The 72,089-nt window shown below is 39.9% G+C and overlaps 1 protein-coding gene and 1 long non-coding RNA gene across 2 annotated transcripts; one reads left to right on the forward strand and one right to left on the reverse strand.

The window, feature by feature from the left end:
- Positions 1-23,575: 23,575 nt before the first annotated feature.
- LOC110949774 (uncharacterized) lies at positions 23,576-32,898 on the reverse strand. The gene is made up of 4 exons (XR_002595606.2): positions 32,581-32,898; positions 29,137-29,191; positions 24,117-24,177; positions 23,576-24,013 (listed from the first exon to the last, which is right to left on the reverse strand). It is a non-coding gene; the product is annotated as an uncharacterized LOC110949774 (long non-coding RNA).
- Positions 32,899-34,027: 1,129 nt separating this feature from the next.
- sox14 (SRY-box transcription factor 14) lies at positions 34,028-36,209 on the forward strand. Its single transcript, XM_022191997.2, has one exon. The coding sequence runs from the start codon at positions 34,635-34,637 to the stop codon at positions 35,349-35,351; it is 717 nt and encodes a 238-aa protein (XP_022047689.1). The 5' UTR covers positions 34,028-34,634; the 3' UTR covers positions 35,352-36,209.
- Positions 36,210-72,089: the final 35,880 nt, after the last annotated feature.

Here is a 72,089-nt window from a genome sequence, read left to right on the forward strand (position 1 = left end):
GTAGCTACTCGTGCTAACCACAGAGGTGAATGACGGAGCAGGAGGGATTACCAGGCGGTGTCACGTTGCAGATGATTGACCCGAAGATGAACACTGCTCCACTTCCTTCTGCCTATTTGCACATAACTATTAACAGAACTCATCTGAGGAATGAGCCGGATAGCATAACACAGTTTGATTTGTGAGCAAGTGAAGTGGAAAAACTAGTGCAAGCCATTGTGTGGCATGTCTTTTGGCTTGTATTGTCCACTTAATTTGAGGCTGCTCGGCTAAAATGCACTATTGTTTATCTGACATATTGCCCGAGGTGATCAATATTCAGCAGCTCTCTTGTGTAAATTCAGTTGATATTGTTTGTTAATGTTCAGTCCAAGCGTGAAAACACAGCAGAGCACATGAAAGTCACTCTAGCTGTGGCTCAGGACATCAGTACGCATTGATTAGACCTTGCAATGACATTCATACATTTTACACAACGTGACACAGGACCTGGAACTTCAAGGGGGAAAAAGCCCTTAAAGATTATTAAGATCAGATATGACAGTAATGCAAACAACTGCCTTAAAAATCAATGGCATACCTAAGCCCTGGTGAGTAATTATTTCTGTGATTAGTATTGATCAGCGGCGCGGCTATGTCAAGTTTCCATTTTATTGGTAGAACAGTGCCGAGACACCTGACACAGCTGGAGGTGTGTGTGTGTGTCTGCAAGTGAAATTCAATCATAAAGCGTCTGCACGTTGTGAGTCAAGATGAGAACATTTCATTCAAAGGTGAAGTTTGTCTTCACTTCTGCACAGTTTTACATACTGTATACAACAGACGTACAGCATCACATAAATGCCAGATGACTGACAATTGTATCGCCTTGCAGCAATTTAATTACGTCTGAGTTGAACAGCAGGGTATTTGCTCTGATTTAAAATTAAAAATTAACATTTTATATTTGCTCTACTAAAAATGCAGACCCCACAGTAGGAACTCAGAACTGAGGGTCAACTCTTAGTTTTTCAGTACTCCTGTCCAACTTTATTTTTGGTGACAAAGTCAGTTCTCCTCTGCATAGATGTTACCACATTTCTGGAAAGATGTTCTGTCATTCCTCAAAGTGTATATACATATATATATATATATATATATATATATATATTTGCTCATTGCTGGAGGTGTTGTGTTGCTCTGCTTTTCTCTTTAAAACACCCCAGAGTAGGGCTGGGCGATAAATCCAATTAATTCGATTAATTTGCATTTTTAAAACCTGATGATTTTAAAATTTGCCAAATTGTAAAATCGAGGCGAGCTTAAATATTTAACAATACAGATTCTTCTTCTGCCTTTCACGACTTGTGCACTGGCGTTTGCTTCCGCCTCTCATCTCCTTCTGCAAAAACACTCACACCCCCGTCACGGCGGACAGAAGAGCAGACGAAGAGTTGGTCGCGAGAAAAGGGCCTCATGTTACATCGATTATATAGAAGTGGTTCGGCTTTGACACAGAGCAAACTACAGTCATGTGCAAGGTTTGCAAAAGTACTGTGAAAACGAAGAGTAGCAGCACAACTAAGCTCTTTCAGTACCTCCGGCAGAGGCATCCTAAAGAATGGGAAGAGTGCTCACAGTGCGGCATGGCTAGCACTAGCTATAGCAAACAGACCGCAAAGAAACAACAAAAATCGATTAAAATCGTAATCGTCCAAGTTGACTAAAAAAATCGAGATTCTATTTTTTGGCCATATCGCCCAGCCCTACCCCAGAGGTGTTCTGTTGGATTTACAGTGTGCTTCAAATCATTATAATGTTGGAATATCTGTCTTCTGACAAACTTTTGCAAACTGAAAGTCATCTTGTGTCAGCCAGTGTTTTGGTATATCCACAGACATTCATGGTGTATTTATACATGTCGTCTCTCCAACACCTTTATCATTAAAGCAGCTCTATATTATCAGAACCCCACCTCTGTGCTTTACTGTCAGGACTATGCATTTACTGTTGTAGTCCTGACCACATTTATGCTAAACGTACTGGAACACATTAGTCTCATCTGGCCAAGTCTACTCCTAAAATTCATCAGGATTCTTTTCATTTTCTTGAGCACATTTACACCTTGCAAGTGTTTTTGTCTTGGATGTCGTCCATCGAGGAGGCTGTTATGAACCTTCCCACTCTCTGATCTGTCACAGAAACTCTAATTTTTTTGTTACATACCCCCTGCCTAGTCTGAAACACCTGGCCAGCTGTTGTTCAAAGCTAGATTCTGAAAGTAGTGAACTGCCTGAGATGTCATTTTAGAAGGACAGCCACTGCAGTTCTGTTTAGTGGCGCAATGATTCACTTTACAATGTGGCTCCACATGTAAACAAAGTCTAGGTCAAAAACTGAAAAAATTTTGCTTTTCACAGATAATTTTTGTAACATTTTCATTGGCGGTAACTTGATTAGAAACAATACGTGTTGTCAGTTTAGTTTCAGTGATCAGAGGTGTATTCACTTTTGTTGCACTGAGTTTCTACTTTAGGGTCTGTATTTTCAAAATATTCTTTCTGAAGTATTAGTTTTGATTGGTTAAAAACAAATGCTCTACTTTTTAACTTGAAAATAATGAAGTTATTTTCAGGTGTTTTCATTCTGAATCATCTTGCGTTGACTGATATTTCACAGGGGTGTACTCACTTCTGTTGCAGACTTTATCCTTGTTTGTGCTGCTATCCAAATTTTCTGAAGCGGTTCTCATTGCATCTTGTTATGTGTTGTAATCTTGTGTGCGCCTTTCTGTCAGTGCCACCACATTTATTCAGACAAGAAAGTGAAATGACACAGAAATGTTGCACGGTCTGACCCAGTAAAATTGGCATCTTGCCTTTTACAGAAACATAATCAGGATGCTTATTTAGATGAGAGACTGACACATTAAACTGCCATCAGAATAACAGAAAGGCATGTGGAGATTAATAAAGGGGCTTAATTTGGATCTGATCTTTATAAATTACAAAATCAGTGGGGCAAAGGTTGGTTTTCATCTCTGTACGATATAACCCTTGTCCTCGGTTGAGGGTTGAATCCATATGAACAATATATTTGTGTTGTTTACCAGCTTCAGTAAACAGAGAATTCTGTTCAGAGGCCACTTTAAGTACACCAGTACAGCTTAATGTGATCTGATACAGCTCAGCTATGAAATGTCTGGTAGGACAGGATGGTAGGTTCAGGTCAGACATGGTCAGAGAGCTTTTAATTTAACCATATGTTTGTCATTAAGAATGTACTTTGCAGTGTTGTATTTAAATCCATTATACTGTATACTATCAACATATTTCAATCCACTTCAACACTACAGAAAACTACACGAGCATTAATAAATAAATGCACAGTGAAACTCAAACTCATATGACTGCATCAGTCAAGACTGAATGTTATTTTTGCACAGATAAGCCTAACAACAGACCCTGTACATATCGTAAAATAAGTCCTGTTAAGGATGGTTAGGGAAGTCTATTTTAAGTGTGTTATACTCAAGAATCTCACATTCTATGCATGTAAAAGAATGAGGTCTGCAGTTTTAGCACATATAATCTTCAGATTTTTGCGAGAGTGTCGGGAAACAAAACACTGATGGTCAAAAATAATGGTTCACTTATAAATTAATGTCGAATTAAGGCCATTTCTTTTGGTAAACTCATAACCCAGAGCTTTAGAAGTTATGTCTTTATGACTTAGATGTGGTAGTATTATTGTTTTTCACTTCATATACTTCTAGGCTTGAAACACAAACACACATTTTCCTCCACCACTTTCCTGTGGGTACGCTAAAGGGCGAAAAGTCTGAGATTGCTAAGACAAGTGAGTGATCTATAGTTTTTTCTTGAGACAGATTGTCTGGAAGGTTGCAGAGATTAGTCACATCTGGGGCTTTTAAGAATGCTGCAAATTGTGGCCTTTCTTTAACGCAGCCGATAAGGCATTAAATGAAGGGAGCTGCCTTATCAGCCCGCTGCTACCCATAAATCACAATTGCCTGCTCCCCTCCTGTACCCCTGGTGGTTTCTATCTGCATCCTGGGGCTGGCAAGATCCCACCATCACCGCCACTACCACCACCACATCACACAATAACCACACTATTTGCCTCCTAATTCACCCTCTACAGACAGTGCATTAGAAGCATTCTTCCATTATGTTTCCCACTCATCTGTTCTCGCTCAGTCTCTCTTTCTGTCTCTTCTCCTATGCCTTCTCCTCGCTGTCTGTCTTGCCTTGTGTGCATTCACAAGTCTTCAAACGGGGGAATCATTCTTCCTGCGAGTGCTATCAGACTATAATCCACAGAAAAACACCGACACTTCACTACCAATCCAAATGAATAGGATGTGGAAACAGCCTTTAATGGGATATTGTTCTCCTTTTGTCTCATTCAAACCAAAAGGAAAATAGAGTGGATAGCATAAGCTTTAATGAGCTTGTGTAACTGACTCACATTTAATTATTTCTTTCTTCCTCAATAATTATATGGCACTGACAGTGATTTTGTTGTGCTCGCCTGACAGTTTAAATTGCCTGAGCTCAGGAGTGACTGAAACATGAAATATTAACAATCCAAACGCAGGAGGAATTCAAAACCAAGACATTCTGTTGTCTGGATTTGAGAAAGAAGCTAACTAGAGTGAGCCAACAAGAGGAACACTCCTGTTTGATTCAGCAGATTCAAAGAAATTCCACCAGAATAATAGCTAAGCATTTAAGAAACAGCTACTCTGGCTCCCCAGAGTTCATGAGAACACCTCTGAAACTCAGCAAAGCACTTATTAAAAATTTCTGTATGAACAGTTTTATTTTTTAAATGCAAGATATTAGCAGTTTATCCATTTGCATGTCATTTGCTGGTTGTTATGCAGCTCCTGCACATAACTCCCCATAAATCTGTGATTTTTTTGCTGTTGGTGTTTGGACTCAGCAAAAAAAAAAAAAAAAAAAAAAATTCAAAATCTAAATTAGGGAGTGTTGTGGAGTCGGGAGACCTACTGGCTGCATGGAGACGGTTCTCTTTATGTTATACTTTGGATCTACATTGGAGTGGTATCAGTCTGTCCCTGTATAGCATCACCAGTTTACATTCCTTCTTTTTTTGTCTTGGGCATCATAAATTTTTACTGATATGCTCATGAGTCCTCCACTATGGTACTTCTAAGCAGGGCTGCACGATTACAGCCAAAATGTTGCTCAGAATCATTTTGATCAATAATGACATCGTGATTATCACAATTTTTTTGTTGTTGATTTTAGAAGCAAAATAGTTTAAGTGCACTTTCACATTTGAACAAAGACAGTGGTGCTTTTATTCTTACCAATAACACTTAAAATAGTCTTGAATTCAGAGTCTGAATTCAGAGCATCTTCAAAAGCCTAAATATAAAACATTTTGTACCCAAAACATGTCACTTGCAGAAGAGCTGCTTGTCAACAGACACTACAATTTCCCGATGTGTTCTAAATGCCTCACATGCAGGGTAGGATAGCAGCTGTGCACAGAGAAGCCTCCAGTCTCCTCTCAGTTACTGCTGCAGCTTAGACAGCTGTGCGTCATTTTCATGTTTTTTTTTCTATCAACAGCGCATTTAAAACATTAATATCAGACTATTATGTTTATTCAATAATATGAGGCCAAAATCATGATTGATATTAGATTAGTTGTGCAGCTTGAGCAAAAAGTACAAAGTGCTGTGGGTGTGTGGGAAGCTGTTGAGGGATCAGGTTATTGTTGCTCCTAAAGCTACTCCTGCTGCTTCGGTCATCTATTCATTTGTTGTCAGCACATTAAACGGCTGTTATCAGTTGTTATCACAGCCATAGATATTGCCTGTAGGTGCCCTCATCCGCCTTCAAGCAAGCTCAGTAGTCTGTTATCACTCTATGTAATGGCGGCAGGGCGACACTGCTGCAACAATCATTGTTTTCACTCAGAAAGAGTAACAAAAATTTGCATAGGGGGTTGCACACGTGGTCTCAGGAATTCTAGTCCTTTCTCGGATTATGATTTTCATGTAAATTTTTTCTTTTACTTAAGTGACATTTGACTTTGGTTTTCTTTCACTGGTTACTTCTGTTTTTAACTCACTATTTCTTTAACTTTTTAGACATTAATCTTACCTGTTTTAACGGTCACCACATCTTACAAAGTTCCATTTTGGTGATTCCAAGATTGGCGACAAGTGATTTAATCCTCATGTTTTCTGTGAGCAGATTATTTTAGACGTCAACATCACAGTTGATTTAACTGTGAGAAGCCAAAACCCTGATCATGATTAATACTCCATTAATTGTGCAGCCCTACTTATGTTTTAACAAAGGCTGGTGGACAGCTGAGGTTTTTGCCTTAGTGGCTCTATGGTGAATTTAAACTGTTTTGGATCTCCTTGGAATGGATGTTTTAATGTACATAAGCATTTGACTGAACACTTACACTTTTACTTTAGTTTTCTGTTTCCCACATAACACTAACACGTATTGTTCTTTTCATAATTATTTTAACATTTTATGGTAACCTGAAAGAAAAGCAAGTGAAAAGAATGCTTATTACAATTTCTAAACTACAAAGTGGCAATCTTCAGATAGTTTAATTAAAAAAAAAAAAAAAAAAAAACGAGACAAAAAAGTATCACAACTGAGAAACTAAACGTAGATTTCTTATGTTATTCTGTTTTCAATCATCAACATAGTAGAACATACAGTTCAGTCAGTTAACTAATGGATCATTGTTTTATCTTGATTTTGAGTTTAATCATCTGAATGTTACTTAGAGCTGCAGCAATTAATTGATTAGTCGTCAACTATTGAATTAATCAATCAGTTTGACTAAGTTTTAAGAATGAGGAATTATTTCTCAGATTCCAGCTTCTTAAATTTAAATATTTTCTGATTTCTGCTGCTGTGTTGATAGTAAAGTCAGTATCTTTAAACAAAACATAACATTTTATGATTTCAGCTTGGGATTGGTCAACATTTGTCCCCATTTTCAGACATTTTATGGACCAAACAACTAATTGATTAATCAAGAAAATAACTGACAGTGAAAATTTGTGCTAGTTGCAGCCCTAATGTTCCTCACCCTGATATTCTCATGAAAGAACAGCATTGTGCACTGGAAGGTAGGCGGCGATAAAAGAATGGACTCGCACAAAAGCTGTAAAATTCTCCTTTAAATTCATCCTAATTACTGCAAGAGCTTCCCATGGCTGTGTGTGTGCTTATCAGCTGGTACCTGTGTGGCAGGTGATAGAGGTGAGGGTGGAGGAGCTGGAGACGTGGCAGCAGCAGGACTGATGGAGCAGCTAAGCCTGAGGAGGAGTTAAAGGCGTGGGCCTGGCCTGTGCTGTGTTGCTGGAGCCCTAACTGGAGACAGATTAAGGACTGTGCATTTATCTTTGCTTGTAAATGAGTGACTGGCCAGTGTTGTTACTGCCAGGCCAGGGTATTGGAACAAGAGGCTTAAGATGTTATCAGAGAATGCTGTGCCTGCAGGCACTCTGAAGATTATAAGGCATGGAAAAAGACAGTGGGAAAAGTGTTGACAAACAACCAGGGGTTATTAAACATTAATTATATGCTAAGCTAACTCTCTCTCTGACCCATCAACACAAAGCTTATGAGACCTTAGGGGTTCAGCGTCCCTTTATCAAGGTCATAAGTCATCAGTTCAGTTTGATTGGCTCTGGGCTTCGTGTGTAAAACAGACAATGAGTATCAAGGTCCTCCACTTGTCTTCCTCTGTTTACAACTGAGAAAAGTCAACAAATGATTTTGTGATTTTGTTGATATGATCAAAATCTTGCCATATTATGCCGTAACACTGAGTAGTATATAAGATATATAGGACAGTTTGGTACTGCAGATAGCTGACTGGTAAGGCAGCCCTATCACCAACACATTACCTTCTTATGAAGCTGAACTAAGCTGCATTCTCAATTACATTTTTAGGTAAATGTATCTTTGTCCAGACATGTCACAAATGTTTATAATAAATATATCTTTGTCATTCACTTAATAGCTTTACTGTCACAACTTTTCAGCTAAACAACTGAGAGCTGCCACGTTTAGCCAGCAACACCGAACAACAAAAATTTTCAACGTCAATATTTCTAGCCAATATTTTTACTTCAGCTGATCATAGCAATCGTTTTTCATTCAGTATCACTTACTGACCTTCGTCATTTTTGGCTCTAGTCATTGTTCAGTTGCAGTGAGTGTTACAGTTTTAAACAATGGCAGCTCCAACAAAATTGGACTCAGGGGCCGTTTACACGAGGACGCTTGCAGGTAAAAACGTCAAAATATTTCAACAAAACACCGTATCGTTTATACGAGGACGGCGTTTTGGGGGCTTAAAAACGCAAAAATTTGAAACCGGCTGCCAGAGTGGAAAAGTTGAAAACTCTCCGTCGTTACGTTTCCGTCTAAACAGCAAAACGCAAAACTTTGCCGAGATCTGACCACGTCGCGTACGCGATTACGTCACATATGTGCGCCGGTGCTTTGGTTTGCCGGCCGGTACAAGGAAGTAAACAAAGATGTGTGATTATTTCCATCCTTCGTACCTTCAAGCAACTCTGGCAGCTCTATGTACACTACAGGCGTCGTACCAACAATTGTGCAGAATCTGTACAGATTCCATTCATGAACATTTACCGCGGCGGAGATCTGAAAATGGAGATAGTAAGCATGCGCGCAGACATGGCGGAGTTTTATCACAGCGCCACCCAGCTGCCTGGCATGCATATCCAATCGAATTCCACACACTATAGAGTCACCGTATATACGCAGATTTCCTTCAAAACTGCTCGTCTAAACGTGAAATGACAAGACGCCACTTTTGCGTTTTCTGTTAAAATGGTCCTCGTATAAACGTAGCCTCAGTGTAAAAGTTTAAAAGACCCAAGACTTCAAAAGAACAGTACTTCAAATCACAGAACATGCGCAAGCAGCTGAAGAGAAAACACGCAAGAGGTACTTTCTCTGTTTGCTTCCCTCTTGATCTCTGTGCTCATGTAGTTATTGAAGCTGAATCTCCAATAAAGCTGTTTTAATTTGCATATTTATCCTATTTTTGTTGTCGGACAATAAAGCGAGTATGAAATAGTGTTGAAATAATGCCTTATTTAAAGTACATGTTAGCCAGCAGCCGCTTCAAACCCGCTGCTCTGCATTGTTAGAATCCTGATATAACGACGACGCCATCTTACAAACTCACCATACATGAGTTAAAGATGACTACTACGCTGTGAATTTGGCTGCGTTTACACAAGTTAATGCCAAAGTCAGAGAACAATTAGACAGTAAGTACAGAAAAAAGTTGCTTCTGCTGCTCTGCTCGGAAAATATCCACTGTGTCCATGTTGCACTTTCTATAACATACAGACTGAACCTTTTTTGTTTAAAATTTTGTTTAGGGTTTTAATCGAAACTTTAAAAAAATTTTTTTTTAGAGCAGCTGAGACCCTCAATGACAAAGACTTTTAATTTATTTTTTTCATTTAGGGCACTGCAGCAATCTTCTCTATTGAGGTTTGAAAGGTCAGATTTGTTTTACATAGATTTCTGAATTGTGCAGCTTGAAGTATGAAACACTTCCATCATTACTTAAAAATACATCCATATACCCACAAGCATCTGGTATTAAGTATAAATACAATATAAAGACTGCTGGAGGTTTCTGTGTAGTGATCTTAGCAGCATGGCATGATTATGCTATATGTCAGCAGGAACGCGATAATGATTTATTGATATGAAAATGCTACACGTAGCAGAGAGTCACAAATTAGAGGACTTCATACTCGACTCGTCAAATTTAATCAGACCTGCGACTCAACTTTAATTTCAATGCCCGTGACTCGTGACTCACTTTGGGCTCGACAGCAGCGGTGACACTTTGACACCTGTTATGACAATCTCTCTTTGCCTGGCAGGTAAATAAAATACTGTCTTTTTTTTTCCTCCTTCAGTTTCTCATCCACTCTGAACCAAAGCCACCAGCAGCCATTCAGAATACAGTGCGAACGGAGATTACCTCCTGAAATCTCCTGTATCCCTTCTAGACACCACCCAGCTGCACAGACAGTTACAAATTGGTATTTGGAAGACATGCTTCTGAAGATAATTAGCTTTACTTTCAAGGATTACACTGCCGACAACAAAACAAGAACTGCAATTTGCAAGACCTGAGGGCTGCAGATTGCAGGCAGGAATACTGCAACTTCAAACTTTGAACCGTTTGAGATTGTATAAAGAGTTACTGTTTTACTTGCATGACTCTGAACTGAATTCCGACTTAAATAATATGTGTACAGTGGTCCTGACACAACGGCACATTTATAGTGAAATCCATGTACAAAATAGACTTTAATAATCTAGGTGTGGTGCTTCCATAACAGTGACACCTGTATTCACCATTTGATAAATAACTGTTCCGAATTGAATCTACTTCATGCAGTTTTGACAGTTTTGACTCTCCATAGTTGGAACGTAAACTGGTGTGGACTTTACTGAATGGCATTGCCAAATTGTTTTCCTAATTACTACATCTTTTAAAATTTTGTTGTCGTAAATTGTTGGTTCTATTTCAACAGTTACATGCAAATACACTTAGATAAATTGAAAATTCTGAAGTCAGTCTCTAAGGCCCTATCCAAAGAGCTCTTCAGTGCTCTTTATTCTGGTAACAGCAGCAGAAAAATCATACTTTGCTATATCAGGTTATTTTGTTTTGTGTGAAGTTGCCATAAATTTGTGTATCAAATATTCTAACACACAGTAATGGATATTTATACAGTTAAAAGGAAATTCAAAATGCTTAAGAACATTTATAAAGTAGTGTTTTGCTATAATATATTTTTAGAAACACATTTTTGATAACATATACACTACATAAAATTCAAAAAGAAACCCAACTTTGCTTTAAAACAAACATCCCCAAAAGATAAAACAGTAAAACCCTGACTAAGAAGGAGAAACAAACAAAACGTTGCCACTCCATTCGAGTAGAAATTAAGTGAAGTCTTTAGTAGTGTATTAAAAGTCTGTAAGGGAAAATGATTTCTTTGTTGGAATTGCCTTATAGGGGAAAAGCTGCTCACACCACCCTAAACTCAACATTAAAGGTATAATCTGTGATCAAGGGTCATACATTCAAGTCTATTTTAAGGAGTCACAAGTCAGTGACAATGACTTTCCACTCAACAAACAAACCGGATACCAAAGGTACAGTGGAGCTCTACAGAGGCGCATTTTCAGAAGCATGTTGAAGGTGGAGGAGTATGGAGTGGCAACAGAGGGGGCCGTGTGCATCCGGTGCTTCTGTCATGACACCAGCTGACCTCATACTGTAAGTAAGGACTTGGAGAATACGGATACAAGAGATGAAAGAAGCAACAGATGTAAAACCCGGGCTTTTGGCCATTCTGAGCAAGATTATGTTTGCCCTTCTCCCTGTGCCCTCCTCACTGCACTGTACTTCAAATAATCCTGCAGAAGACTGTGGACTATGTCTTACTTGTTAACTTTGCTGCTACTACTCCTTTAAAAAGGTTACAAACTCGTGGAATGGAAGGCAGTGGTGCACCCTGGTTGTGAATAAACGGGGCTGACACAGTGAGGTTTTCAAATTTTCATTACAGGTCACAGGAAAGCAGGACAACACGGGTGTTAGATGTCATGTTTTGGTGTCAGGCCCACAGAGTGAAAGAACAAGGACTTTTTCCACACACTCTCTGTGTCACATGGAATAAGACATACCAGCTCCTGCACTTACTGCACCTTCAATAGACTATAATGCAGTGTAGCCACGAGACACAGTCTGATTCTAGTGAAGGCCTCAGCTGTGATTGGAGGTACACTCAGTGTATAAAAGATTGGAGACCATGTCTGTAAAATCTCCTAAAACACCGTAAGATTCCAGTGTTTTTGACCCTTAGAGGTCCCACATTGTGCTCCTTTTCAGAAAACTAATAAAAGTCTCACGTCCTCAGAATGTGTCTTTCAATTTTTCAGCTGAAACATACCACAAGTACAGATCATTTTACTCTGACTGTGTTACCCCTGGTTTTAGTCCGATTTTAAACTGACTTTTTGGATCTCTGAACCTTTAAATGCAGCTGACTTGCTGCTGTCCGCTCTCCCGTTCAGGAAGAAGACTCTCTCTGTATCTTTGATTGACAGCATGGGGCAAAACAGCTGACCACACAGACATAAATACAACTTTCTCTCTTAGACATTATCTTAAATGGAAATATCAATGAATTCACACCACAGCTGCTGTTGATAACTGATGTGTTTAGTGAGTTTGCCAGACAATGTCATGGTTCTAAAATCAGTGTTTTAACTTCAAAACAGCAGTTTGGAAATGGCTCTGTTAACTGCTGGTTAACATGTAGTGTTAATGGACTCCATTTAAGTCATTGTTTTCTACTCATTCCATTGTCTGACAACAAGTGCAGAAAAAGATATAAATGAGAACAGATTCATTGGGAATTCTGACGTATTGAAATATAGCATAGAGAGAAGCACAAAGATGTCAACAGTGTCTGAATGAGAGAACAAGTAATCCATCCAGTCCTTGTTCAGTGGTTACAGTGAAGAGCTTGTAACCCTTTGATGCGCAGTGTGGGTCAGGAGATACCCATTTTCCATTGGATTTGGGGCACTTTGACCCATGTTTCACGTCAAAGGGTTAACTTTCTGCCATCTCTGAATGTGCCTCAGCATTACAGCTTCCACAAAGCTCCGTCCTCAGGACACACAGTCAAAGCTAATGGTTGCATGAGCTGCATTAGCTGCACAAAGTGCTGGTATTGTTGGTGTCATGGGGTCATTGCTCTCAGTAAAAAGGTAGTCCACTGGGTCTTCAGTATCACACTAAAAGGTTAATAGCAAATTAGGAACAAGATCTTCTCAAAGCTCATAAAACAGCTTCACACTCTGAAGAGGTGGTTTTGTAGTTTTTCTTTAAAAAGAGTTAAGCTTTGTTGGAGACCGAAACACTTTTTCTGCGCAAATTGTGACGTTGAACTCACATGACTGATGAGCTTATTCTGCTTCTAGAGACTCCAGACATGTGAAACATTGCCGATAACGGCTGACAGGAGTCATTACATTTTTTCCTATTTAAAACAATTCCTAAAGAGCCACCTCCATTTCTTTTCCTCAATTTGTCCGTTCACATGTTTTTGCTTTGGTAATTGGCAAGCAACTGGTTTTATTTCCAGCTTCTTATACTATGACAGCCATTTTTAACGCAGCCTATGGTGTCACCTTCCGACAACCCTACACAGTCGAGTTTATTAGATCCAGGTCATTAAAACAAGCCCAATTCACATTTTACTTCTCTTTTTTTTTTGCCACATTTGAAAAGCTCCCTGCGTAGTTGCTTGACTGAAACTTAAATTTTAAAAGGACGACAGGCTGTTTTCTGTATATATGTGATGCATTTTCAGACTTTCCCCAAGTCTACCTGTACTTTTATAGCACAATAGAAATAAGAAGGTGGTACTTCATCAAGAAGCCTTTGACAGAACGTGATGAATAAGCCATATTTTCCCAACATTAGGTTAATTACTGTCATTTGTAACAAACAGACCGAGCAGGAATTTAACTGGCTCTTAAGCGAATACAGGATAGTGTAAGGTCCAGACTAAATGTGAGTAATCTGTCACTCTCAAAGATTTCACATCATGTATTTGGCAAACCTGGTCACGGCTGTAGCTAAAGCAAAGAAAACTGAAGGAATTTTTTGGTTAAATGAAGTCTCAAGCGTGCCTTTTATTTTCAGTTGGTACTCTTGAAGACTTCTTCACTTCATTTGCATCTTAATTTCAGCTACATTTTGATTTTTAGAAAAAGTGCCAAACAACACAACATTTTGCTTTCCTGTTTCACAAGATTCCCTGTAAACTTAAGGCTAAGCGCTATTCCTCTTCTCAGATGCAATCCGAAATTCACCCTAGTCATTTGCAACCCTTGGCGACACCCAGCTGCATTTCCCCTCACCCGCTTTTTTCTCAAAGCAACATGAAACAAACCAGAGAGCAAGCAATTTTATTGTTCAGTGGTATCTTTAATTGTGATGAAAAAGGATTATGTAGATTTCTGTAAGCCTCCCTGACAAGACATATTTCAAAGTGAATAGGCCATAGAACAGGAATATGTGTCAGTGTTGGAGGCTTAGTGGAACGTCTTCTCAATAATAGGGTAATCCTGGAGTCTAGGGATCCCTCATTTACCCTCTCAGCCGAGAGACGATGTGCACTGGTCTCCAATTATAGCCCATGGTGTCTTTAAAGACAAAGGCGAGGACTCAGACTGTGTGACTAAATGTCATGAAGATATTGCTTTTATCTTAATTACTCTGTCCAGTAGTACAGAACAGCATGACCAACAGAAACAAACAGAGAAATTATCTTTACCACAGGCAAGAAAACAGCACTGCGTCCACTGTACTTCAAAATACACTGCGCTGGCAGAGATGTTACCAACATGATTTATGTATCAATAATTATAAGTCTCCTTGCCTAATGTTTCTCTGATCATTCTCATTGAGGTCCTGTCAAAAGATGGCTGTCCTATTAAGAAGCAGTAGTGGATGTGCACACAGCAGGAGGGTACAAACCTTATTAATACAATGTTCTGACAGTAAATAAACTGTAGGGACAGTTTAAGAGCAAGTTGTTGGGAATCAGTTGAAAGAAAACTGAGTAAAGGTAAATTAAGATGAATATGTTGCATTATGAAATTTATTTACCTAACGCCATGATTGATAGACATCTGGCAGCTGTAGCTACGAGCATGACATAAAACACTACCAGTATAAAAGCAGCTAGCAGTAGTTACTAACCCCAAAATGGGAATTTAGCTCTGCCAGTAGTGAGAAATGAGGCTACAACTTCTGATTATTTTCACTGTCGATTCGTCTGTCAGTTAAGTCAGTTTCTCGATTATCTCCTCTGAATGAATCCTCAGAGGATTTTGGGATTCAGAGGCTTCTTATTTTTGGAAAAAATTGCCCAAATGACTCAAGTTCTAAGAGTAAAAAACTGGACAAACATCAAGAATCATTGGATTTTTCACTTTTAAACAGTCATTCACTAATTGTATGATTTCTGATTATCCAAATTTCAGCCTAAAATCATGATATTTGTAATTATTGTTACAGTTTTTGTAAAAAAAATAAATAAAAGAAATTAAACTTAGCTTTTTATATGATTTAATATTGTAATACTGTAATTGTATTGTCGAGAAAACTTTGAGTTCTCACTACTTTAAGTCATGGTAGTGGTTTTTCCACAGAGGTGCAGTAAAAATGTGACACCCAGAAACTGCTGGGCTTTTGAGGATTAACTGATTGGTTATTTTCTCGACAAAAAAAAAAGAAAAAAAGACAGAATCAGTGTTTCCCAAAGGTCAACATGCTGTCCATAAATATAAAAGACATTCAGACTAGTGTATCAGAGAGGCAAAGAAACCAGAAAATATTCCAATTTAGAATTTTTTTCTTTATAAATTAATCAAATTGATTCATTGATTATCAGAATAATTGGTTGATTATTTTAACAGTTGATGACTAATCGATTAATCCTTGCCAAATATGAGTCGTAAATGCATACAACCTGTTAATAGCACATAAGGTCCATTATCTGTGGAGGACGATGTAAAACCAAGATCACTGTTAATCTCAGCTTGGGAAAACTGAAGAATCACATGACAAGACATTTTATGTCTTCATTTATAGAATGATAAAGAATAAAACTGCAATTAGAACCAGTTTGCATAAATGACAAAACACACATATATTACAAAAGTCTTGGTACGTTGGTAGCAGTAGTAATGTATCTATTCAGGGGCTCGGGGTCAGCTGAACTCTGAATTCTGTCCGTTATTGGGGCCGTGCAACATTGAAGTAAATGACATTAAAATATAAAAATTTCCTGTGGTATATATTGTGACATGATAGAAACAGCTCAGTAAATATAGCATGACCTGCAGCCTGGTCCATTCTTTCAGTGCAGCAGCACTGAATGTTCCCCACGATCCCCTGCGATGTTCTCACTTGAATGAAAACCAGAAAAAATGTCGTTTGAATGTAGTTTCAGTTGTTAGTCCTCATTAATAATCTGGACAGTCGGATTTATTTACAGCTCTGTTGGACCACAAGTCCAGCATCATATTCCATTGTCGCAGCTCTGTTTCAGCTTTCGCCTTGTATTTTTCATACAGCTGTGGAATGACTGTTTGGGAAAAGTAGATGGTTGATGGTTTTGCATATCGCCTATCAAGAGACCGGATCGTGTTTTTAAATCCCTCTTTGCTAACTGTGTTAATTGGTATCATGTCTTTCGTGAGGTGAAAAGTTTTCGCTTCAGTGATTCTCTCTGCCGTTTGGAATCTTTCTCATTTGGTGTGACACTGAGCCAAACTACTCAGTTACACAAAACAGTTTTTTGCTTCGTGTGACTTTCAGATCTGGCTTTGCACTCGCAATGCAGACCTTCGCGGTGCGGATTTAAATGGTCAAGCTAATTAGTTGTCTTGCCTTGTATAGTGGTAGCAACTATAAGACTGTGCTGACAGAGTGCCTGTTTATAGTCACATCATCCTTTCTGTAGCTGAAATGTTTCCATACATGTCATATGTACATGTTAGTGTTACTCTCCTGTTTCTCTCTCATCTTGGTGGAGCATGTGGAGGCTGTATTTCAACTAACCATGTCTTTTAAATGAAGTAAAATAGACCACAGTGGGCCTAAGAATACATAAATCCAAGTAAATTATGTTCTGTCAGTCAGATTTGTCTTGTAGATTAGTCATGTAGAATTAAACATTTTCTTTTTGAATCAAGCAGCAAAAAAGTTATATATATATATATATATATATATATATATATATATAAGATGAATTACTTTAAATTCTCCTTTAAAATGAACCTCATTATAATCCAGAGATCAGACCAGAATGCTAGATGCTAAGTTTGCACTGCGAGCTGACGGGGAGGTTTCTCTCTGGTATTTTGAGCAGCTTTCACTTTTTTCCCTCCACTCCACATGTGTTTTGACTCAGGTAGATGTTATTGCAGCACTGTGGTGCATGTTCTCCAGATATTCATGAATTAGATATTGGAGCTCTTTGGAGTAAACTCACAGCTACTGATCTGTGCAGCCGTCATTGTTTGACGTGTGAACATGTTGATGTGGTATTTCATCACAGAGTGCAATGAACAGGTTTGTGTGGCGGGAGGAGCGACTTCCTGATGAATGTGGCCGCAGACTAACAAATAATATCAAATAAAGAACTAAAGGAGCCGTGTGATAATTGTGAAACGGATAAACAAAGACTAAGACTAATTGCTGCTGGAGGTCAGCATCCCAAATGCATATTCAAAGTGCTGGGTGTTGCCATAAATTTATAGCAGTCACAGTTATTTAATAACCTGAATAGGCAATTTCGCAGTGAATCAGCAGAGAAAGGGTACATGAAAAGTTGTGAAGAATTGATGATGGACTCTTTGAGAGTGAGCGAGATAAAATTGACCATGAAATCTGGAGCTTGGAATTAAATTGGCTGGAAGAAGAGGAGGGGAAAAGGTGTGAGGCATGATCACAAAGACACTTGTGTCTTTGTGAAAATGCCAAGGTTAATTTGCACATCAGTTAAATGCATAATTAAGTAACAGATGATTTGTTTGGCCAAAGGAAAACCTAATAAGGAGAAATGTAGTAAATAGCTTAGATGGTTGGAGTGATTTGTGTTCAGTCTGGCATTTCTCTCTTCGCGCCCTTCCTCAGATCGGGTGTTTGCCATGTTGTGTTTGGTCTTCTGCAGTCCTTGGTGTATATAATCTTCACATCATTGCAATCTACTGTATTTTGTTGTTTGAAAATTCTATATTAAACCAAAATGTTTTGATTTTGGTGTTATAAAAGTCAGAATAAGGACCATGAGGGGATGTGAGAGGTTTGCTGGGTCACAATAAAAGCCTGTCATTGCACATTCAAGCCAGAATTAGTTTTAAAAAATCTATAACAATGCTCATATTTATTTGGCGTATAGTGATAGATGGTGTAATTATGGGCTGCACAATATATCATTTCATCCTTTACGTTGCAATGTGTGCGGGCACAATAGTCACGTTGCAGGAAGTGTGATGTGAAGTAACATGTTACAAATTTTTGTTTGTTTTTCTGCTTAATACAAAAAGAGAATTCTCATGGTTCTCATTTTCCATGTCAAATCTACAAGATACGTTTTTCTGATAGAGCTTAATGCGCTGATTAATATACTGGTTTTTATTTTCACTTCTTCACAGTTTGTTGATATACTGCTTATATATTTTGTGGAAAACGAGAGAAACTGTGAAAAGGAAGATTTGGTTGCCAAAAATGAATGCAATGACAGCTGTAGGGATGCGCGATTGTTCTAATAATTAGAAATTTAATGGAAACTAGAATCTTCTCTGTGCACAGCCGCCTAGTTTCTAGTCTACATAGTTAGGAAACAGTGGTAAATTGAAGAATTAATTGATAATGTTCAGCAGGTGAAACATGTTTTATTTACATTTTGCCTCTTGCAAAGTATCACAAAAATGTTTTGTCTCAAAAATCAGTGACTAATGGTGATAATTAATCATGATTACAACAGTGTTTAATATTATTGGCTGTCATTTTGATTGTAGTCGTGCGGATGTCGTCGGTGTATGGAAATATTTCTCTGTCAGCAGTGCAACACAACAAATTTATTTGACAACTTAAATCAGCACGACAAAGCATTGAGTTTTACACTAAATGAGAAAAGTTCAAAAATAAAGTCCTCACAGTGTAAAGTACATTTTCATATTTTTTTTATGCAGATGCATTCCCCAAATTTCACCTAAATCATTCTGGAATGATTAATTCTTTTCAAATAGAGTCATTCAAGTTATCTGGCAGAAATTTGTGATCGTAGAACCATGTGTAACAGCAGCGACACCCCCTGTGAGGAAGACTTCCTACAGACGTCACAACAAACACTGTTTGTGAAGGTAAGAAAATCACAGTTCTAACAACAAATAGTGTTGGCATGTTTTTTTTTTAAATACTGTAATGTGTAATCCAAACATTTTGTGAAATGGTGATTTTTAATCATAACATTTTAACCACCAGTAGACAAAGCTGTTCCTGAATGACTGATGCAACATTTTTATTGTATTCTTGTCTTTATTAAACAGTTACGAGATACAGAGAGAACACAAGGGGAGAGACAGAGATTCTACAGTTGAACAAACCGGTAAGTGGACTGAGACATTCTCATGCAGAGTGCATCTCACCTCTGAGGCCACAAGGACACTACAGTGACTCGAGTTTTAATCATTACAAATTTCAACCAGGTGCTCAAGTGATAAAACAGTTGAAATACCAGTTTAGTTACTCAAGCTTTAAAATGATGATTGAAACAGTCTTGAGATTCTGCACATGCCTGAACCATGCTTCTCAAACTTCAGAACTTTTTTTTTTGTTTGATTCCTGTTGTCTGATTGAAAAGCTTCATGCCGAAGTTCTCTTTGTTCGTGTCTTTCAGGCACTGACTGGTCTTCATTGATGTTAATAGAGTTTTATAAGCCACGTATAGAAACTTGTTTGAGATATTTGATCAATTGCAGCAAATAGCCCAGCCTTTATTTTAGTCAAGGTTACATCAAAGTTTGTGAAAACTCTAATGTGAAGATTTAAAAAAAGGCATTCATTAGTTCAGAAATCTGTGGCATCCTTTGGGGAAAAAACTCTGCATTAATCTGTCTGTGTCATTTGCAATCACACGTATGCTATCAGCAGCTTCACACTGAACTGTGATACTTCTTACTGACACATTGTTTCCATCTTTCACTTCACACAACTTCTTTAGCTGCCAAAGCTTTTGTTACCTGACAATATGCTTTGAGGACATTTTTAAAATGGAATTCATTGCATAACTTGAGCCAGTAAAATGGATCCATTCATCAGCTGAAGGATAATTTTGAATGATCAAGGATATCCTGTATTATGATGAAAGCATTCTGACAATAAGCGAGTTTCAGAGGTTTCTGGACCAGATCAGGGACAAACTCTGCAGAACATTTCCATCTATGGGTAAATGTTAGTTTAACCCCTGAACATTCACCCCATTTTTCTAAAAAGACTAAAGCTTTGCAAGCATTTTGTTAGTTGGGAAAATAGTGGTGCACGTTCAATGTGTATATGGCCTTACAGATGACAGAAGAGGTCATTTCCACTTTGCTCTGAGTGCTCTCCCATTACTCCTGTTGCTGTGGAATCGGTTTGTCTGATTAGATTCAGAATCCTCCTAACATCCTTCACAAAACAGTAGCTTAACGTTTACTTGTGTTGTATTCGGACTGGTAGCAGTGTTTAATGGCCAAAAATGATTTCTAATTTTCTCCTTATTTCAGACACTGGAGCTCCACCTCCAAAAAAGTATATTCTTGCACAACTAAACATTCTCAGTTCCACTTAGAGGAAAACATATTTTCTCCCAGATTAAATTACATACCTTTCATCCAACCAATCATATATTGGAAGGGATGGGACTCGTCACCCAGGTAACCCAGAAAATTGAAGGGGAAACTTCAAACATGCAGGGGAAGGGTCGTATGTTTAGCAAGATGTGATATTTTCTGAAAACCCACGAAGTAGGTTTGGGGCCTAAACATGACTAACTCTCAGATATGTAGTTAATGTTGTAAAAAGGGCATTTTTTTTAAACACAAATCATGAACCAAGTAGTAACTAAACTTAAACCAAGCACCGAGTGACAATTCAACTTAATGATCACGATAAATAAAAGTTGGCTGCACTGAACAGAACATATGCAAGTCATTCACAGAGACTTTGCTTGATACAAGCAAGTAATTTCTAATTAGTATACCAGTAGTTTGACGCTTTATCCCTCATTTCTAGGTAAAAGGGCCGCTCACACCTCACACAAACATCTAAATGAAAGACTGGTCTATTTGTGAATGTGCTGAACATCTGTCGCGCATTTACACCATTCACATGTTGACCAAAAACCTAGTGTAGCTGCTTTCATAGCTGCTTATACATATTCGTTCTACAGTCTAATAATAGAAACTCAAAAACAGTGTTATTTGGGAATTTTGTGTAATAAAATGCTGCATGTGAGCACAGAGAGTAGGAGAGAAGCAAACAAATGTGAATTCCCTCCTGTGGATTTTCTCCTCAGTGCTGTGCTGCTGTGGTCTGCCGTCCAAACTCTGCGCACAAACCGTCTTTTGTTCTGCTTCTGAAAACTTCTACACTGAACCAATCCAGACTCTGCTGTAACTGACGCTGCCTGAAACTACAACACCACCATGTCATGACAGAGCAATTGTATTATTATTGGAAGAAAAACATTTGTTCTCATGACTTAAAGTTTTTTTTTAAAGACACAGGCGTCAGCTTAAAATATTGAGGTTAAAGTCATCTGTTGTGCCAACAAATCTCTAGAACTTACTCTAGATGACACAGGCTGTAGCTAGATCAGTGTCATATGTGTGATCTGCCACGATGACGGCCTTTTAGTGGGCTGATGACAGCAAAATCAGGTGATGTATTTTGTATTCATTTAAATACTGGGCGCATTAATGACTTAAAATTATAAAGATATTTTAGAGATAAAAAATTGTTGACAGTAACACTAGTAATTACAAAATTTGGATTGGTTTATTCGGGACTGCTGCGAGCCCATACATGATTTGGAACTCCGTGTAAAACTGATGTGGACACACACAGTGTTCTGCATGATTCCTTTCAGTCATTCTGTGCTGGAGCGTTGACTCAGTATAACTCCAGCTGTCTGCGCAGCTCAGATGGGTCGGATGCGAGATGGATGATATCACCCAACTTATCCAAGATTGCTCGATTCAGAGGCGGCTGTCCGATTGAGAATAAAATCGACCTTCTCATTAACATCATCCACATCAAAGTCACATCCTCGAGTCTGTGACTTGAAAGAGTCTGATTCGAACCAGGGCGCAATCCGTTGCCCGCGGAGGCCCTTTGTGCATCATGGTAATAGAGAACAAAGAAGGCCAAAACCTTATGCTATTAAAATAGATTCACCAAAACCAATTGTAGTATATTAGCTTGGAAATGACACAGAGGAACTGACGAGGGTTTTTAGTGGCAGATGGAGTTTCCCCATACCATGAAATTTGTAGACTTGGCTACTAAGAAAACAATTCTTGATGGTACGATGAGCAGCCTTCCTGTTTTCACAGAGAAAGTGACACTGGGAGGGTGAGAGAGTGTGAAGCCTCTTTAATTGCCTTCGGTCACCCACAACGTTGAACCGGGGCGCCACGCAGCTTAGCAAAGGAACCGGGCAGAGGGTCTGATAGATATTTTATCGCCCAAGTTAACGGTTAATGAATTCCCAAAGTGAAATCTGTCACTTCAAAAATAAAGAGGAAGGCAAATTAAAGGGAGATAGAGAGAGACAGGGGAAGAAAGGAGCTGGAGAGGGTGACACAGTTTTAAAATGCCCTATCTTTTGGCCATCCCCGTTTTTCAATGGAATAAAGAAAACTCAGCCCCTTTCTTCTCCTCTTTTCTTCCTCCACTTCTTTTTTCTCCCTCCCATCCTCCTATCTCTCGCACCGCTTTTCTCTGAAAAAATTCTCATGAATGATTTATATGTGTCTTGTTATCAGCAACGATTTCTATAGACCCCAACGCATTCACCAAGACATTTGTGGCGTAATTGTTAATTTTAATGCCATAATGGCTTCAGATGGGAGCTCTGATTAGACATTTATTACACAATTAAATGAAACATACTCAAGAATCACAAAAGCCTTCCGTAATTATTTCAGGCCATTAATAAAATGGGCATTAAATTATATTGGACACAAAAGAGAAGTGAAATAGATTTCCATTAGAGCAATAGAGGCAGAGAGGGGTAATAGATCCTGCCTGAATTCACTCTGAAATTAATTGTTGCCCAGCCTATTTCCACACACAGTGGAATAAATGAATGAGAAAAGAGAGGAAGAGAAGAACGAGTTGGTGGCCGAGAGAGTGAGGGGAGGGGGTTACATTAAGAGCCTCTGATAAAAACCTTTGTTTGACATACTACAATGGACCCTCAATTCAAGAGAGAGAGAGGGAGAGTCGGACCAATTTCAATCCTACTCTACCCGTCCAGACTTCTGACTCGAGGTTATATCCCCTTTTCAAGTTTGCTTTTGAATAAACAGCTATCAAAGATCTACCTGCGAATGCACATATCAAAATGTTTTTAGGACAGAACCTGCAGGGCAGCCAGAGACAACTGCTAGTTAAACTGTGGTGTTATAAATGACGCTAAATCAATCTTTTCTTCCATTAATAAACGACCTGCCTGGTCCAAAGTGACTCTCTGACAGCAAGTCACCTTCCAGCTGCAACATGATATAGGTCAAGCTCAGTAGATTAAGAAATAACTGCGATTTCATCAAAATCTACAAGAATGAAATGCCAGGGAAGAAAGTGTGGTATAGCTTCAATGAAATGAGAAGTAAAGAAAAAAAGAGCATTTACAATAGAACAAATTTATTTTCCCCATTTCTGAACAGTAAGATTATGACAGTTAAAACACATCAAAGCCCGATGTATGGCAAAGACTTTCTGAAGCCGTTTCCAATGGGAACTCTAAATTGAACCGCCTTTTGAACTACCAGTCTCTTGAGATCTTCTGTAAAAGTGTAAAAGAAATGGAAACTGATATCTCACAAGGCTAGGACAGATCATTCAACAAAATTAATTAATCATTCACTGATACAGATTTGTAGAATTGTATTTTTTTCCCTCTCTCTCTCTCTATCAGTCTGCCTGGCTTCAAAAGCTCCTACTTGCTTCAACTGCCACTTTTTCTACATTTCTGTTGGCTCACTTTTTGATTTTACAATACCTACGGTGCAGCTCAGTGGCAGCATTCTTTTCATCCTGATAAAGGTGATCCAGGTGCTAACATCTGCAAACAAAACAGAGAGAAAATGTACAACGGCAGAATTTTGAGACATTCAGGATTCCCAATGCGCATTATTGATTTTCAATTTCAGTTTTGAATTCATCACCTGACTCATGGCAGCTTTGTAGCACGTCTTAAAGTTCAAGTCCCAGATGAGTGGATCTATGCTGAAAGAAAAAAAAAAAAACAGGTACCAGGTAAACAAACGTCTATTAAGAATAGGACGGTGCAATGTTGAAAACAGACTGACATCGCGAGATTTAGTTTTTCTGCTACATATTTATTGTAATGTGAAAATCACAGATTTTTTGCTAAATAACCTGAGGACCTTTGTGAAAAGAGTTAATCATTGTCGAATTTTTAGATTGATTTTGAATGGAAGTTCAACTGCATTTACTTTGTTTTCAATCCTTCCAGACAGCAGCAAAATTCCTTTTCACTGTGAAGAGTTTTGGAGTGGAAACCATGTGGAACTTTTTTAATATGGTGCTAAACTGGCAAAGAATCTGAAACAGTTTTTTGCTTACGATGGCATTCAGATCATCATACAGACCCCTGTTGTGCTGATTTAAATGATCAAACAAATCAGTCACGTTGCCTCGTGTAGTGACAACTATTGGAAGATGCTAACAGAGTAACTGTTTTTGGTCAAAATCATTCTTTCTGTTCCTGAAATTTTTCCATACAACTGAGTACGGCAGCACGATTATGGCCAAAATGATAATAATGATTATTTTGATCAGTGTCCATGATTAGCTTATTGATCTCAACTATTCTTAGATTTTTCAAACAATATATCTATACCTAATTTACAGTTATTAGAATGAATATATGTATGGACTATATAAGGTGATTGGCCTTTGCTTTCCTCTTCAGAACAGTTCACCAAAGTCTGTCCTCCCAGGAAAGGCTGCATTTGTTTTACCTCTAGATGTTTCCCATATAATCACCAAATCCATCCATCCATTATCTACACAACGCTTAATCCTCAGAGTCATACAGGGGGACCCTGGGCAGGTCGCCGGCCTATCGCAGGGCCTCACTCAGAGATATACAATGACACTCACATTCACACCTACAGACAATTTAAAATCACCTCAGCATGTTTTGGGCTGTCGGAGGAAACTGGAGAACCTGGAGAAAACCAACGCATGCACGGGGAGAACATGCAGAAAGATGCCAGGTCCAGGCTGGGACACGAACCGGGGATCTACTAGCTGCAAGGCGACCGTGCTAACCTCCGAGCTACTATGCGGCCCACCACCAAATCCAATTAATCAAAACATTATATTTCATAAAGTGCGGTATTTCCCAATAATTAAAAAGGATGGAGCCTGAATGCCGATGCTGGGCTGCACTCGAATAGACAAATTACATCCACTGATGAGATATGGCTCCTGGCTATAATGAGAGGTAATGAGTGAGTATAAATGTGTCATAGGTGTTATCATGAATATTTTAACTTTAAAGGTTATAAAACAGCTGTTATTTAATTTTTAAAAAGCCCCGGAATACAAAATGTAGTCATGTGAAAAAATTAAGCTGTGATTTGGGAGCTCTTGTCAGAGATGAGTCCTGTACATCATCAGCTCATTTACCATGATGGTATTTAATGACGAATGTTACACTGAGGTTTGCTTGGCATTAAGGCAGTGGAACTTTATCAGAATCAGGTTTTTCAGCATTCACTTCACAAGGTGAAAATGTGACTAAGCTAAACATCAAATTAACCCTAAATGACTGAATGCTCATTGAAGCTTATCGTGAAATTGACATTGTGAAGGAACTGTTATTTAAGTTAGTAAGAACTCTTTTCTCTTCAGGGCAAAGCTTTGTTTTCCTCAAGTTTTCCCAGTATGCATTTTTTTGCAGAATTTTTGCAACAAAAACCATGTGCTGAAGCTTAGGATGGACCTATGAGGAGTCAGAATGTTATTTTTAATGACAGTCATTTAAACACGGTCCTCTGCAGTATGTCGTAACCTTTTCCACCCACCCTTCATACTTCAAAATGATAAGTTAAAGCAAGACCTTAAATCTGACCTGCACTGCGAATCTTTGGTTTTCATGTAACATAAGGTCAATGTAGTTGTGACTCAAGGTGCTTCTTAATACATCGTGAAAAGTCTTTTGTGTTAGTATTGAAATATTTCTGCACTGATTCAATGCCCTGCTTAAAGTCACTGTTTTTCAAACTCTGTGTGACAACTGCAAAGTCAGATCTCAATGAAATCCAAAGCAGAAAACTATTTTGGATGCCTTTGCCAGTGTTACACCATGTGAGAAAGGTTTCAAATGGTGTTTGATATCCACAGGCTGCTCAGGATGTCCCCAAAGTAAGTTGTGGGATCAGCATCCACGATGTGCAAACAAGAATGGAGGAGTCTTCTTCAGTGATCCATCCAGATATTAGAAGCACCTGCTATGGACACGCCCTTTTTCAGAAGGTAATCAAAAGCATTACAGCTGTCTTTGCTTGCAGCCAGAGGTCGGTACATTGAGGGAGGCTGCCTTTGAAGTTCAAGTCAGAACAGGAGCTTGAAATGCCAAACATTTCAGAGATCTTGTAGATCTTTAGTTCAAAACTTCAGCTTATATAAAGGTGGATCAAAAGGTTCTTCTTTGTCCTTGCCCTTGAGCGGATGGTAACCCAGGGAAGAAAAAAGACAGATGTAGGAGTGCTAGACATCAGAGCTGACAGGTTGTGGATTTCTGGACATCTGGAAGCGGAGGGTATCCTCAAGGGAAGGAAGCGCATGTTTAGATTGGTAGAAGATCCCTATAGTCAGCTGGAGACTAAACTGAGACCAAATCATGCACTGGGGGATGTGTATTTCCATACAGTGTCCTGGATAAGATCCTACAGTTTGAAGAAGTGAGCAGAGTTTGCTTCGTGAACAGGAGAAAGCTCAGGATACTAGGCAGAGTGAGTGCACTTGAAGGGGATGATGATGGTGTCTTCTTCGTATGAGAATGTCAGTGGAGATGCTGGACGTTGATCATTACCAGGCAGAGGATGTCTGGACAGTACAGTTGCTGGTGGAAGCAAAAGACAACAGGAGTGTTGGAGCGGTGGGCTAATTGTTGTAGAGCCTGCTAAGATCCTGTCTCAGTTCTTCTGTGTGCCCTAGACTGTCCTTTAAAAGGATAGAAAATCGCATCACTCTTCTAATTCTTGGACTTTGTGCAGTTAAAGACGAGGGCAGGTCATCTGGCTCACCCATGCTTTGGCTTTCTCTGTGTTACCGGTCCTATGTTGCACCCCTCCCCAGCAACTGAAAATATCATGTTTCTCCTGAATGTGTCTTTATGCCATTTCTGCTCACACTGAAAAGATGGTTAATTTTACAACCCATGCATTTAGTCCTTTTCAAAATGGATTGTCTCAGTGTCTGTAGCTTTAAATCCAGTTGAGCTGCTGATAGCTATGATCCCTTCAGGAAGAAGACTCTCTCTGCATGTCTGATTCACAGCGCAGAGCGAAACAGTTGACAACATGGCAGTGGTCAGACAGGAAAATATGTAATGAGACATGCTCATTGGGGGATTTGGCTGTATTAGAATATAATATATTTGAGCCAGAGAGAAGAAAACGGATATAAATCTCTTAATGACCCACAGTGTTACAGTTTCTACAGAGCTCAGAGCTGTGAACACGATTAAAGCTAAAGGTAATGCCAGCCAAACTGGCCACACAATTGCCATCAGAAATAAAAGTAATCCCCTGAATCTTCAGTTCCTCAGATGCCGGGAGTGCATGAATACTGTTGTATTCACTCTTGTAGCCAACAGCAGAGAAATCAGTGTGCTTTGCTAGTGGTTTAGACATTTCTGATTTAGTGGAAGTAGCTCTAGAAAGTGACTGTGAGGCAGCTGTCAGTCTGAATATCCACCTGGAGGCAGCACACAAAATACTTACTGGCTTGAGAGGGGAAGTTCACATTCTCACAGCTTTTAGATTACACTTCCCAGTTTTAAAGACATGCAAAACACAATGAAATTGAGACCAGCTTCTTTTGGTCAGTCCCCAGATCCTCAAAGGGTGTTTTTGGTCTCTATAGCCAGTGCTCTTGTTATTCCAGGGCCTCCTTCACAGTCAGTGGTTTGTAGTTGCTATATATTTTTTTGTTTGCTTGTTTTGCAGTTTTAAGATGAGAAGGAAAGGGGGCTGTAGCTTCTGGATCTCAGGAGAAACACTAATTCCATTTCTCAGATAAACTAGCATGGGAGTAGGGGTGTGGTGCTGTAGTGCAGTCTGCCTCAGAGGTTCCTTGATACTACTGAAGAGTCACCAGCAGCACAGTCAACACACAAGCAAAACATTTTAGCAGAGCTTCTCCTCAGTGGTTCTGTGTTTATGCAAGGGCGGAACCCATGTTGTTTCAGCATTTACATTATGACATGCACAATAGTCACACTGCAGGAATGACGGCGTGAAGTAAGGTAAATGAACTTGCATCATGCTACAGCCTCTTTTGCTGCTTGATTCAAGATGGTCACTTGCTCAGTTCTAATTTTCTGTGACTAAGCAACAAGATAAATCTTCCTAATAGAACACCATTACTCCTATTTAAAGGTTTTTGAATACATTGAGGTTTTTGAAACTGAACGTTTTTCAAGACACAAAGTTTGTTGACATGCAGTCTCTTAGCGCACAGTAACAGGCACAGGAGAGAAACACAAAAAATGGAAGATTTGGTTGCAAAACAAAACACAACATTAGTTAAATGTTTACTCTAAGAATACTCTGCCAGCAGTGTCTTGCAATTTTTGCAACTGCATGAGACAGCAGCTGCCTTTTTATACCAACAGACAGTGTGGTAAACACACTGAACATTCTTGAGCAAGTAGACCAGGCTGCACAGCTCTAGCCACACACTACATCTTACAGTTGCTAAATTATGCCGATGCTTTATTCACTAATTTGTTTTTTCATGTCACAGTATTCAGTATATCGCAAAAAAAAAAGAATACCACGATGCCAGTTTTTTCCAGTACTGTGCAACCGTTCTTCATGCTGCCCCTAGGAATCGTGTAACCGTTACAAAGTTACGCTCATTAGCCTGTAATCAAGCTACATTGACAGAGGCGCTGCAGGGTTTGGCATGTCTACTAAATGCACTCACCTCTACGTGGACCCGTAGTGCTGCAGCTCCCCAAGTGGGGGTCATGAGATGATTTCTGGATATCAAATAAAATTTAAAAATGGTTAGAAATAGCATATTTTAGTTAAAATCCTTTCAAAACAGTAGTTAAATGCTGCTTGCCATGCTGCTCCTACATACTGTATATTTTCTCAATGGCACAGTTCACACATGGAGATTGCTTTGACCCTTGTCTACTGTTACTAGTTTATATTACACAACTAAAATAATATTGTGGTGGTAAGGCTGATGTGTTTCTCCATGTTAGGCCTATTTCAGGCATATTGGTTCTGTAAAGCGTTTTGAGACAATTTGGCCTGTAATTGGCGCAATATAAATAAAATTGAATTGAAGTTGTGTGTCGCTGTGCACGGTGTTTGTGTTGTTAAAACCACTGCTGGGAATATTTGGGGGTGTGTTTAGTTTGGGCGTTGGGGACTGGAAGTTTCTTAACAGCTGCTGAGTGGGGAAGATGTGTAAAGGTCAAGAATTTATCTTTTTAAACATATTCCCTTACAGTAGTTGCATGTTTTTTAAAGGTCCAAAATTATAGAAACTATTGGCACACCATGGTTACCATAGTAACAGTCAACAACCTCAAGATGTCAACTTGTGGAGCGACTTAGACGGTAGCAGGATTTGAGTAAAATGTGAGCTTTAGTGGCTTTGCACAGCATAAAGGTGTCTCTGAAATTCAATTATGAATATATAGCCTTTATATGTAAGAAATTATATAGTTAATATTTCTGCATCAGTGTTTATTATATGGTGTTATTCTGGCTGTACATTTTATGTTATTGTTTATTAGTGGTTCATATTCTCGTTTATGCTGGTTAAATCTTATCTGGTGAGTCACAGTCTCATGTGAAAGGCTGAAATCCCCCTGCAAGGAAGGCCAGCTCTAAATGAGTTTTTTTCTCTTAATGAAGGTCAGGAGAGAGTCACATCTTTCCTTTTGTGATAATTTATCCCTATCTCCTGTTATCTCTGTTTTGCCCCTTTAATCCTAATTGTATTGTATAATTGTGTGATGTGGACCTCGTGGTCTTTGAAGTATTGGCCCTATCCTTTCATTATTACCTGACGCCTTGAACCTCTGTTAATTTTTTTCCTGCTCTGTACTGTATTATCCAGTGTTGCCGAATAAAAGCGAGAGCAGCTTAAGTTCAGTCATTTTAAATTTCATTCATTTCACTATCTTCTTAGGAAATTATTTCACCACAAAGATATGATATATACGGGTCTTTTCTGTAATATAGTCTGCATGTTGGCAGTACATCTCAAATGCGGCTCATTGCTGTTTTGATTACTTCTCAGTGTCACTGAATGGTACTTGTAAAGGGATAATGTAAAAAGATCTGCAGTATTCTGTGCAGAGTTTTAGAACTGCCTCTGTAATCAGTGAGAAAAAGCCTTTTTGTGTTTAACACTGCAAGTATAATTATCAGCGGTAAAAGTATAACATTTTGTGCCATCGTTAGGGTCAGTGATGGTAAAGCTGCCAATTAGTTGTTTGATCTATAAAATGTCAGAAAATGGTGAAAAATATTCATCAATGTTTCGCAAAGCTCAAGATGACAAATGTCTTGTTTTGTCCACAGCCCAAATATATTCAGTTTACTGTCATAAAGGAAGAAAGAAATCAGAAGACACTCACACTTAAGAAGCTAAAATCAAAGTGTTTAGATAATTTCTTCTTAAGAAATTACTCCAACAAGTTCATTGATTATTAAAATAGTTGCCGATTAATTTAACAGTTGACACATAGATGCTTAGTCGAATAGTTATTGCAGCTCTAGAAGGTATAAATGAGACTAATGGCGCCTATTCTGCTAAAGAGAGAAAGGAAAATGTTTTTTACATTAAAAGGGTGTTTAAGGGCTGAATGGATTACAAATAATTTGGTGTTGTTCTTTGACTTTCAGCGTGTGTGTGTGTGTGTGTGTGTGTGTGTGTGTGTGTGTGTGTGTGTGTGTGTGTGTGTGTGTGTGTTCGTGTTCTCATGGAGTTGATTTAAATTAAAGGTGTTGCACATAAATGGGAAATTTTCAGGTTAGAGCTGCATGTGCAGAATAATTATTGTGGTAAAGCTGTAAATGTCTGTGTAGGACTGTGTGGCTCAGCGTTGATCTACTGATCAGAGGTCACATAGCATCATGGGTGATGCTTTTCCCAGCATGCATAGGCTGAATATCCTCTCACTGGTACTACAGCAAAGCAGAGACAGGCATTTTTTGACAGCATAAAAATATGTGTGTGTGCTTGTGATCATTTTTGTTGTCAATATTTATTCAATCCAAATGTGGTTAAACAGTTCCACGCTGAGCAACAGCAACAACAAAAAAGGCTTAGAAAAAGTTAGGAAAGTTGTAGACCATGTGAGTTGTCTCGGGTTTCTGCTATTTTATTTTATTTTTTACAGAGAACCATCACTAAATAGGATGGAAATACAATAAAAGGCATTGAAATGTCAACCCGAGCTTTTAAGAGTTTTTGAGGGGAGGACGCAAGTGTGCAGTGAAGAAAACCTCTTACCGCCTCAGCACCATGGACAGTTACGGTGGGGGAGCTTACCTCGATGCTCTCCACGGGAGCCCGAGCTGGCTAATAGGCTCTCTGTGTGTCAGGCCGCTCCCCATTCACTTTTTAAGGCGAGATGGATGGACATGTGTCCTTAGATAATCCCAGTTTTGTGTGTGTGTGTGTGTGTGTGTGTGTGTGCGTGTGTGCGGTGTTTGTGTGTGATTGGAATTAGCTGATATTAGAGCAAAAGTAAAATTTAGCTCCATAAGAGCTCGCCGTCAACTTTCAGCAATGGCTCATTTTATAAGAAGTAATACTAACAGCTTGATTTTAACGCTCGTTTTTAAACTAGATATGCTTCTTACATACACATGTTCACTTTTTATAAACGTGTTTCGTGCTGCTACAATCAAATCTATTGACATTCCTCAGTGCGTAAAGTTTGGCGACGGTGACGTGCAGCCTAACTATTTGTATTTTTTTTAACCTGCATTTTCTTTTATTATCTCAGCCAGTCACTATGCCAAACGACTGTATTAAAGGAAACTAAAGAGAGGCTGCAGATGGAAATAATAATAATCATCCCAGTCCTTGACAAATGAAAACCTATTGCATTTCTCATTATCCCGCTAAATTGTCGAGGGAACTTTGAGCCGTGCATTTATTAGACAATCAGTTTTTGAATAAGAAACATAGCTGACTTCTCCCTGGTGAGTAGGAGGCTCAGCCCCTAAAATAATTTCCTGTTATCTAATTCACTGATCTCAAAATGAAGCCTAAGCTGCCGTGCTGCAGCCTACATGTCAAATTGCATATATACGCTGCTCTGTGAAAGATAGCAACAACACAATTTAAAACTTCAATGAAAGCCGAAATATACAGTGCAAACATGCAGCATACTACCTCGTGGTCGCAGATGAACATCATAGCCTACAGCCTGGCGACTGGGAGGATTTCAGGAGCAATTTTTCTTTTTTTCCCTCCTCGCAGTCATCCGGTCGGTATTGGGAGTAAAAAAAAAAAAAAGTCGGGGGCGTTTTCAGCTGGATTGTTCTCTGGGTCGGGGTGAGGAGGATCTTTCTGGTAAAATGGGCATTTTTAAACGATAATTTCAAGGTTTTTATAAAGGAAGATATGATGGAAATGTTCAGCTGCCGATTGACGCATGCGTGTGTGAGGAGAAGACGAGGAGGCAGCGAGAGGGAGCGTGAGAAAGAGACGCAGATGGAGCTGAAATGTGGGAAAAACAAACTCTTGTTTGGTTTGGGCTCAAAAATAAAAATCACTTTGGTTTTTTTTTACCCTGCAGGGAGAAAAAATATATTAATCTCGGAGTATATGTGTAGCTCATAATAAAAAAATCATGAAAGTATTTTATTTATTTGTCATGCTGATATATTAGAAAACATTGAGTGTTAATGTGGTGACATGTTGCAGAAAATCACGTCTGAAGTCCACACAGATGGAGAGAGGCCCGCAACACCCGCATACACAGAAATATAGGCCACAGACTACCTTAAATAAATCTACTTAGCAGTGTAACTAACAAGAGACGACTCTCAGGATCCAGTCACAGCATTTGGACGTGTGTGTGTGTGAGTGTGTGTGTGCTGTTCGTTTAATAATCAAAGCTGAAGGAATCATATATCACGCACATTAGCCCGAGGGCTATTAGGCAGTGGTCCTCATTGGAAATTTGCATTTTAAAACCATCACTCTGCGCCTCTTTAAAAACCACACTGTCAGATTGATGTGAACTAATGCAACAATTACAGGCTCACAATAATGATTTCTGAACGTGTGTAGTTGATGTAACATTTTCTCCATGTTTGTAATTGTGTCAGTTGAGGTTTCACAATCAGGGGGCCTGGATTTTGTTTGTTGGTTGGTTTTATTGTGAAGGGGAGGATGCAGATTTTTTGATAGGAGCTGAAATAGGAAAGCTGGTTTTGAGATTGTTGTTAGGAGTTATTTTTGATTGATATTATTATGATTATTAATGTTAGCAATATTAGTGGCGGTGGTGATAGCAGTGGTGTTGCAGTATCTTTTCAAAATAAAGTCAAATAATACAAAAATGATTAAAAGTCAACACAACTCCTTATATATTTGAGCGTATGTGTACAGTAAATTGGCTGCAAAGGGGTTGGAGGTCCATGTTTGTTGTAATTCCTGACATTAAATGGAATCAGGGAGGGATCCTGCCCCTCATCATACACACTCCTCTTCCCTTATTCTTTTTTGTTCCTCCTTTCTTTTTCTTTCTCTGCGAGTAGCCGCTCTTTGTTTATGTTGTAATGTACATATATTTTTGGGTGAAGGTATTATACTGGGCGCTCTCCGTGCTGATTGGGCGCTCAGGTTGGTGAGTGAACGCCCTGCAGATTATGTCAGATTGCGTGCAGAAACCAAACCAGCCCAGCCTTTGAACTTCACCGCTTTTGGCTCGTATTCACGCTCTTCCGCTCATTTCCAAGCCAGGTGCTTGACGACAAACCTCAGCGAGAGAAAGAGAGAGAGAGAAAGAGAGAGGGAGAGAGAGAGAGAGAGGGGAAGAAAAAAATAACGCCGAACACTTTTACGACTTCTGCAAACTGACTGCGGAACATCGCTTTCACCTTTGTGGATTTTTCACGTGTGCGCATCCTGTATGTGTGTGTTTTTTGCTGCCGCAGGTCTGACAGAGTTGTGAGTGGACTTAGGGCGAAAGCTGCTGCTGCGCTGTTTCAAGCCGGTTGGAAAAGCCGAGAATTTGGATTTTTTTTATTTTTCTTTTCTTTTCTTTTCTTTTTTTTATTTCCCAGACTCTTGAACATCCCAGCCCGTGGCATGACTGGTATCTGGCATCTTCACAGGTGAATAGCTTCCCTTCCTTTCCTTTCCTTTTCCTTCCTTGAGATAAGAAACTTTTCTCCTCGTCATTAACAGTGGGGATAAAAAAAAGTACCGTTTTTAAGATGTCAAAGCCCGCCGATCACATCAAGAGACCCATGAACGCGTTCATGGTCTGGTCCCGGGGCCAGAGGAGGAAAATGGCTCAGGAGAACCCCAAAATGCACAACTCGGAGATCAGCAAGAGGCTGGGCGCCGAGTGGAAGCTGCTGTCCGAGTCCGAGAAGAGACCGTACATCGACGAGGCCAAGCGGCTGCGGGCTCAGCACATGAAGGAGCACCCCGACTACAAGTACCGGCCCCGGCGCAAGCCCAAGAACCTGCTCAAGAAGGACCGGTACGTTTTCCCTTTGCCTTACCTCGGGGACACCGACCACTTGAAGGGGCTGCCGGTGTCGGCCGCGGACTCTCTGCTGGGCTCCTCGGAGAAAGCCCGGGCGTTCCTGCCGCCGACGTCCGCCCCGTACTCCTTCCTCGACCCGAGCCAGTTCAGCTCCAGCGCCATCCAGAAGATGACGGAGATGCCGCACACGTTGAGCACCAGCACTTTGCCGTACGCGTCCTCGTTGGGATACCAGAACGGCGCGTTTGGCACCCTCGGGTGCCCCAGTCAGCACACCCACACCCACCCGTCGCCCACAAACCCGGGCTACGTCGTCCCGTGTAACTGCACAGCCTGGTCAGCGTCAAGTTTACAGCCCCCGGTGGCCTACATACTTTTTCCAGGTATGACCAAGACTGGGATAGACCCATACTCATCCGCACACGCCACTGCCATGTAACCCTCAAGACTCTGTCCCTCTTTTTAATTCACTTGAATACTGAAATGCATGTAAATATACTACGGACAGCGCGCCCCGTTTAAAAAAGGCATGAACAGTGTTAACTTGCCTTGGACTTGGTATGACAAATGAAAAAAGAAAAGAGAGAGAGAGAGAAAAAACAAACTTTTCCAACAAGTTCCTGCCTGAGCAGAGCTGGAGTTTGGTGTAAAGGACGGAAGCCCTGTGAACTGTAAGAAATGTAAATGTTATAACGTTTATGGCAGCCAGAAAAAGGAGGCCTTTAACTTTATTTATTGTGTACATTTCAATGCTGATATGCTGATTTGTGTTGATTATCGATAGACTACTCTTTTATTTGAAGAAAAAAAAATTGGCTTGCACAATTAGCGTTCATATTCCCTGTATAGGCCTAAGTAGTCTACATCTCTGGCAATTTCTCATGTTCTGGGTTCAAATCAGGACTTGGAGGCTGGGTTATTTACGGGTTATATTGTTTATATTTATCAACAAGAAAAAAAAATAATTGGCACTTCATACAACCAGACGGTCTATTTATTATGACAAAACATCCAAATGTTTGATTTTGCATTTTTCCTGTGGTTCAGTGCTAATATAGTCACACGCGTCATTTGAGTTTTTTTTTTTTATCCTTTAGTTGTTTTTGTTTGTTTGTTTTTTGAGGATAACTTCTATTTGAATTCAAGGAGTTCTATGTGTATTTTCTATCTAAGATGGTAATTTAAAACCTGTCATGTTATGGAAAGGATAATGTATCCAGAAGGTTGATACCTCCTGCTCTTTGTTCAAGTGCTGAGCAAAGACGTTTCGAATAAAGACAATCTGTCTTCAACCGGATCAATTTGCTGTATTTGTAGGTTTATTGACAGAGATGAAGGAATAACGTGGAGCTGCTGTGGGGGCGTTAAATTAAACGGAGAATTTAAAAAAAATAGTGAACGGTTTTAATGAAGATAAATGTTCAAAAGTGCCGTGATAATTTTAGAAAACGGTTTTCAAACATTTAAATCCGAATTTTAACCGGATCAATAGTGTTGATAGGCTGGACTAGACCGTCAGTTCTCTTTTTCTAATCGATGGTGTGAAGCTGCTCCACTCTGATCTTCCTTTTTCCCTTCTTCTTGTTGTTATTATTATTGTGGCTCTTTGTGCAGCAGCAGGGTTGAGGCATGTTGAGCGGTGCTGAAGGTGTTTTTGTGACACTGGGATGAACCGGTTTTTTGATGTTTGACAGTTCAGGAGAGGCCTCCCTGGAGGGATTCCGCCCGTCCGACTTGTCTGACTGCTTAATCACTTCAAGGAGCTGCTTAATTATAGGTTTAACTAATGGAACAAACTGAATGCGATGGGATTTTTTTCTTCCTTTTCTTTTTTTTTTTTGTGTGTGCAACTTCCCTGCCTGTGTGTGCAGCAGCAGCAGCAGCAGCCCAACACTTGGCTTCAGTGCGGTTTAAATGTCTGTGCGTGTGTTTTCACTGCAGCCAACAACAAAAAAAAAAAGAAAAAGAAAAGCTCCATTAAACTCCCCATTATCATCAAGTGATCCACACGTGTTTCAACCTGCGCGGAGCTGTCAATGAATGAAAGCAGCCTCTCATTAGGAGCAGCTTCACTTTAAAACAAGGAGGAATTAAAGCAGCAGCACTTTAATGGAGGAGGATGGAGGGTGTGCGTGTGTGTGAGAGAGAGAGTGTAGATGGTTCATATTAATACTGTAGTATTAATTAAAAAAAATCATTCCACATCCAAATTGTTTACTTATCTGCCAGGAACATATGTGGAGAGAAGTTACCATTCTGCACTATTGCCCAAGGTGTAATTTCAATCCTGGGGAGGAAGGAAGGAGGGGGGGAGGAGGAGGGGGAGAAAGGAGGGGAGAGGAGGGAGGGAGGGCAGATTTTTATGACAGACTTAGTCCTTATCTGCAGCTGTAAATTAGGGTGATACTTCATTGAACCGAATGTGAAGTTTTACATCAAACCCCCTAAAGCATCCTGATTCAACTTTGAAATGGGACAATTATAATTACTTGGAGGAGCAGCTGCACACTTGGATCTATAATATATATATATATTTATATAATAGCTGCATTTCAGCCATCAGCTATTTATATCTATATGTATATATATGTACTTGTAAGACGGTGCTGTTGTTTCAGATCTTCTTTCATTTCAAGTTTTACCGGCTACAGGATTCACTCCGCACCTGTAATTATCCAACTTAGTCACGGACATTGAATGCGGTTACAACGCCCTGAAATAAATAACGATAAACGGCATGTGAGAGGTATAATGGGAGGGAAATTATGATTTGAAATTATAGGGGAAACCGTGCCTGTGTGTGTATGTGTGTGTGTGTGTGTGTGTGTGTGTGTTTAAATCTCTCTTCCCCCCTTGACGTTTTTATTGGAGCACAACAGAGAGAATTCAATCTGCCTTATCTCTCCAGGACTCCTTTTCAGCTCGAGATCAGAGGCAAAAAAAAGGAGAGGATAATTGTTCTTTATTTTATTTAATTTAACGCGACAGCCAAGCGCTTTCAGGTCATTTATATGCTTCATTTAGTGATAAAAGTCAACGAGGAGGGGAAACACCGACTAAAGAAGGCGCTTTTTGACTCGTTTTTATAACGTTTTTATTTTATTCTTCCCCCCACATCACTTTGGTTAAAGGAGGTAAAATAGATGAAACCAAAAATAAGATGGAGTACATTTTTTAATTAAAAGCCGTGGGTCATTTGCATTATTGTGTTTTAACGTCACCCTGAAATCATCAGCAGCAAATGGAGTTTGATAAGTGGCAGTGTGGTTTGTATTTAGACGTGCTAATTTCCCAAATCAAAAGAAGAAGAAAAAGTCCCCCAGAGAGGAGAGGATGATGATGATGATGATGATGGTGATCATGGTGTCTTTGCTCCTCCTGATGATGATGATGATGATAGAAGAAGAGGAAAATGTGCCAAAAAAACAAAAACATAACACAGGCTCGCTTATCAAAGATGCATTCATTTTCGTGTCAAAGCGAGATTTGACACAATTTTGGGGGGTTGTTAAAACTGATCTCATTTCAGCATATTTAATATTGTCTCCGAAAGACCAAAAAAAAAAAAAGAAGAAGAAAGAAATCATCACTGGCTAAATCCTGGTCTATCTAAAATTGAATCTGGGATACCATTTTGACGGGAGAAAAAGTAAAAACTGGATACAGTTGTGTTGTTTGAAGACGGGGGGCTTGAATTTCCCTGAATTCTCATTTGAAAGAAATGAAATGGTGAACGAGCTGATAAAGAAAGACAGAAAAAAAAAGAAAAGGAAAGCGGGGAGGAGGGAGTGTGAGCTGAGAGAAAAGGAATCATGGCACGGCTGTTTAATGCGCTGCGCCGGTCGGAAAAGTGATTTACACCAACACTTTATTCCCCCCCGACTGATAGAGAGACGCTGCGTGTCTTTATTTCACTTTTTATTTACGCTTATTATTTATCGGACACGTGGGCCTGCCTTGTCAGTTCTGTGGAGTTCATCGGAAACAGTCGTGGAAAGTTCGCGCATCCATCAGGCTCTGCGCCGGACAGTTTGCGGCAAGAAAAAAAAGTTAATTCTGCGCCAACTTTACTGTTTGTTCATTTCGTAAATTTTCAGTCCAGGCCATTGGAAACCACAGTTGATGTTTGTCTTCATATATATATATATATATATATATATATATATATATATCACCAAAGCTTCACTTTGTTTAATTTTTTTATTAACTCCAAACGCTCGTATTTCCGTTAAAGTCATGCAGCTATCACAGGTCATCTTACAAACAAAACGCACTTCCTGGATTTTTAAACGTACAGTTTTAACAAATTACACTTTTGAGAAATATTTATATTATTATAATTCTTTCTGAAATGAAATAACTCTTCAGTCCCCACGTGTTCTGGAATTTAAAGACATTTCCTTCATTAAATTGTATTATTTTTGGAACTGCACATTTTTGCCACAACATGTAAACACTGTCTCAGAATTAATTACACTAATAAAATAAAACACTGATTATTTATGTCAGGGGTTTAAATCTTTATCCTGTAAATGAAGGACTGTCTATATATGACCTCCTGCTGCAAATGTCAAATTTCAGACTCTCACATTTATTTTGTGATTCAGGTTCTGTTCAAAACTTATTTAATTATTTTTAATTTTTTTTAGATGCCTCATTCTTGTTCTTAAAATAAGAAAATACAATATAGACAATATTTCAGTGGCAGAAGCTCCACACACTCCAAGGCCAGCCTGCTTGAGTTTCTCATGCATATTTATTCTGATTATTACTGTTATTTGTATTATCATCATGCATGTCCTGCTCGCTCAGACGCCTTCCATACGTTGACATCATGATTTACAGAGACATGTCACACACTGCCACGCTTGCTTCATTTGATGCTTTTGAGTTCTTGTGTTGTGGCGTCGTTGTTTTCTGAATCTTCATGCAGCTTAAACTTTCCATACATCAGATCACCCAAATGAGGGTTTGTTTTTTCTGTTAATGCTCATTAATAATCCGGATGCTTTTGTATTCATTAATATGAAAAAACCTACAGACTGCTCTGCAGGTTGTGAGGTATAAAATAATCTATTATACTTTAGCTTGTTCAATTTTAATGAACATTTTGTTTTCAAGTGTTTGGGTTTTTAGATCTTGATATAAACTCCAGTAAAACCTGATTCTAATTTTTGTAACGATAAAAAGACATTTGGAGAAGACAAGGCTGCAGGTACGTTCCAGATATGAAAAGATGCACAACATAAACTCTTACAGGACCAGCGAGCTTTCCTTATTCATCCATATTTCACAAATAAAGTTATCTGCCCCATAAAATTCATGACATTTATTGGTGTCTTTTTCAAAAGTTGCCAGATAGATTCTGAACATTGTGTGACGTTTCATTTCTCTGATCTGGTGGCACGTGAACAGTGGAGGCCGTGTGATCTTTGGGTCTCTGTCGTACGAGCTCATCTGACTCTCTGCTTTAATCGCGGGTTGCTTCTTTACACGAGCAATCTGCCAAATCAATCTTTACAAAACACCACAGGATGCGTCATGCTAGAGGACAATTCCTGCTGAAAGGAAACGTGATGAATGTCGAACAGAAAGATGGATATAATCACATTTCCCACGTTTACAAAGTGCACGTTCGGCCACAGCAGTTGATTTCAGTGTAAACTCACAACACCGAGCCTCCTGGGTGAGTGTGGTCATTAAAAATCTGTTGTTTTTCCCTGTAAAACATAATGATAGATGCAAAACCTGAGCAAAATAGAAATCTGTGGAATCTCTTGATTTTTATTCATACCTATGCAGTGCTTCCAAAGCTTGGTTGGTGGCTACAGTCCTAATTTTCCCTGCCATTGCATGATGTAAAGGAGAATATTACTGCAAAGTGGAGGAAAGTGCTTCTGATATCAAGCTGTCAAACACATGCTTATGAAGGTGGATGCCGACACACACAGACGCACACACACACACACACACACAGAACTACCTGGCTGATTTAGTGCCTTCAGCGACTCAGGTTGAGGGCAGCACTGGCAGTCCGAGCCAATGGAATCCCTCGGTAAAGAGGATGCTAATCGTAGCTTCTTGTGCCTGAGCATGTCTTCCTGGGCCAAATGAGATTAGAGGGAGTGGGATATGGCGAAACGACGTGCGTGGGGTTCTGGAGGTGAAAGGTAAAGGCACTTATCAGGAGGGTTCCCCTCGGGGTCCTCGACGGCTGACTCAATCAAAACCCTGCACGCACTTCTCACTGGATTAGACTAATCAGGAAGGAGCAGGGGATGTATAGACCACTTATCTGAAAAAAAAACATTGGGCTCTCTTTCCCTTTGAAAAGACCCTACAGAAATGTTTGTTAATTTTATTTATTACAGGATGCTTGTCGATGTGGCAATCTTCCATGGAATCATTAAAAAGGGCTCTTCTACTCACTGAAGGCACGCACTGTTTACATGCTGCAAAGATAGAGGAGCCTTTGATGTTCCAAATTTCCCCCCCGTTTGCTCATTGTCTTCATTATTTATATATTTACTTAGATTTTTTCCCTTAATTTATTTTCACCATTTGTGTTTCTCGTGCCACAACAGATCAGACTGATGGAAGGTAGTCAACATAACAAAGACCCTGAAAGGTATATGAATATTTATTACGGGGATGACTTCAGAGCCAGACAGGCCGTTAGCAGTCAAAGGAATAGTGAGAAGATAACAGCAATTTTCACACTTATGATTACCTTCAAATTAATCTCTATTTCTTGAAGGGATGTGGGATAGTTGACTCGTCTATCTTTCATTTCTCGATTAAAAAAGTTATTTAATCCAAGTTTCAGCTACTTGTTTGACAAAATAATCCAAAAACAATTGGATATCTTAATGGGAGCACATGTAGAAAAAGAGTGAAATGCGATGGAGAAATGATCAGGATAACCAACATCCAAACCTGCTGCTGAAGAAGTGACACTTTGTAAAACGCGTGACATATGACTGTAGTGTTTCATAATTTATAGCTAGCTTAAGGATTTTGAGCTCAGGGATGCTATTATATAGGTGTTTCTATTTTATCCTCACAATTACACCTTTTTCAAGCTTTTACAAAATGAAGTCAATCTTTAAAATGTGAGCTGCTGTGCTGTCGGCAAAAGTAAGGTCATCACACTTCCACTTTGTCCTTAATTCATGTTTCACATTTACATGAGAGTGAGTCCAAACCAGAGGATCTCTAACTGAGCTGTGGTACAACTCTGCTTCATCATGTGTGCAGTTACAATCATATGTAGAAGTGCGACTTGGAAATACTTGTATTACAATTTTTTATTAAATACTAAATTGGGTTAGTGATCTTTAAAATAGTTCAGGAGAAAACTAAGATGCTGGTGAGGTGAAAAGGTTCACCTATAAAGTCCCACACAGCATAATCACAGGAAATCTGCTGTCTATTGCTGTTTAAAAAAAAAAATCTGTCCATACATTTACATTTGCTTTTAAGGGCTCTTTTGTAGATCCAGTTGTGCAGGAGGTAGCGTCCAACTCAAGCTGCACTTCTCTGAGCATTTCTGAAGTAACGAGCGCAGCTGAGCTTAAAATGAAATTAAATTAAGGATCAGTAAGGGACACCACCTCAATACACAGACATACAGTATATGCAGACAGAAGATCATCTGTATGACCATGAAACCATGTAGCGGTCCTTAGTGCAGAGGATTGGTATGTCCCTACTGCCCTCCCTTTCCTTTTCCGGCGGTGCCATCTGCCTACATACGGAGGGTTCATATAGAGGTATTGGAGTGTATAATAGCTGTACATGTACATACCAGATCAGAACAGAAAAAGTCAGTTGGTTATTTAGCTTGCAGTTTGCTGTAGAGGCAGCTTATATCACAGCTTCCACTGTGGGGATCATTCAGTCTCACCTGTAGCTGCTGATCTGATTCTGAGAGGGACCAGCCCTCCACATAGTAAAGATGACCATGGGGTGTTGAATGCTCTTTTTTGTGATTCATACAGTACAGCTTACCTTTCTGGTGACTGTATTGGTAGTATCTTCTCAACTCAGTGTTGGAAAAGCGGAGGTGTGTCTGACTTTTCACCTCCATACCAATTATAAGGCATATGCTTTACTCTGCGGTTTTCCAAACATTGACACTATTGTTTTTTTTATTTATTTTTTTTACCAATGTCCAGTTAAATAAAGATGCTGAACAAAAATATGAACAAGGCATGGAACATTTAAATTCCATGCATTCTTTTTAACATAGAGGAGTAATTATGTTGTTCCAACATATGGTATCTCTACAGCAGAATGGTCGTCATGAAACAACATGAAACAACCAACTACAAGCTATACTGGAGATGATGATAGATAGACTATGTTTATATGCCATTAATATTCGGGTAAAGGTCAATATTCCGGTTTCTGAAACATTTGGAATAACCCGTTTACATGCCTAAACAGACAGTTACTCCTGTTTACATGATCAGCGTAATCAATTGGGATATTCCCATCCAAACTGGGACGCACAGACAACGTCATGACGCAAATTGCGTCATTTCCGTTTCTTCTTCCTGCACCCAAAGACAAAAACAACAGCAGCAGCAGATGGAAAATGAACTGTCATTAGTATGGCATCATAGTCATGTCTTTCACAATGCTAATAAAGTAGTCCATTTCCTCCTCGCTCCAAAAGTGTGGCGCTGTGCTGCCGAGTGTGGGTTTCGCCATGTCTGTTTACCTCTCCTTGTGTATTTCCGGTGGGTTGCGCGCCAGACACGGCATACAAGTAGTTGCCGTACTCAAAAGACCAAGATTCCTTTCGGATGAAACATGCGCAGAACGCAAATTAATGTTTCTTTCTATGGGGGTATTCCGATGTGTGTTTATATTACAAGATATTCGGGTTAGAAAAGGAGTGACCCAGGGGTCTTATTTGGGTTTTTAAAAATCGGAATATGAGCATATTCGGGTTTTTGCGGGTGTTTACATGGCCGTACACAACCGGGTTACTGCTAATATTCCGGTTATGAAAGGGTTATTGACTGCATATAAACGTAGTCATAGATGTACAGCAGGGTCATAGAAAAGAAATCACAAATCAGTGCCAAGTGTGTCCACCAACTGCATCTGTGATCCATGAAATGAATGACGTTGATGCGAGTCTGACTCACTGGATGTAGACTGTAGTTATCTTCCTGCACACAACTTCCGCCTCCCCTTTCACTATCTATGTGTTACTGTATTCAAAATCTCCTTCACTGCATAAAACGGCAACAATCTCCAGGCTAGCAACTTACCAGACTGTAAAATTCGACTTCTACCAAGGATTTGGATCGTCCAGTAATGGTGTGTGTCCACAGGATCTGTCTGTTTCTCACTTCCAGTTCATTTTCTACATGCCCGCTAGATGCCCACAGCTCATTTGCATAAAGTAGCCTCGTCTTCAAATTTACGCACATGAGGCGTGGTGAGCGGAGGTACGACGCCTCGCGAAACTTTCATAAACCGTCTAAACTAGCCTTTGTTGAAGTGATGATGTGAGGACAGATTTAGCAGCTGCATAGTTTATTTGTCACTTCAAATGTTTTCAGAAATACTTTTCACTGAACTGTTGTCAAAGTTAAAGAGAAAGTTTCCAACCGAGCTGCCATGTTGGCCCCATGCCTCTACAGGACTGAAGGTAAAGCGTCTGTCATGTGAACTGCTAATAACATGCCCACCAAGTGGTTGATGTTGGGAGGCGGCACATTGCCCCTGTGGATACCCACCATAAGGCCAATTTTAGCCATTTTTTTTAGCCTATAGCAAGACATTTAAGTGCCTAGGAGACTAGTCACTACCCTCTGCAATGTTGTTCCACTCTTCCTCAAGGGCTCAGGGAAGCTGGTGGATATTTTAGGTAACACAAAAACATTTTGGAAACGTCGATCTAGAGTGTCCCACAGTTGTTGGATGGGTGATATGTTCTGGAAAGTCTCCAGGCCGAGGTAGAAGGGTAGCTTATATTCTGGAGACATTAAGGGAGATATCTTAGATAGCTGCAAATGAAGGGAATGGCCATGAGTGAGAGAATTTTATCTCAGTGTCGTTGGGCATTGAGGTAGCCATCAATGAAATGCAGCCGTGTTCAGCCCATACTGCCACTGCTCCGCCTCCATGGGCCGTTGTCTGTGTGACGTTGACATCTGCATAGTGTTCCACAGTACAACACTAATTCCAACATCTGCTATCTACTCAGTACAGCTGAAAATGAAATTCTATGGTGTTCTGCTGTTAGATGAAGGACTTGTTGTTGGCAGTGAGATCGGCAGCCAGTTTCCCTGAGGCGATTCCTCTCAGTTTGAGTAAATATTCTTTGGTTGTAAACACCAACAACTTCATCAGCAGTCTCTATAGCCATTTGCAAACAATTTTTCAGATAGAGGAGCCAAATGTGAAGTCCTGAGGTCATGTGGCAGACACCATCCGGTTTCAACCAATTTCATAGACAACAAATGGTGGAGTTGTGGATATTCTAGTGCCTGATTGTGGTCTTAACTAATATGCCGATATACCATAGGCTTTGTCTTGTCATCTATGGCATCATTTCCTTTGAATTACGCTGATTTAAAGGGTGACCATTAATCACTGATCAAAGAAGTGTCTGTGTTCTGGTCACACTGTCAGGTTATTCTTTTTCCTAAAGCCATACCTGACTGGAGTGTGGATTAAATCAATGATTGAGGACTTGTCGCTAGTTGAATAGGTCACAAACTTGGAGTAATATATGTGGTTTAATACTTCTTATGAATGAATGCATTCCTTACTGAGGTCTTTCCCAGAATACACACCAAAGCAAGTTTCATTTTGATCCCTTTGTTGATGAGTCTACGTGCAGAATGCTGTTTTCCACTTTTCCAGCTGGACAAAGGAGGAATAGGTAGAATTTCATAGCGAAGCTGCACAATAGGAGATGTCTAGCAACAGCCTTGTTTTACAAAAAGGTTCACATGCACAATGTGTTCTGAGTTGCTCTCCAGTTATGTGCTATGATGTTCAGAAGAAGGCTGAAGATAACAGCAGCTGGTCATCGGGACGAACAGAGTGAGAGACAGATGAGAAGTGTTCATCGATCAGGTGCAGAAAATCTGTTGCGTACCTACCTGAATACTGCGTGTTGTTCCTTCACCACAAAAAGATGATAGAAGAATAACGGCATGGAAAATGTTTACAGTTTTACTCTATAAATCTGTCCTTTTTACCGGATCTGTTGGGGGATAGTGCACACATCTAAAAGTTTTCTTCTTTAGTCTTCTGTGCAGTGTTCTTTTAAAGTGTCAGATGGAGCTGGTTTGGCGAAACCTGTGTTCATTAGATATACAGTTATGGAAAAAAAATAATATTAGACCACCCTTGTTTTCTTCAATTTCTTGTTCATTTTAATGCCTGGTACCTCTAACGGTACATTTATTTGGACAAATATAATGATAACAACAAAAATAGCGCATAAAAGTTTTGGGGTTTTTTTGCATAAAAATTTAATTGAAGAGCTGATATCTAGCCATTTTCTGTGGTTTTCTTGATAGTAACTAAAATCACTTAAATTCTTCCATCAATAGCTATGGCATTGTACTGCAACAAACAGAGCTTTTAGGCATTCCATGTTTTCTTTTCTGTCGTTTTAGTCACATGATACACACAGGAGTTAGTATTTGGTTGCATAACCATTGTTCTTGTTGCGTCTTGGCGTGTTCTCCACCACCTCTGACATTGTTCTGCTGTCACAGCAGCCCATTCATGTTGAACAAATTCAAACAAACTTGCTTTTTTTTTGGGCTTGTGGTTCTCCATTTAGCGTTTGATGATTTTCCACAGGTTTTCAATTAGATTTAGATCTGGTGATTGAGCAGGCCAAGACATGGTTCCGATGTTCTGGTTCTCTATCCAGGCTTTAACTGACCTTGCCGTGTGTCAAGGGGCATTGCCTTGTTGGAAAATCCAGTCATTGGAGGCAGGGAAGAGTTTTCCAGCTGATGGAAGAAGACTGTTTTCAAGAGTAGCGCTGTACATGACCTGGTTCATTCGTCCTGTTCCACTCATACTGAAACAACTCCAGATCGTCACTGATCCACCCTCATGTTTTACTGTAGGGCAGACATTCTGGTTTGAAGGCTTCTCCAGACTTCCTCCTAACCAGTAAGTTGACTGGAGTGGGCATCAACGGAAAATTGGATTCATCACTGAAGAGAACTTTAGCCCAATCATCAACAGTCCTTGTGAACTCCAGCAAAGAGTAATCGGGCTTTCCTCTGCCTTTCGTTAATAAAAGGCTTCTTCTGTGCCCTGTGTGATTTCAGACCAGCTTCAAGAAGTTGGTTTCGGACTGTCCTTGCTGAACAATTCCCATTTCTCCACAGTCCCCACTCTTTTTTAAGGTCCCTGGTGGTCTGATGATGATTCCTGACACAGAAATGGATAAGTGAACGGCCATCCTGTGGGATAGAAAGATGTTTCCTGCCACGACTAGTTAGCTATCTGGTAGTACCATGTTGGGCTTGTTTTTTCTTGGTGTAATGAACGACTGTCTTGGAGGTCTTCAGTTTTTTCGCTACCTGTCTCTCCCTCATGCCCATTTCCAGCAGTGCCAAGATAGCTGCCTTTGTGGCTACATAATGATCTTGTTTTAGGCATTATGTGAGAGCTGACAACTTCTGACTTGTGCTATGGCTTGAATGTCAGCAGGAAACCACTCTAGGCCTTTACATGTGCAGTGCTGCTTATGATATGAAATGGCCTCTTATATACCCTGGAATTAAGCTTCAGCATGTCAAATAGGACATAAAGTATTATGGAATCAGCTGCATTTTTGTCATGTTCATTGTATTCTTCATGTAATGTACTTTTAGTGGTACCAGGCATTGAAATGAACAAGAATTTGAAGAATACAAGGGTGGTCTAATAATTTTCTCATGACCGTATTTGTTATATGTACAATTCTACCTTGGTGTCTTCTTCTTCTTTTCTTCTTGATGTTACATTTGCTACATACTGTGACCAGTTTCTATTTTTTTCTGTTCTTTAAGTCATTTTTTTAGAACAGTTTTCACAACCCTTTTCCTAAACCTTAGGTTCAAGACAACTCTCTGACTCTGACTGATAACTGTGTTGACTAATTTTGGTTGTCATTGTTTGCAGTATACGACATGAAATCTGAGAAATATTCAGCAATTCAAATTAGAAAAAAAGGTTCCATCTGCCTTGTTTGGGCGGCAGGTTGTAGTGACTGGTCAGAAACATGGCTGTGTGTCCTAAAAATTACATTCCTGTACAACTAAACTGCATTCTCAGGTAGGTTTTCAAAGAGGCTTCCTTAATAGAAAAGGCTTCTAATTTGCAGGAGCCACACAGTCCAGGAGGTAAAAGGGCAGGATGGAGGTATATGGCAGCAACAGGATTTTCATCCAGGAGACTAGGCTTCACATCGCATGTGGCAACATTACTCTGAGACTTCAGATTTGATTATATTCAGTTTACTTTCAGTTTTCTCACACTGTTTTGTTAGATTTATGAAAATATCCCACAAATAGTTGTGAACAGAGTTTACCTGAATAAGAACATACTTTATAAACTGCTTTATGTCATGTAATATATACCTATGGCACTGCTGCAGACTATTGAAAATTATAATGGTCAACTAAATTGGAGATGATTTCAAACTGTTATTATTCGTACTAGCCATGCTGCTGTACTGACTGACTTGTGTCCTTGCCAGTTTTATGCCATTAAGTTCCAGTGAATACAAGCAGTCACGGCCTGACACAACCTGAACCGAGCAGCTGCGGGTCTCTGGCGAAACCAAAAGAACGGCCTTGAGTGGCTTATAGCTGGGATTTCTAATCGTGCTGATTGTTTTAAAGTCGTAGCATGTGCCATTTAGATCATTTGCAGGAGGCTTCGTGGGCAGATAATAAGATGATCTTTTGGTGTGTGCTGCTTTGATTCACCTTGGCTCAGGAGCTAAATGAAAGTCTGAATGAGAGGTGCCCCCTTTACTCCTCATTCAGTCTAAAGCAGTACAAAATGATGTGTGCTGTACAACACTGTTATCGCCACAAAGCCGCACAGTGTTGATTATGCCAACTAATTATACCAGCAAATACTTGAGGAAGCGCAGAGCAGCAGATGAATAAGATATCAGTCTTGTAGAGAGGCTTGATTTACTGTATTGTTGAATAATGTAAGATTCAGGTGCCTCCCAGTACATGACACGATAGTGAGCTCCATACAAGATGTTCCGTTAATTCCACATTCTTCTACCCGTTGCATTGTTATTAGAGAGGAAAATAAAGAGGCCAAATCATCATGTTACAACCTTCAAAACATAAGTGAGACGTTAAATATGAATACTTGCGCTATGTGATGTTACTTAGGAGGGCTGAGATAGACACATAATCCTATTATTCTTCATGTCAGTGTAGCCTTGCATCCCTCAGAGAAACTGTGATTAGGTTCTTCAGATAATTTACTTTCTGTTGTCACTCTTGCAACGTTAAATAACCAAAAGACTGTATTTCTGATGAGGAACATTTTTAATTAGAATATTTTTATAGTCGTGTAAACGTTGCTGGTAATAGCAGGCATGTTTCTCCACTTCAGATAAAGCAGAGCCTCCATGGGCTGTCAGAAGGAGATGAAAGAATGTCCTAAATATTGTGTATGACAAATGGATGAATGAAAAATACATGCGGTACAGCATGTAACATAAATGCAAATGCAAAGCCACGGGCAACTGAACATCACCAATAAAGACACAAAAGCTGTTAAAAATCTTGTTACCTGTCACAGCTGTCCTTCTGAAGCATCCAGCATTCAGTGTGAAACTCCACATGTGATAAGAACAAACCAGCAGCAGGATGGAGACCAGATCGAAAGACCAACTCCTTTATTGTTGAGAACAGTCTTTTCTTTTTCTTCATGTCTTTAATGGTGGAATACATCGAGTTTAATGTAGCAGTTTTCTCGTGCTGAGCAATAGAGAATGGCCATCATAATGTGTACGGCTGTAGTGTGTAGGTGGGCTGGTTCATTGGTTGGCTGATATGCTCTTATCTGACCAAATGCTTGTTGTTTGACAATCTACAATGCTACTTTTGTTAGGAAAAAAGCGTTTACATCAACAGCCTTCTAGGATCAATCCATTGTTTTCGGTAGTAGGGAGAGCAGACTACCTGTGGAAACAAACGAGTTTTTACAACTTTGAACTAGGGCAACTTAATTGAAACTTTAGGTTTAACTTATGTAACATTTACTGAATGTTTCCTGAGAGTTGGCGGCACACTAACTGAGGTTGCATCTTATTCCTACAGGTGGCAACAAAGTCAAGAGTACACACACAGCAGTTTATGTATCACAGCACTCACCAGCTGACATCGTTCTGTTTTAACACTCATACAACAAATTACAGGTGCATGCTGGTTTGCTCCCAGTCTGTTGGCTTGATTTCAGTATAAATAAAGGTTAGCATACTGGATCGATTGAGTCTCGACCTGCCCGTTTATTCAGTCCAATATTCAGTGTATTTTTGATTATTAATGTCACAGTTGTTTGTTTTTTTTAAAACCAAGTCCTGATAAAATATAGTTATTTAAAAATGGCTCCGATGCAGCTCTGCAGTCGGTGGTCCTGAGGAAAGTCCAACTGATTAGTTACATGTCACAGCCAGTCAATACTGCAGGACAAATGTTGATGGGTTTGCTTTAAATTAAACATGTAAAATGTATATAAACAAAGGCAGTTGAAAAGTTTTGGGTTGGCATTTGCATTCTAAATGTTGAGAACAAGATTTTCATTTTAAAAGCAAATATATAATGGATTGAAGTATTGCTCACTGATAATTATTACTAATATTGGTTGTCGGTGTCAGCCCTGAACGAAACATATTGGTCTGTCTTTTGCTCAAATGATGTAATATGCTGCAAATACTATCCACATATGATTTAGAATTAATTTAGGCACACAAGGCAAACTGGTTCTTTGGCCCATTTAGTTAAGTTAGTACAGACAACATGCAATTTTTTCATTTTTTTCTGACTAAGCAGCATCAGACAGATACCTCTCAGCAGGACACCTGTCTGCACCAAAGCTTTGTAAAGAACTGGGCACTGTGAGCTACCCCATGACCCCAGATACTGCACAAAGAGGTGTCCAAAATTTGAGGAAACAGTTCCAAACACAGTCACAACATCATCAGTAAGTACCTTTTTGGTGGGTACATTTGTGTCCTGTTGTATTAGATGATTCATGAATATCATGAAGGAGATACTTTGATAGAATGTTAGATATTCTAACTTAGATTCGTCAAATACAAACCGCATCTGATGCAAGCACCTAACAAAAAGTCCGGCTGCATGACAAAACCCAAGTGTGTAATTGTGTGTAAATTTGTTTGTCTTTTTTTCCACTGTTGTGTTTAAATCATTACCTGTGCACCTCCAAATTGTTGGTAATGCGAAGTTCTAAAATTCCAAATAATCCCTTTCTCTTCTGGTTTTTTGAACGTACTAAAAATCATCCAAAATATCTATATAGGAGCCTTATTCTGCATAATTGATGCCAGTGCAAACTTTCAGTGGCTGTTCTGGGATTTTAAATCTCAATTCCACTTGACAGTAGAGTGAAATGAAACATTTTATTGTGATAAATTTTTCAGCCGTGTCACCCTGCCCTTTGTGACACACATGCATTCTGCAAATTCTCATAATTGAGGAAATCATTCTGGGGATATTTGCTGTACTAAATTCTTCCTAAACAACGCAGCCCAAAGTGTTTGTGACTTTTGAAGAGGCTGCAGTGGCCACAGCACCACACCATCTCGGGGTATTATACAGGCCTCTTTTGTCTCTCTGGAAAATGTCAAGGCGTAATTGATATTTCTCACTGGGCTCTTTATCTTTGTGCCATGTTTCAGGTTCTATGATCTGGGTTCACGCTGACCTTTACCAGTGCACTCTTTTCTCTTGCTTTTTCAGGACCCTCACTGAAAATAGCTCAGTAGGATTTCAATGGGGTGTCTTTCATTTGAGACAATCTTCTCTTCCTACCCGCCGCCTCTTTGACAGCAGCTACTTATTTCAGGACCCAACTTTTCAGTATTTTGTTTGATCTGAGATTTACTGCAGATGCTTTGTCCACCGAGGTCTGAAAAATCATTCTGTTCCTCAGCAGTGACTGAGAAAATGTACCACTGATGCAGCACCAGCATGATGCAGAAAGTCCTGGATGACATCCTTAATGTCCGTGTTTGTTTGTGATGGTAATTATTTCATCTAATTCAATCCCTGCTGTGTTCACCTTGAAATTTCCTTTTGAATTATCTGCTTTTAAATCTCCCTGACCAAGTACGAGATCTGAAAATATGCTGTCTTTGTTTGTTGAATGCTGTCAGTTGTTTATTAGAGTTTCAGAGAAAGTCTCTACTCTTAACGAGCCCCAAAGTATGTCGCTTCACTTCACTAGTGCGTTCAAAATGGAACATTTCTTTCTGCCAGTTTACATTTATGTTTGTAGCATTTCACTAATACATGTCTTAAAGGGATAGGATGCAAACCACGGTCTCCTGAATGAAAGTCCTGTTGACGATTTCATGTCTTCTGTGTCCATGTGCACAGACCAATGTGGACTTTAAAGGAGGATGATTTAGTTCTACAAAGGGTGCCTGTTGGTGTGGTAGATGATCGCATTGCCGCTCATATTGAACACAGAAAAACACACAGGGCTCCAGATATCTCTTAAAGACTGTGACTTTGAACTTGCTCAAAAAAACACTCATTAGAATCCTACCGCTGTCTGATGCTGCAGGTACCTAATAAACTCAGAGGAAAGACTACAAACAGCTCGGAGCAACAAACTAAATTTAAGCTCCAGTTAACATTTTTTTGATTATGGGTTATTCTCATTAATTGACCAGTTATAGGCACCGTCTTGATCCTTGTAAAGTTTTATTTTTACAGGCATTTCAATTTACAATAGATGTGAAACTGTAGAGCAAAGTGAGTTAAAAAGGTGTTCATGGCATCAGACATTGTTTCTGGACCAATGCTGTTGCAAAAATTTTGAAAAATCCCCAAAACAATTGACATAACTAAAGGTATGTTGTTTGTGCATGTCTGTCTGTTAATATGCCGGCATGCAGTTCTGACTTCTACAGTGCTGAAAGTGAAATCTTACTAGTCATGACCAAGCATGAATGTTGTTACAACTTTAACAGAAAAGTTTACAGGGTGTTCATGAAGACATGAAGTCAACATGTTCAGATACCGTCAGATTAACAGTAAGGAGGGCATGTCTGAAAGGGGCTGAATATACAAACCCAGCTCCATTTCACTTTGTGAAAGTAGACAAAAGAGAAGACACAGAAGAAAACCTTTAGTGGTGTGTGCTTTCCCCAACAGATGCAGTAAAAATGACAATTTTATAATATGAAACAAATTATAGTGGGTATACAGTTCTTCTGTGGTGGAGGAACAACACAGTATTTATGGAGGTATGAACCAGATTTCCTGCACGTGGTTGATGAAGACTACTCATCTGACTCCTTAACCAGCCACTGCTATTTTCAACCCTCTCAGTAACATCACAGTTGGTAACTGGAAAGCTCCCAGTTTTTTCCTATGAGAGGCTATGATGCCGGCTCACACTTGTCCTCTTCGCCTCCTCCTCCAGTCCTTATCTCTGGGTCATCCACACAGACTTGAGCAGACCCTGGATTCCCTCAACTGCAGCATTTCTTCTGCACCGGTGACCTTTTACTCCGGTCAGGAGAAATCCCTTATTCAGGCAGTTTACCGGGAGCTTCAGATCGCTCATCTGTCTGCGCAAAGAAATCTACAGAGGAGGTGGCTGGTACTGTATACCAGTAAGTCGATGATATCATTCAATAAGCATATTCTCAGCAGACCAAGGTGACGACATGATACTGTGTATTCAAATCCAATGTGCTGCTCAGGCATAAAGACATGCTGAATAAACATACTTAGTGTGCAAGGCTTGTTCTAATGCCTCTGATATCTTGCAAAGGTCAAGGCATTTTATTTTAACCTTCTCACACATTTTGCAATAATGGGCACTGATGTTATCACTAATTTATTTTCTAAATCACAAAGATGTATGGCTGCACAGTGGTGTAGTGGTTAGCTATTTCGTCTTGCAGCAAGAAGATCCCCGGTTCAAATCCCGGCCTGGGATCTTTCTGCATGGAGTTTGCATGTTCTCCCTGTGCATGCGTGGGTTTTCTCCGGGCACTCCGGCTTCCTCCCACAGTCCAAAAACATACTGAGGTAAATTGATAACTCTAAATTGCCCGTAGGTGTGAATGTGAGTGTGATTGTTTGTCTGTATATGTAGCCCTGCGACAGGCTGGCGACCTGTCCAGGGTGTCCCCTGCCTTCGCCCGAGTCAGCTGGGATAGGCTCCAGCACCCCCCGCGACCCTAGTGAGGATAAAGCGTTGTATAGAGGATGGATGGATGGATGGATGGATGGATGGATGGACAAAGATGTATTGCTATTTATACATTTATGTTGTTCTGTAATAACAATGTAAGACATTCAATGAACACTTCAGAATATCCCTTCCACTCTTCTTTGTCAAAACCCACCTTACCCATAATGCAACTTGACCGTTGACAGTTAAATTGGAGATTCGGATTTGTTATGTTAGCAGCTGCTAATGTAACCTCAGTCTGTTAGCCTGCAGCAGGTCTAGAAGTATTAAAAGATACAGTAGATGTAGTGCGAACAGTCTCTGTGGGAGTGCAGGGAGACTCTTGTGTTCACTCTTACAGCCAACAGCGGAATGTGTGGTGAGTTTTTGCTTGTGATTTAGACATTTTAGAGTTAGCAAAAGCAGCTCTACAAAGTAAATACACCTGTTGGAGTAAAAGACAGGTTCTAAATGGCTCAGCTGTAATAAGAGGGCAGTAAGGCAGCAGGAATATGTGAAGTTTAGCTTGGCAAGAACTGGGTCCTCAGTTTTTGAGTAGCAACTGAAATTCAGACTACCATGTAAAGATGAGAGGTAAGAGGAATTACAGCATCTTCATTTTCTCACAGTGACAGTTTTACAACTACACCAAAGTGTTTAAGACATACAAAACACAACCACAGTGTGTTTTTACAAATCACTCCAGTCTTTGCAAAATGATCAGGTTAGAATTTGTCAAGTCTTCAGGTAAATAATCCTGTTTTTTTAAAATGTGAAAATAAGGTATATATCACAGAAAAACACTACATATCACAGTATCACACAGGTTTTTCTGATATCATGCAGCTCTACTCCAAACTGTTGTGAATCTGCTCATTCAATGTATTTCATCTGGTTTTGACATATTTTTTAAATTGTTCAAAAATGCTCAAAATTTTCAATGAGGTTTTGTTTGTGCAAGCTGTTTCTACTATGCCATCATCGTGAACATATTTTTAGTTGACATGCACAAGTTTCTGTATTATGTACTTACAGTGTTGCTGTTTGTTTGCGTGTTGATTTTCCAGCTGCAAAAATGAATATCAGCTCAATGAAAATAGATTCAATGAGGAACACTGACAGATACTTGTTCTGAGGCATGCGTAGCTGTTGTCATTTCCACAAGCACTCATTGTGTAGCTGAATTTGTAATCCCTTTTGAAATGCAAAAATGTGCTTTATATATGATATGGTTGAATGCATCCAATTATGGCCTTTAATTTTTAAATGATTTGCTGTTGAAACATATTCCAGGCAAGTGTTCCTCACTAAAATTCTTGTACTCTTTAATCTCGCACTGAGCGAAGAGGAAGCCACACGGACCAGAATGGGCTTTCATAACTTAAGTGAAAATCACCCAACCTCACACAAGTGTGAGGCTGATGGCCTTGCAGTAGTGTGTCATTAGCATTCATTATAGTCCTATAAGCCAGAGTAATTACAGGCCCAAGTGCAGGGAGGAATAGCAGTTTACACTGCTAGTAATTTGATTTGCATCTACGCTAATAACTTCTTTTGTGTGTGTTTATGTGCCGTGTCAGAACACAAGTGCCATTTGGCTGCAGGCTGTATGAGGCAAAAAAAAAAGCCTTTTAAATTCTAAGATTGAGTTGCCTTTGCTTTCAGCACTCGAAGCTCTCAATCTGCTAAAGCGTTCAGATTAGCGTGATCACAGAACAAGTGATACTGCATTTTTCTGAAAGTCGTTTTGATGGGCTTTGAAGGAAATGTGGGGCAGTAAAGGAACAGGAATCAGACAGCTGCAGCTCAAAGTTTCTGAGAGCAGTTTTTCTTTGCAGCCTGCAAAATGTGTCTTTTAAATGTGTGATGTAGTACAGCATCATATCAGCACATCAAGAATTAAAGCACCATTAACCCCGTCACTTTGCATTTTCTTCACAAAGCATGAGGTGTTTTTTTGGAGTCATAACTGCTTCCTTTATGAAGCCATTAAAGTAAACGTTCGTGTTGCCACAAGTTGCAGTGTTTGTATCCTGCTCTGCAAGTGCACCAGTGGGCCCTGGGGGAACTAATACCTGCGGTGTCTGGGCAGTGTCTTGAAAAGAGCAAAGCTGATGACTGACTGAGAATAGAGAAGCATTCCCCAAAGCTGATGAGGTCACAGGGTTAAGACTGTGCTTTTGTTGCAGCACAATGACATCCTATTTACCTGGCGGGGTCCGGCTTTCTTCTCCATGCAACTGTGACCTCAGCATGAAAACCAGACCTTTGTCTCCTTGACAAATAGAGGCTCAACGTTCAGATTCGCTTGGTTACACCTCAGTGGCCTCTAGTTTTGAGGCCTGTGGGCTCCTTATGTGGTCACAATGTCTGCTTCTGCTCAAGATATTTCAGCAACAACTTGGCTTTTGGAGCTAATTTACAGGTTCCAGCAGTACACCTGAACCTAAAGCTAATTATTGCTTTTATCATCTTGAAAATCTTGATGACTACTTTGTCTGTAGACTGGAGAAGAGTTTTTTCTGCAATCTTTCAAAAGCTTTCAGAGACACATTAATGCAAAATGCTTATAACTAGGGATGTCCTGATCAAGTTTTTCCTCTGATCCAATCTAAGTCAGTGGTTAATATTTAGTATCTGAGCCCCAATCTGATGCCCTTTTTCTCAAAAATAAACATTTCAAGTACATTCTAGTTGGTAAAATCAGTCCAATGAATATACTCGACAATGGAATAGTTTAGCAATGGATTAAGAAAAGATGTGTATTTCTTTACCAAACTGGTTCTAATGTTATATCAGAGATTACTGACCTTGCTGTGAAGCTCTAGTAGGGCACCATGTTAAATGTCGTGTCAAGAGGGTGAAGTGAACCATAGCTCCACGTGTTCCAAAGACAGTTCTCTACATGCATGTCAGATCATATATTGTATTTTAGTTGTAATATTTGATGACTCCTTTTACTCTTTACTACTGCAGTAACCCAAGCATGCAGTCATAGGCAGACTTATGCTGGCAAGCAGGCAGCATTGTGGAAATTTAGCTTGCAATGGGCACCATGACCAAGTCTTCAAGGATGCATAATAACCTCTAGTCAGAGCTACTGTATTTTAGTGCCAAATGCCCCAACTTGCGCTCTTCCTTTCTGACAACAGTGTGACGGAAAATGTAAAGGAAGGATCAGATTTAGGTTGATGATTAGTTTGAACACTGATCAGTTAAGCAGTGAATGACATTGATCCTGATATGCCACATTAGCACATCTGCACTAAAAGCTTCACCCTTCACAGAAGTTGAAGACAAATTTATGTAAATTATTTAAATATTAAGGTTAGGACCCTACAAAATTATAAGAAAGTAATTTTGTAGCTAAAATTAGAGTGAAATTTGGGCATTAAACTAATGTTGCTCCATGTCCTCTCTTGTGTAAATAACCGACTGTCTGCTAGCAGATAATATAAACTTTATAAATTGATAATCTAAAAGTAGATAAATAAATGAACTGACTGCCTGCACATTTTAAGATACAATGAAATGAAAAAAAATCTTGTCTTGGTGTGAGACACACAGATGTTAAAAAAAATAAAAATCCTACCGCCATATGAAACCACAGCGATTGTTAGCTTGCAGGTAGATAGAATGCCGTAAAGGTCTAATTCATTACCTCCTCCCTTTGTGTGTGCTAAAGACGTTCTGTGATTTTCTTGGCTCTGTATGACTGTCACTGTAGCTATTCTGCCTTATGCTTACTTTTTTTCCTCCAATAATTTGAAGATGGCCTTTATCATTTTCTGTATCTAAAATGAATGGTTTGATAAAGCTTTAGGTTCTTCAGCCTTCTGATTAAAAGTCTAAGAAACACTCGAGTTATATTGGGTTGTTTACCAGCTGGTGGTGATAGAATCGTCTGGCAGCAGCCCAACAGCTTTTTTATTAAGATGAAGTCAGGTGCCAGTGAGCCAGTGAAGAGTCTTGTTAAATAGGGTGATGCCATGACCATCAATTGCCATCCACTTTGCCTTCATGCCCTGCTAATGTATTGACACTGTCAAGGATGGAAGTTAATGCTGAGTGGAAAGACGGCCTCTTCTTGTTACAGTAAAGCTGTTCATTTTCACACTGATGACTTCAAGGCAAACGGTTGAAAAGCCACGTTCTGATTTTTAGCTAAAATTTTAGCTACAGTCTACAAACTAGCCCTCTGAGATTTAAGCAGTTCTCTACTGCTCCTGTCACATATTTACTCACTGTAGACTCAACTTGGTGTTTTAACACAAATTTTTAAAATAGATTAAGCAAAGATGTGTTAATTTGTGATCTTTGTTTTCAGTTTTGTGCTAAGCTGGGCTAAGATTGCCTCAAATTTACTCATTGTGCACTCACTGTTCACTGCAATATGAAGGCCTGAGTCTCAGTCACAACAGAGCAACCACGGCTATAGGTAGAGAGAAAGCAGCTACATTTCTAGGTTGTTTTAGAGCAATGGAAAAAAAAAACAACGTAATCAACATGTCCAAAAACCAGCTGGCATTACCATCCACTTATCTATTATCTATACATCGCTTAATGCTCATTACTGTCGCGGGGGCGCTGGAGTCTATCACAGCTGACTTGCTGACCTGCGATGGACTGACGACCTGTCCAGGGTGTCCCCTGCCTTCACCCTAAATCAGCTGGAATAGACTCTAGACCCCCGCGACCCTAATGAGGAATAGTGGTGTATAGATGATGGATGGATGGATATTTTTGGACTGTGGGAGGAAGCCGGAGAAAACCTACGAATGCACAGAGAACATGCAAACTTCATGCAGGAAGATCTCAGGAAGGCCAGGACATGAACCGGGGATCTTCAAGCTGCAAGGCGAAAGTGCTAACCACTACACCACTGTGCAGCCCTAGTATTACCAATATTGGGGGGAAGAAAGGACCAATTTTTCATTACTTGCATGTTTCATTTGTTTCCATACTTGTCTCTTATATGTTTAGAGTAAACACAGCCTGCACTTCATCTTGATTTTTTCACATTCATATGGTCACGGTGGAGACAGTCATGGTTTCTCAGTTGTGCTGAGGCTTGCAGAATTTTTTTTTCTTGCTTGCAAACAGTTAATTTTGACAATCTTAAAATTGGAGAGATTTTGATGACATGTCACCATTTTAAGTTTAGATTTGGTTCATTTCCCTGACAGAACTGCACATTACACACGACACGTGTCTCAAAATCGCTGCAAGGTTGAAAATCCAGTTGTTTCTTTTACAGTCTCTAGTTGACAAATGGTGTAATTTTGGCAATTTTAAACACTGTAACATGCCTCTCAAACACATTTTTGAGGGTCAGGGGGGTTTTATTTGCAAGTTTAAACCAAAGACTGAGCTATTTACTGACCCTGGATGGTCATCTGAGGACGTCCGTTATGAAAGCCACCTGATAGCTAGCCCCCGGGGCCCTTCCTCCTCCGTTTACCCGCCTTCCTAATCCACAGCTAATGGTTAGCAATGGAGGCCCAGAGGAAGATTCAGCCGTTGGTGTGTGGAAATCCCTGCTGGAGTGGGAGTGTTGCGCTTGAGGAAGTACTCAGCGAAGCGCGCCAGAGACAGCGACGGGACCCTCATGCTATGTGCACTGCAACGCTCAAGGTGACCCAGCAAGACAAATTTAACAACCGCACACTCACATACACACTCACACGATGGACACACTTTTGATTGTGATCACCAACCAAAGCTGTGCTCTAAAGAAGGGATTCTCCTCTGAAAACCTTCCAAATCTGTCACATTGTTGAATATAATTTGATGTGTCCACTCAGTTGTTGTTGTAGCTGTAAGTTCTGTTGTATTCTTAAATGAGGGTATCTGAGCCAAGAATCAACTTTAAGTGAGGCTTGACAATTAGAACGTGGCAGACGCCAGCAGAAACAAAAGACCCAAAAGAAGTGTTCAGTATCAAACCCACTGCAACTTGCTCCAGGCATTTAGAGCAATTGTAGAGAAGTGGTGGTGGAGATGTGATACAGCACGATAGTACATAAACTGCTAATTAAATGTTTCAGGGTTGCAGCCGTGTAATTTCCTTCATCGGCTGATAAGGGACTTAAAGGTTCGCTCTCGCCGTCTTCCTTGCAGTGGTTTGGCCTCAGCTTTGTTAGCCTTTGATGGATGACTGTATGTCATTATTGCACAGGTCCAACTTTTCATGCAGAATTATGGTCACACTCGAGCACAAAGCAATCAGGGGACTGTGTTGTTTCACCTCATTGTTTTAGCCTTGGGGCCCAAGGTCATGTTTAGACGCCATTTGTTAGCATCTGTGGACGTGTTGGAGGTCCGAACTTTGACCCTGCTTATGTCTGAGTGGATGCCAGTGTCAGTGTTGAACAATGGCGGGGTGACGGGGCCGTCTGATATGGTGTGGTCCAGGCCATTGCCACAGGCCTTTGGTGTAGCCTTTGCTCAGCGGTGCAGTCAGCACAGTAAAACATGAACCAGAGCTGCCTTTTAAGTCTGTGCTTCATTTCAGCTGTTTCAGATCAGAACTGAAGCAGCTGATCAACTGTGTATTATCTTCTGATGTGATAAACTTTCCTTCTCTGTTTCAGTCGGCTGCTAAAAGAAGAAATATTGAAGCTGTGCGACATCTTGTATGTGGGGAAGAGATGATTTGCTAGCATGAAGTTACATGACCTTAACCCTCTGAACCACGAGCAGTTTGCACTTTTTATTTGATTCCCTGCATGTCTCCCATCTGCTCTGTGTAAACACAGCATGCCATTCAGCCCAGTTTAGCTTAAAAGTCTCTGAAATTTTGTTACATGACTGTTTGTTCACAACTGAGTCTCTGACGGCTTCACAGTTGTGCCGTGGAACAAAGGATTTTTTTGCTTCTTCCACAGTTTGTTTAGGGGAGACAGTTTATTTTTGGCAAATTCTAAAATGAGACATGCAGAATAAAGTGAGTTTGAGGAAATATCACAGTTTTCATCTTAGATTTGGTGAAGTGTTCCAATGTATCCAGACACCGCACTAGATTATTTTATTAGTGTCAGAAAATCTGAGAATCATTTAAGTTTTTCTTCAGTTTGTTATACTTGATTTTCACTTCTGGTTAATAAATGGTGTCATTTCTACAGCGACCTTTGAAAAACATAACATGCTCTTCAAATCCACTGGTGGGTTTTGAGGTTAACAAGGTTAACATGTGCATTCACAAAAATACCAATGTAGGTAGATTTTATTCGTCCATAGTAAGCATGTTGGAGTGTCCCTCTTAGACTAAAATGATTGTCAGAATAGGGGAGAAAAAAGGTGCTAATCTCAATGAAGAGAAGGGTAAAAAGAAGATTGATATTAATATCAAATCAGGGCGTGTGTGTGAGAGTCAGCGTAGCGCGAAATGCTCAATCTAAACCGCGGGGACGTCCATCCAGGAAGCACTAAATGCGGACTGACCTCCTTAACCCGTCCACAGGATCCTTTTTGCTGTAATAAATAATAGAGGATTGGTTGGGTCAAGCGAGGCACCACCGGGTGCCCTCTCCTCCCACATGAAGGGTGCTTTTGCTGATCACCCCCGAACGACACAATGCACAATGTGTCCCAGAAGCCTCAATCAATTATTGATGCTTGATGAGAGAGGAGCCAAGACAATCTCTTAACTTCTAACTTCTTGGTGATATGAAAGTGAGATTGAATGGTTCGGGTGTACGCGGCACACCCTCCAGGTTAATTGTGGTTAAGCATCATTTGTGTGCGCTCAGCATGATTGCTGCCCGGCACAGCTGAGATGAGGCTGACCCCAAAATGGGCGCTTTGAAATTGGTTCTGTGCACAGATTTTTGTCTGGAGTCCTATTAAATAGTGAATTTATTGGAGCTCAATCTAGCAACTATGCATGCTCACACCAAAAATCACCCACTTCAGCTCGCTTCCAGGTCCCGGTTTTCCTTTTTTTTTTAAAATCCCCTGTTCTCCCTGGCCACCATCGCAGAAACTGAACAAACATGTACAGATCAAGCCAACTCCCGTGTAGTCTCACATTTCAGCCTAAATGCATGTAGTGTCCCTAAACAGAGATTATCTGGGCGGCTGATCTTGATTGTCTTCCCCTTTTTGCGCTCCCAGGTGGCAGAGCGAGGTCCACATGTTAGCACAGGCACAGCGGCAGTCCCTTGGGGGCAGTGTTACTCGCAGCTAAACCCTCTGATGCTTCTGATTGCACATCACACCGTATGTGTGTTTATGTGTGTGTGTGCTTATGTGTTTATCTATCTATGCATACAACACATGGACACAGTGAAATACAGTTGTAGACTATATCTATTATGCCACCAAAATAAATAAATAGATTACGAGAGCACCAGGTTAGTAAGATGCTAATCTCCTTCGTGGAAACACAGTTTTACCTGAAACTCACGAGATAATCAAACACGGGACTTTTTAATCCGGCTGTTAGATATAATATTATGATAAAGTAATGAACAATAAAATTGCATTAGTGGCTTTGTACTGTGAAAGCTGACTGATTTGCCATCACTTGGATGCATGACAGTTGTTTATTGATGCCTTGGGGCCAGACGACAAAATGATGAATAGGGAGGAAGCAATCAGAAGCACTCTTGAGATGCACTGCTGATACGCTCCCTCCACAGGGTCTGCTACAGAGCCATATAACAATTAGGTTTTATTAATAGTATTATTCTCATTAAAATGTTTCATGTCAAGGAAGAAAAATTCACATTGACCTCAATTGTTCTCAGATAATCAAAATTAAAATGTAAAAAAAACCTGTTTGTTTCCACTTTGCTTTCCTGTTTCTCCATCTTTATCTTAAGGTACGAAGCAGTTGTGGTTTATGCGGGGATATCGCTGCCCAAGGTTAAACACTTTATGTCAGACTGCAGTTTTTGCTCGAGCTTTTCACAATTAAAGAGAATTAAAGTCTGTTTTCTCCCCAACATAATTACAGGGTATGAAATGAGTCACAGCGGAGCGTTTGAGACTCAACAATGGCGGAGGAAAAAACTTGTTCATCCGATTGTGACTGCCAGAACATTGCCCCGTGGAGACAGGAGGGAAACAAACACGCGGGAAGAAAAAAAATAAATCCAAATTCATCTCCTTATTTCTTTCATTCTTTTATTTGAATGCAGATTATTCAGTCCTGTGTCAGTCACTCTTTTAAAAAACGCTCGTCTTGACTTTTTTTTGTACAGTAAAGCTGTACTCACTGTTTTGCGTACTGAATGCCAAAGATTTCACTCGTGTTGTGACAAATTTCCTGCTTTTGCTAGGAGACAGTGACCCCCCCCCCCACACACACACACACACACACACACGCACAAACTAAACTCCTCTTTTTCTTGGGCAAATAGAAGGACACAAAGTGTTGGGGGTGGTGGCGTGCTTTTTGTGCAGGGAGGGGGGCTCACCCTGTGGGAGGATTTGAAATATTTTGCAATCAGGAATGAATCAAACAGATAACAAGTGTTTAAGAATCTGTGAACCCTATGGAGTGCGTTCCCTTTCCTTTTATCTGATGCAACTATCGGTTGTCTTTTCTTTATCAGCTTACAGTATGGGATGCCACACAGCAGCAGCAGCAGAGAGAGCACACGTCGAAGGGGAAAATGCTTGGCTGCAGTGCCCTCTTGTGGCGGCTACTGGCGTTTGAGTTGTTGAAACTTAGGTGAAGTACTCAAAAAGAGTGACTGAAATTGTGTTGCGGCTTCTAAAAAATGTCATTATCACTTCTGCAAGAAGCACTGAATCACATGTTCTACTTGCTGGACCCCAAACAGTTTCTGGATGTTTTTTTTTTTTTTTGCTCCTGTCACATTTTTACTTACTGTCGGCTCATCCATGGCTAGAAGGATAGAGAACTCACATAAGTCTTCTGTGCAACATGACACAGTCATTATGCCATAAATCATAGTAAAACTGATTTCTTTTTGTATTTTACAAAACTGGAAAACCCTGTAATCAACATGTCCACATTGTTTTCAAGTGCACTGAACAGGTCTTATCAAAACTAAAAAAAAGTGTTTGCTCTACATATCATAGTGGTTTCACCATTTTCATTCTTAATTTGTTTCCATCCTCGTCTCCTTTCTGCTCTGTGTAAACACAGCCTGCAGTTCAGCCGAAATGTCACACAATTTTGGTCACTGTGACTGAGGGTTGCAGCTGAGTCACTAATGGTTTCACAGTTGCACCGAGGACCACAACATTTTAAATTTTTTTCAGAATCTGGTTACAGCAAACAGTTTATTTTGTTATTTTTAAACTGAGACGTGGGGCTTTTGATGAATTATACTATATGAAGCTCTGATTTGGTTGATGATACGGCACATCTGACAGTTCTTTATGTTTTTACATTTATTAAAGATAACATGTCTTTCAAACCCGCTGGCAGATTATCAGGGTTCAGGGGTTTAAAGAATAAATGTTGGTAATCTCTTTGGAATATACTGAGAAAAAGAAGGAGGTGAAGCAGCAGAAGTACCAAAGAGGCGAGTGTTCTGGTCAAGTTTGAAGTGCTGAAGTCGCCCTCTCCTCGCCAAATCCTCACACTCTGTTTGGATTCTTTTGTTCGCTGTCTGCCCAAATGAGCTTCTCTCCCTGCTATGGGGATGAGAGGACAGGAGATAGGATTATGCGATGACTTGTGTTCGCTCGATGATGAACAAGCCCTCGTTAGCGAGCACTTTAATGTGTGGACAGATAGCGCGCTCATTAGCTCTAGTAATGACCACTTCACAGTGTACCGCTGCTCTAATTGCATGTTTTGTTCTCTCTGAGGCTGCGGCGCTGCAGAGTGGAAGACATCTCTCCTCTTCCCTTCCAAGAAACTCTAACTCAGCCGTCTTTTCTCTTCCTCCTCCATCTATCACAGCTGGAGGATGCAGCACATTTGTGGTCACTGCTCTGTCTGAATGAGGCATGGCGGATTAGAAGCTCCCAAAATCATGTCGACTAAATGGAACAGATGAGTCTGGATGAAAACCTCTGGTATTGTCCCTGTAGCTAGGGCAACAGAGGTTCCAACTCAATTGTGCTTCTGTCGATTAATTCAGTTATGCAGCAGTAATAATTTTTGAAGATATTGAACGATATGATGGAGGACTAGAAATATGGAAAACTTAAGATCTTACCTTTTGATGCAGGGAAAAAAAATATGAGTAGCTTCCAGCATCAAAAGCCCTAATCATATCGTATTTTCTGAACATAAAAGGCTTTCTCCTTTCCCCATTTTACTTCCTCTGCTGTAGTGATATGTCATGTCAATCGTTATATTATGCACAAGTGCTGTCTTTTTTATTGTGAATTCCAGATCGGGTGGGACATTTGATATGGAGGCTCAGAGGATTCTGATGCCCTTCTATTTTCCTTGATTTCGTTACCAGTGGGACATTTTTGCCACCATATTCTTTCATGTCCCTCCCTTCTCTGAAAGTAAGTTGTTTATTCTCCATGATGACTATCTCCAGCTCAAAAAAAATATATCTTCTGAAAAGACTTCTGAGCAAATCTGTCCAGGCTTGGTCCCTTTTTAAATCTAAGGCTTGGGTAGAAGCCTACAATGGCTTAGACTCCTTGGAGGAGGCAGCTTTCTTTTACTCTCTTTCTCCGTTCCCAGTCATCTTTGTGATACTTGTGAACACACAGCTTTATGACAAGGAGCTAACTTAAATCAATTTAAAACAGCTTTTGAAATGCCTTTCGATGTGCCATTGTGTTTACTTGAAAAAGAATGAAAAGAAAATCTGAATTGTAACATCTGTCATGTTGGATGCCCCCCTCCTGTGCATATTTCGTCACACACACAATGAAGTATTGATCGATTCAAGTCCATTTAGGTTTTGAAATAAAAAATATATAAATATATATTAAGAAAAAAAACATATAATCTATCCGGGCTAGAAAGCAGAGAAAGCAGAGAGAAAGAATCGGAGGGCCTGCAGGCAAACAAACGCATTAAAGACATCCAGAGCACAGAGGCAGCCAAGCTATGCTAAGCCAGCAGGATGATTCATTTAAGCACATCTCTGTAAGCGCCACAGTCATTGTTGCTCAGCTGTGTACACTGCAGTGAACAGCAGCTTTAAGTGGAAGAGAACTGCGGTGGTCATTCTCTGGAACAACAGTAAAAACTATCAAAGTTTGCTGAATAAAGAGCTGCTCGCTCCGTTCGTCTGGTTGCTGTATTGCAGACCTGGGCTCGAGTGCTTCTGCTCCCCAAAGAGGATCAAGTGCCTCTTGAAATCATAGGAAGTAGTGACCATGAAAAAGACCTTAGCCTCATGTTCCACATTATATCTCATAGACCATCAGCCGGGCACACAATGCAACTCAAGACCCTTCAAGTGACATCTTAGTACGAACAGAGCGGCAGAATTGCGCTGAAATACCTCTTTGCAGAAGCCAACCTGAGCTACAAGCAAATCCTTTTAATCCAGTACAGTATACTTAAGGACTGACCATTGGTAAACCCTAGAGAAGAGAGAAGTATTAATAAGCTGTCACAAGGCTTACTCATTCTATGATTTCCACAGACACTTAACTGCCATGGTGAGAGGCAGGGGAGGGCTCGGGGATGAGTGCTCACCCCTGATCTTTACCCCTCTTAAAGCAGTAGGGAAAATGGAGGCAGGCAGGGGATTATGGAGTGCAGTAATTGTGGAGAGGTGTTGGAGTCAGGATGCAGCGTTTCTGCTGGATTAAGACAAGAAGACAGGCTAATCTTGGATTGGGAGAGGAGACACAAGGGTCGGAGTTGTTCTGGAGCCCTGAGGCCGTTTGGAAAGCTTAAGTGGCAAAAAAAAAAAAGAGGACTGCTTATCCATATACCTCTCTTGTGCTGTGAAGCGGCCCTCTTCAAAATCATGCAATGCCACCATCTTTTAGCATATTAAATGCCTCCATATGTTGTCATTCAGAAGCCGACTTGCACTGAAGTGTAATTTTCTTGCTTGGGAGCGGATGAGATTTTTGGAGAATGGTCACTTTCTTCTGCTGACATTCAGCAGCCCTTGACGCTTATTTATAATAATCATGATAGAAAATGCTGGCAAATTGCATTTTTCTCTCCCCCCCTTCTTCTTCTTCGCCTTCCTCTCGACGCCTTTGTGCCGCCACAGTCCCCGGTGCTTCCTCACTCCAGTTTGTTGTTGTGCTTCCATTGTCTCCCTGAGGGGAGGTGACCCCGTGTCTGTTGGTTGTATCAGCAGCCCTGCATTGTACTCGGGGGGGATTTAGACTCTCAAAGCATCTTCCCGCTGCAGCTTTCCCAGCAAACACCCAAAGTGGTATCTCGCCTTTTCTCTCGCTCAGACATTAATCTTGCTCTACCCTTCTACATCAAAAATGCTTGTATTGTCAGGGAGCGCTAATGTTTGCCTCCTATTCACTATATATACACATATATGTATTTTTGTGTCTGAGGGAATCAGTCGAATGTATTGTTCCCAAATCATTGTAATATCTATTTAGAGTGGCAACAGCACTGGCTGCCGATGCTCAGTATTCATGGAGCATAAACCAGCCTTAAGACTTAGAAAAGCTGAAAGGGCTTATCCCTATATTCTTAAACTCCCCTCTTTTATGTTGGTCTTAGGCATTAAGGATAGGATTGTGAATAGCAATTGTTCAACTGCTGCACTGAGAGTGAGTGTGTATACGTGGGTGGGGGTGTTTTATTCCCTGGCAAAATCCTTTCCTTTTCTCCCATTTTTTTCAACTGTAAATATTAACTGTGTTCTTAACTCTTAACGGTGTATGGGACACAGTAATGTGCTTTTAAGGATATATTATGTGAAAGATTTTCCACTGCATACACTGCAGCTTGAAATAAGAAAAGGCTATTTTATGGAGCCTGAAAACAAATTTGCTACGGCAGAAGAAAAAGAAGGGGAAAAAAATAGATAGAACTTTGCAGTATCAAGTCGTCAGCAAACAATGAAAGAGAGATCTCAAAGGGGCCGGGCAAATCTTTAAAAAAATGATTGCATCCCGTGTTTATTTATTTATTATTATTCTTTCGCGCGCTCTTTTTTTTTCCCTCCCTTTGTTGCAACGCTGTGTTTCAAATCCGTGCTCGGTCTTTCTTCAGAAAGTGTGTAGTGCTAATGCATTTCAAAAGCTCTTTTTCAAAGCACAATAGAATATCGCCACAGAAGTTTAGTGGTTCCGCTAAAGAAAGTGGCTCAGTCATTGAGAGCTGTACCGCATTGTGCCCGAGCCTAAGACATTCTCGCTGAAAAGTCGCCATCATTTTTCACTTTTCATAGCCGGAGTTAAAAGGTTGTTGAAAAAGCTTACACATTTCCGTGTTGCCTTTTAACCTGTTATAATAATTACCGTTGTGAATCTAATTGTGCAGGGCATTAATGTGTGACAGAATGAAGATCTAGTGCATAAAAAAGCAAGAAGCACAGATCTAAAGTAAGTTCTGCACGAGACTGAATCGGTGTCCTGGAGGCCGAGCCTTGACTTAATCTATCTTAGTGTACGTCGCCTGTATAAACATATTTCAAAACGATTTAATTTGGGTGTAACAGCAGGATTGAGCAAACCGTTCCATGTACTGTAATGTGCAGTCAGCTGTGTATAATCAAAACAGAGAGTGGCACTTAGGGGATTGTGACAGCTGCAGCCACTCCTGTTGACATCAAATAAGACCTTCTGAAACCTTAAGGATGACTTAGCATGAAACAAATTGCTCCTAATTGTCAGGAGGATAAATTGTGACTGTGAGCGTTTGTAATTCTGTCAGCTACCATTCACCCCTCATCTCCATTCATCTGGACCCGAGTGCTTTAATTGAGAGGGTCTGGGCTGGCTGAATGAATTGGTAATAGAAATAAGCACCCAGTGTGGATATTTTAATCAGCACTGACTTCTGTACCGGGGCAGAAATGAGCCAGAGTACCACGGAGCGGCGGGCCATCCATCTCCAGGGCCTCGGGTGGAGATGGAGGAGTGGCTTCTCCATTGGATGTGACAGTCACTCAGGGGGGCTAATGGCTCAGTACTCACTACTGATGGTTATTGGGATTCATGCTTCCTATCAAAAACAATAAAGTTAGCTCTTTGAATCAGTACAGGTGGAGAGACTCTCACTCTAGGAACCGAGGGGTTACTGTCGTTGGTGCGTCAGTGTTTAGATTGTCTGATCTTGCATGCTTTGGCAAACAAATGGTTACAGTTTAACTCTGAATCTTGAGCAGTTTCTGGGTGTCACATTCTTATTTATTTTTCCACTGTAATATAAAGTCCTACACCTCTATGGAAGCAGTACAACCGTGGCTAGAAGGACGGAGACCTTAAAAATGTCCTTAGTTATAATGCCGTAAGTCATAGAAAACAGAACAATTAAAGTTAAGTTTCTTTTATTATTCATCTTTTCAGAGTTTGCAAATCCTGGAATTAACATCTCCAACAGTACCCAGATGTGCTACCAATACTGGGAAAAATATTGTCTTTACATACTGTACGTATTTTACTATTTCCATTTTTATTTTGTTTCCATACTTGCCTCCTATCTGCTTTGTGCAGTTCAGAAATGTTCAACTGAAAAGTCCCTGGATTTTTGTTACATACCCATTGGTCCTATCTGAAACACTGATGGTTTCACGGGTATATGATATTTATTTTTTTAAAGAATCAGATCCCTGAAAGCAATTTATCTTTTGGTGAATGAGACTAGTAGAATAAAGTGATTTTTATAAAGCATCCAAGTGTTTAACTTTGATTTTGATAGGTTTCACAATGGAAGAGCCATCACAGAGGATTAAATTAAGGTATAGAATCTAACAGTTCTTTCTGCTTTTGCAGTTTTTGGGCAATAAATTGTGCACTTTATGACTGGAAAAGAAAACATGTCTCTCAAAGTCACCAGCAAGTTTTGGTATTAAAACAATGCCCTGTTATAGATTAAACCATACAAACTTAAATAAAAGTAAAATAATGGTAATAACGAGACTCTTAAAGAAGCCAGTGTAGCAAAAATTTGAAAACTTACACTTTTTTTTTGTTATGTTCTTGTTTGCAGAGACTAAGAAGTGAAGACTGATACTGCTCCCATGTCTGCAGTTTAATTACAAAGCTTGAGTCAGGAGGCGTTTAGCTTAGCTTAGCATAAAGACCGGAATCAAAGGGAAACAGCTAGCGTTGTCCTGTCCAAGCCAAGTCTCATGTCTGTGCAAGTGCAATCCATAGAGCTACAGTAAAGACCAACTGGACTTTTAGGTACCTGAAAAACTTTCACCTTTCCTCTAAGAGGCATGTGTCAAATAAAGTCACACAACTTCATCTTGCCAGTGATGCAAGTCACTTGTCTGTGCAACAGAGTGTGAGTGACAAAAAGCAGATCTGGAATTTACATCAGGTTTCTCAACAGTTACCACCAGCATACATGAGTGTGTCCATCTTCACACCCATTAGTGCAGTTTCAGTTACTCAGGAAAACATCACTTCATAGATATAATAATGCCTTTGGATATAGATATAGATACATTAATATCTATAGAGTTTACTTATTGCATAGATAAACATTTGCCATTTTGCCTCTGTGAATAAATTAGTGTACGTGAACTTCAGTGAATAAAGTAGTGACAGTGGTTTCCATTGAGCATGCAGTCATACAGTATCCAACCGATAAATGATTAACATCATGGTTATGATATTTTCCAATTCCAATTTTGCCCTCACTATTATGAATTGGAAAATTTAAATTTTATTTTTTTCCAAATTATGAAGGCTCATAAAAACTGCAAGTATTATCATATTAAATGATGGAATATCTGGGTACCCAAGACTGTCGTTCATACAACAAGATACAACATCTGGCACTAGCCCTTATAATGACCAAGACATGAAAACAAAAGAGAAGGTCATGAAATTACCATTACTGCGATGTTGGTGCTTTTAATTTGAAGGGTCTGAGTAGTTGTTCCATGAGTGTTAGCACCTCAGTTTCACTTCAGGGCTGCGTGTGTAAATGCTAATCATTCACTCTGAGTGTGCAGTATTATTACATGTGACAGCTGAAGCCGCTGTCCGTATAAAAACACATACTGTAGTAGTTCATAAAGAGGAATATTTATACAATTGGACAGCAGGGAATAGATCAGAACGCGTGTCTGTTTATTTAGCTTCGGGATATTTGGTGTGGCTCGCACACGCTAACTTCTGCATATTCTAATTTGTCCTTGTCATGTTTATCATTAATCTTTGGCCCTGGTTTGCTTGGTGATTTGTTGAGATGTCCCCTGGGAGAACTAAAGACACCCTCCAATATGATAATGGTATTACACCCGCCGCCGTGAAAATGTGTCATATAAATTATACATTATCAGTCACTACATGCATCATATGTGATGTGACAGTCCTCAGTCTGGGGCAAAACACTCAGACGTGCCACTTATAATGCATTTTCACGTTCCCTGGCCTCCAGTCAGGTCACCTATCAAAGCTCAGGTGTGGTCTTTGATTATAAACTATCTATACGGTTTCTATGTACTATAAAGGAATGCACATGATTCACTGTAGTCGAATGGCGTTCCATTTACACAACTGGATTCTATCAAGTTACACCCAGGATTTCTTTAGAGTTACAACGTTGTCATCATTTCACTATTATGTGGTGGATGTATTGACGATGGAGGCTGTTGGTACCGTTAAACTTGGATCCTGTTTTAGGTGATACTGGCTTCCTTTTCATTAATCATTCACATGACAG

Source organism: Acanthochromis polyacanthus, chromosome 4 (assembly GCF_021347895.1).
Source record: "Acanthochromis polyacanthus isolate Apoly-LR-REF ecotype Palm Island chromosome 4, KAUST_Apoly_ChrSc, whole genome shotgun sequence".
Classification (NCBI taxonomy): Eukaryota; Metazoa; Chordata; class Actinopteri; family Pomacentridae; genus Acanthochromis; species Acanthochromis polyacanthus.

What these genes read in the sequence shown, in the direction of transcription:
- sox14 (XM_022191997.2), top strand. Translation starts at nt 34,635, where the DNA reads ATGTCAAAGCCCGCCGATCACATCAAGAGACCCATGAACGCGTTCATG.